Here is a 70,349-nt window from a genome sequence, read left to right on the forward strand (position 1 = left end):
TTCTATCCATCCTTATAACTACCCAACCATTTTATTCTATCCACCCACCCATCTACCTATCCATCCATCCAACCACCCATTCTATCCATCGATTGATCGATCCATCCACCCATCCATCCACCCATCTACCCACCCACGCGTTAATTTACCCAGCTATCTGTCTATCATAGGAGCATCCATATATCCACCCTTTCCATCCATATATCTAACCGTCTATATATCTGCCTATTCACCCTTTCTTCTACCCATCTACCCACCCACCCATTAATTTACCCATCCATCCATCAGTGCCTACATAGAACATCCATATATCCATGCTTTCCATCTGTATATACACCCATCCATATGTCTACCCATTCACCCTTTCTTCCACCCATCCATCCACAGATCATCTAATCATCTATGTATCTATCACCCACCCACCCATTAATTTACCCACCCATCCATCCGTCTATCAGTGCAATGTTGTATATTCATATACCCACCCATTCACCCTTTCTTCCACCGACCCACCTACCCACCCATGCAATCATTCATCTATCCATCCATCCACCCACTCCTAACAGTGCATATGTTGCATATTCATAATCCACCCATCTACCCATTCACCCTTTTTTCTGCCCACCCACCCATCCATCCATGTTTCTGTACATCCATTCACTCACCTATTCACTCGTCATCCATCTATCACATGCCACTTTTGAGCACCTGCTCTGTTCCAGGCATCTCTTATTAAAGATCCAACAGGACTCCATGCCTTTATGGGCCAGACATTCTAGTGGGAAGAAGCAGGTACACGGGCCCATTAAAAGAGACAGTTTTAGTTAGTGGTTAAGAGCAATGGAGAAAATAAAAGGTGATGTGAAAGGCCCGTATCTGTTTTAGATGGGAGGAAGGAAATGGTTCTTTAAGGAAATTAACTCTGAGCTGAGACCTAAAGGTGACAAAGGGGCTCTCTGAAGAGCCTGGAGGAAAGTGTTCTGGGCAGAGGGACTGACAGGTGCAAAGGCCCTGAGGCAGAAACAAGCTGTAAGTGCTGGAAGAACCAAAGGAGCAGAGGAAGCGAGGGGAGAGGTGCAGGGCGGCATGGGGTTTATGGTAAGGGGGGATGCCCAGTGTGGTAGGATGTGGGTTTGGGTTTTAAAGAGATTCTTCTGGCTGTAGAGCCGAGAACTGACTTGGGATTGGGGCAGAGTAGAAGCCTGGAGGGCAGTGAGGAGGCTGCAGTCTTGCTGTTGGGAGAGGATGGTGGTGTGGGGTGGAGGAGAGTCCTCCCTGCCCCTCCCCTGTCCACTCCTGTCCCTCTCAGTACATGACCCGGCTTGCAGCCTGAGGGTTCTGTATGTGTTTCTCTAGTGTCTGTCCCCTCTGGGACTGTAACCCTCGGAGGGCAGGGACTTTGTCTCGTGCACCGTCATGCCCCCAGGACGGCGCCTGGCGTACAGGAGGTACGCTCAATAAATATCTGTCCCGTGAGTGGCTGGCGTGTCCCAAAGAAAATCTGGGTGAAGACACCAATGAGTAGAATGAATAGTAGTGATGCCCAGGGGATGCCTGTGCGGAACGCGCCGTGCTAGGCTCCTGCCTGCCCCCTTGCTGGCCTGCTCTGTGGGGAGTTCTGGCAGCTCTGGGAAGCCCTGTCACCTAGCAGCCCTCAGCAAATCCCTTCAGGAAAACATTTGCCAGCCTGGATGGGGCAGGCTTGGGTGAGGCCTCTCCGCTGGGTAGTACGAGGGTTGAAGAGGGTTCAGATTGCGAGCTCTGCTTTTCCCAGCCTGTGACCTTGGGCAGGTCCCATACCCTCCGTGAGCCTCAGTTGGTTTGCAAAGCCGTGGTGGTGACAGGTAACCTTGCTGCCGTTTATTGGTCTCCTAGGAGACACCAGACACTGGGATAACTCACTTCGTTCTCATGGTGGCTTCAGGAAGTAGGAGCTCTAATTGTTCCCATTTTCCAGATGAGAACACGGAGGTCCAGAGAGGCAAACGCATTTGAACCCACATACAGCTTGTGCTTTGGAGATCCAACGTTATCAATTCGGTGCTTCCCAGGTTCCAGTCCATCCTGTATCATCCTGAAAATTGTTCCTATTTGTGTTCCAGCTGGTCTGTTACTCAGTTACCCTTCTTCTTGAACTTGACTCGCTTTTTAAAATAGCAGTTTTATTGAGATATAAGTCACACACCATAGAATCTATCCATTTGGAGTATACAATCCAAATTACAATTAAAAATTGAAATACCTTACAAACTCCCAGTTGTAGAATAAATGAATCATGGAGGCGAAAAGTACAGCCTCAGGAATATAGTCAAGAATATTGTAATAATGTCGTTTTGTGACAGGTGGTAACTATACCATGTGAGCACACCGTGATGTATGGAATTGTGAAATCATTATGTTGTATACATGAAACTAATAATACTGCATGTTCATTATAAAAAAAAAAAAAGAACTACCATATGATCCAGTGATTCCACTTCTGGGTATTTATCTGAGCAAAACAAAACCCTAACTCAAAAAGATATCTGTAGCCCATATTCATTTTAGCATTATTTGCACTAGATAAAGTATGGAAGCAATGTACATCCTTTAGTGAACGAATTGATAAAGAAAATGTGGTATATATGCAAGGGGATATTATTCAGCCATAAAAGAGAAAGCCATTTGTGACATGGATGGGTCTTGAAGGCATTATGCTAAGTGAAATAAGTCAGAGAAAGACAAATACCATCTGATTTCACTTATATGTGGAATGTGAAAAAGTCCTCCACTCCCAAACAAACAAAAGAAAACCCCAAACCAAGTGCATAGATGCAGAGAACAGATTGGTAGTGGCTATAGTTAAGGGGCTGGGGGGGGGGGTGGCAGTTAGGTAAGGTCGGGGAAGGGGGTCGAAAAGTACAAACTTCCAGCTATAAAATGAATATCAGGAGGATGTAACATACAGCGTGGTGACTCTAATTCATAACACTGACTAAGAGGGGCACCTGGGCGGCTCAGTCGGTTAAGCATCTGACTCTTAATTTCAGCTCAGGTCGTGATCTTGTGGTTTATGAGTTCGAGCCCCATGTTGGGCTGTGTGCTGATGGTGCGGAGCCTGCTTGGGAATCTCTCTCTCCCCTTCTCTCTCTGCCCCTCCCCCATGCACAGGCTTTGTCTCTCTCAAATGAAACTTTAAAAAGTTGGTAAGAGAAGAGATCCTAAAATTTCTCATCACAAGAAAAAATTTTTGTAACTATGTGTGGTGACCAATGTCAGCTAGAGTTATCATGGTGGTCGCTTTGCTGTGTATGCAAATATCGAATCTATATGTTGAACACCTGAAGCCATCATAATGCTATATGCCAGTTAGACTTCACTAAAAGACCAAAGGTAAATAGAAAAACAATTTTAAAGTGTACAATTCAGTTTTTAGTATATTCACAGAGTTCTGCAGCCTTCACTATGGTCAATTTTAGAACAGGAAATTCTGTACTTATTTTGTAAGATTTTATTGTTAAGTAATCTCCATGCCCAGCGTGGGGCTTGAACCCACAATGCCGAGATCAAGAGTCACATTCTCCCCCAAATGAGCCAGCCCGGGGCACCCCAAAGTCCTGTACCTATTAGCCATCATTCCCTGCTTCTCTCCAACTGTTCCAGCCCTGGGTAATCACTAATCTACTTTCTGTTTCTAAGGATTTGCCCGTTTTGGATATTTCATTTAATGGAGCCATACAATGTGTGGTCTTTGCAACTTGCTCCTTTCACACAGTGTCACATTTCAGGGTTCACCCTTGTCATAAAGTGTATCAGGACTTCATTCCTTTTTTTTATGGCTGACTAATATTCCATTGTATGGACATAACCACATTTTGACTTAAAATTTTTTTAATGTATATTTATTTTTGAGAGACAGAGCATGAGCAGGGGAGGGGCGGAGAGAGAGACACACACAGAATCCGAAGCAGGCTATTGGCTTCGAGCTGTCAGCACAGAGCCCAACGCAGGGCTTGAGCACACAGACAGTGAGATCATGACCTGAGCTGAAGTCGGACGCTTAACCAACTGAGCCACCCAGGTGCCTCTGACTCTTCTTTTAGACACTTAAGTAAACATTTTAAAGATATTTGATAGGCTAGTTATAGCTGATGTAATACATGTGGAAATGGATCACGTAAAAGAAAGCACATTTGGTAGCATATCCTGTACACACTCTGGTGTACCTGGGACCTTGCCTTCTAAACTAAGGTGAACCATGTGGTTGTGTGTTGTCATATTTGGGAGCAGGTGCAACAAGAAGTTCCACTTGTCCCACGAACGAGGAAAGCACATTCCGCTGGCCTCAGTTTTGCCAGCATTGACTGCTCTCGGGCTGTACACCGTGCCCGTCCATGTATTGGGTTGAAACATGAAAGGGCTGGTTTACAGGTCCAACAGTGGTGGAATATCGCGATTTCATATGGTACAGCCTCAGGTCGGCCCCACCGCGGGGGGCAATATTGATCCCATTCTCCAGATGAGAAAACTGAGGCTCAGAGAGGGAAGTGAATCGGGAAATACAGCCGGGACGGCAAGAACCGAGACCCAAAGTCCCTGTTCATTTCACTTGGCCTCCCTTGGCACGTGGCAGTGACACTGCTGAGTCACTGGCAGAGGATGGGCACTGTGGTTTATTTATTCAGCAGCGGGGATGGGCTTCCCTGCGCCATCCGCACTCTCCTCGCTGCAGCGTGGGCCTGCGTGCCCTGCAGCGCACTGGCGAGGCAGCTGCCCGGGGAGCGGACTAGTTGACCAGTGTGTGGTCTCAGGGTCCTGCGACAGCCTGGTCGTCCCTCTGCCCGGCCTGAGCCCGGCGCTTGGCCCTGCTGCAGCCGGGAACATGGAGCCAGTGCGTCCCCCCGGGGGAGGATTGCTCCACATTTGGCAATGCCCCGTTTGCCAAGCGAGACAGCAGAATCCCCAAGGGGCGGGCGTTGGATCCGGGCCCTAACGAGGCTGTCTGGATTTTCGTGCCTTTCCTTTGGAAGTTTTCTTTTCTAGGGGAAGGAACAAAAGGCTCGAGGTAGATGAATGCTTCGCTCAAGGTCACACGGCCAGCTAGGAGCTGAGCTGAACGGAAGGGACAGGACCTGAGAATCCCTGCTTCTTAATTCATACTTCGTTCCATGTGATGCGTCCCCTGCGTCCCCTCGCCTTCCCCTTTCCCTGCTGTTGCTGGAGGGACCTGACCATGCTGCCCGCCTCTAGCAGGTGTGGGCTTTCTTGGGGGGTGCTAAGGCTCCTGAGATGTCTGGGTGGAGCCTGAATGCCCACTGGCTGCCTGTAAGCCTTGGGCGTCGCATAGGTGAGATGGAGAGCCCACCAGGCAGGTTGAGACATGAAGAGGCTCTCAACACCCAGCACCCCTGAGGGTAGGGGAATGGGTTGGGGCCCCTTCCCCATCTGTTCCCCTCATGCCAGGATCCACCCCCAGCCTGGTGCATGGCCGTCTGCCTCTGGGCGGGCCTGAGTCCACTGGGCTGTGCAGGGAAAATGCCACCCCCTTGCCCTGGGTGGACAAAGCCTTGTGGGGACCCTGCCAGTCAGAGGCGGGGACACAGAAGCGGGATGGGACCCTCTGGAGTCACAGCCCGGTGAGGCTGATCACTGCTCCACACAGAGACCCGAGTTCCAGTCTTGCCTCTGGACAAGTCACCTGTGTTGGTGATGCGTCCTTCAAAGGGCTCTTTAAGGATGGGCCCTCACTAAATGGCCCTGTCATTGGGGAAGGGGACAGAGCAGAGCAGGTGGGTTCTTGTATCACAGAAGCCTGTGTTCAAGGTCTTGTCTTCATCACTTGCTGCTTGTATGACCCTGGGCGAGTTTAACCCTCAGCCTCAGGTTCTGTGTTCATACAACGGGAGTGACTGTAGAGTCGCCTTGTAGCAGGCTGTCGTGAGAGTGAACCGATGTACTGCCTGTGAAGTGTTTATTGCCCTGGCGTGGGCAGGTCGCCCGACTGTCTTTGGCAGCCGGTATAATGATTGCTGTTAATGTAATGACAGTAACAATGTTCCCTCAGTGTCGGCCGCACACATACCTATGTGCGTTTATCGGATGACCTTGCAATATTGGGGATGCGCTTCGCCGGGGCTCCTCCTGTGGGGATTTGGGATGAAATGTCTGGTCGAAGGCCAGGGACTCTGTCGAGGCCGGCGGCCCAAGTGAGGCTGGCTGGTGGATGGTGGCGGGGTGGGGGTCCACCCCCAACTTTATCCGGGAGGACAGTTCCCAGGTCTGGGCTCTTGGAGCCTGTGGGGCAGGAACAGAGGGGCCTGGATGTTTCAGAAATGCCCTACCCCTGTGGCTTCCTGGGGACATCCATCGTCTGTCGCCCCACCTCTGGGCTTCTGGTGGGGCCCGGGGGGTCTGATGTGCCGAGTGTTGGGACCAAGGGCTTGGCTTCTTGCCCTAAGATTCCCAGGAGGCTGGGGCTGGAGGAGCCGGGGTCCCCGGGGCCCAGAGAGGGCAGAGTTGGCCTGCCCTGCCCAGCAAACCAAGGGCACGGGGCTCTGGGTGGGGACGTCTGACTTTGCACCACATTAACCTGTGTCCTCCCTGAGTTGCCTTCCTCCCCTCCCCACGTGCGGCGCATAGTCTGTTCCTTACTCATAAGTGGCAGCTGATACTAAACAAAGCGCAAGGTCCAAGATTCATCCCCTGCACCCACAGAGCCACGGGGGTGCTCTCCAAAACCTCAGAGTCCCAGCAGGGTACTGAGGGGATTGTAGTACTGACAGTCACTGCAGTAATATGGCTGTTAACATCTGGAGCCCATGCCATGAACCGGGCCCTCTGCTGAGCACTTTATACGGATTCACTTCATCATCCCAATGGCCCTGTGAGGCAGGTATTATTTTTATACCCATTTTACAGATGAGGCAACTGAGGCACAGACAGGCATGTTAACTCACCTCAGGCCCCCTAGCTAGCAACCGGTTAAACTGGGATGTGAACCCAGGCAGCTGGGTGCCAGATTTTTTAAAACAATGTACTTATTTTTAGATTGTGGTGAAAAATAGAAGTGACGGAAATCTACCATCTTAATTATTTTGCAGCATACAGTTCAGTGGCATTCAATGCATTCACATGGTTTGGGCCACCATCCCCCCCTCTGTCTCCAGAACTCTTCTGCTTCCAAAATTGGAAGTCTGTATCCTTTAAACCCTAACTCCCCATCCCCGCAGCCCCAGCCCTTGGCTGCCACCATTCTGCCTCTGTCTCCAGGAATCTGAGCACTTTTTCTAGGTGCGTCATGCCGTATTTGGATTTTGTGATTGACTCTTTGACTTGGCATCGTGTCCTCAAAGTTCACCCATGTTGCGGCAGATGTCAGAGTTTCCTTGCTATTTAAGGCCGAATGATATCCCCCTGTGGGCATCGACCACACTTTATTCAGTCCTCTGTCAGTAGAGCCTGGAGTCGCTCCCCCGCTTGAGCGACTGGACAGTGCTGCAGTGAACATAGATACACAGATATCTCTCCGGGGCCCTGCTGTCAATTCTTTTGGGTGACACTCGCACGTGGGATTGCTGGATCCTGTGACGATTCTATTTTTAATTCTTCGGGGAACTGCCATACCGTCGTCCACAGCAGCTGCGCCATTTTGCGTTCCCACCAGCAGCGTTCAAGGGCGCCAGTGTCTCCACAGCCGCACCAGCTCTTGTTCTTTTCTGGGTGTTTTTTTTTTTTTTTTTTTTTTGCTTTTTTGGTTTTTTTTTTTTTTTTTTTTTTTTTGCTTTTTTTTTGTTTTTGTTTTTTGTTTACTTTTTGTTTTTTTGTTTCTTTGTTTTGTTTTTTGTTTTTTTTTTACCAGTCATCCTACTGGGTGTGGCTGGTGCCTGGTTTTTGTGGGAGATTCTTAGAATCTCTATGTGTTGAGCCTGGGTTCCTGCTAGAGCTTCCGTTGCTTCGTGATGTGCTCTCTGGAAATATTTTGCCCGTCCCCCCACCCCACCTGATTATGAACTTTCACAGGACGTACCCAGGGCCCCACAAAGGGCTGGCCTTTGTTAGAAGCTGAGGAACTAATAAAGAACCTGGTTTTCACTGACCCAGGGCACACCCTGGCATGTGTGATGTTTGGGGGAGAAATGCATCAGGTGCGGGCCTTAATTCTTCCAGGATTCTCTGCAGACACCGTGGGCCCAACTGCTGGCTCACTGGGGAAGGAATCCATCCCCCCAGATGATTCTTAGAGGCACCTGGCCCGAGAGGCTTGGCCATATAACGTATTACGTGACTGCCTGGAGCTCAGGGATTTACCACAGACGTGTGTGTGTCTACTTCTTTGCTTGAATCAATGTGTGAGTTAGTAAGTGAATGAATGAATGAGTGCCGAGGCCCTCAAGCTCTGTCATTCACACACCATCCCGATTTTTGCCATGTCGGTGTGCCTCCAGCGTTATTATTCACTCAATGTTTTAATAGCATAAAATAGTAATAATATTTTGTGCCATTATTGTAAATTGGAAAAACCAGCATCTCTGGACATCAATAGATGTTTACTTTGAGAATACAAACAAAGGTGGGGCTCCTGGAGAGCTCAGTTGGTTGAGGTCCGACTCTTGATTTCGGCTCAGGTCATGATCCCAGGGTTGTGGGACCGAACCCTGTGTCAGGCTTCTTGATGAACGTGAAGCCTGCTTGAGTTACTCTCTCTCCCTCCCTCTCTCTCTCTCTTTCTCCCTCTCTCTGCCTCTCTCTCCCTCTATCCCTGTCCCCTAATCATGCTTGCTTTCTCTCTCTAATATGAAAAATAAAATAAAATAAAAAATTTAAAAAAGAATACAAACAGGGAAGCAGGCGGTATCATCAGGTGTCATCAGGTGCTGCCATCCCTTCCTGAATTTGAACTGGAAGTCTTGCTCTCTGTTAAAAGGGCCATGAGCAAGGGTTGCAGAAGGTGTTAAGTACAGCTTAGACCCAGCAGAGACTATCTCCTAGCCGGACCGACTTTTTTTTTTTTTTTTTAAATATTTTTATTTATTTCTAGGAGAGAGAGAGAGAGAGACAGCGTGAGCAGGGGAGAGCCAGAGAGAGAGGGAGACACAGGCTCCAGGCTCTGAGCTGGCAGTCAGCACAGAGCCCGATGTGGGGCTCAAACCCACGAACCGCGAGATCATGACCTAAGCGAAAGTCGGATGCTCAACCGACTAAGCCACCCAGGCGCCCCAGGACCGACTTTTCTTCTGTGAGTCCGTGCCCTACGTCCAGCCCTTGACTGCGTACCTGCCATGCTTCGTAAATGCAGTCAGGCAGTGAGGATGTGAGGTCCGGAGGCTGGGGGGGTTGACCGAGAGTGTGGGTCCCAGTGGGCAAGGCCACTTTCTTGCGTGGCCATTGCTGGAACTGCGCCATAGCCTGAGTCCAGGGCGCCCCTCATCCCACAGTGGCCCCAGAAACTCAGAGGACCAAAGCGTTTATCTACAGGTTCATTGAGCTGAGGCAGGTCCCTGCCAAGGAGGTCAAGGTCTTGGTCAGATTCAGAGCCCAGAGGGTATGGGCCTGGTCCCTGGGGAAGTCGGGGGGAGAGGGAGCTTCTTCTGTAGGGCCCAGGCCCCTATGGGGTGGGATCAGCATCCTGGCTCCCCGGATCTTCAGGGTGGAGGCCAGTGGTCTGCCTGCTGGCCCCTGCCTCTCCTTGGACTGTGACCTTGAATGAGTCCCTTGACTTCTGAGCCTCCCTTGGTGCATCTGTCAAATGAATTCATTTGGAAAATACCACTGGATGGCCGCTGTGGGCCAGGACCTGGGCTGTTCGCTGCAGGGAACCTGACAGCCCAGATCCCTTCTCTCTGGGAGTTTATGTGCTGAAGAGGGGGCAGAACCTTGCGAGGTGGGGCGGGGTGGGGGTTGGGTAAGATGAACAGGATACTTAGAAGAAAGTCTGGGGGATGTCGTTGCTTTGAGGGGTCATCTCAGGCTTTTCTGAGTGTACAGACAGTCGCAGTCTGGGTGACTTAAAACAGCAGAGATTTATTCTCTCCTGCTCTGGAGGCCAGCAGTCCAAGATCAAGGTTTCCACAGGGCTGCCCTCCCCCAAAGGCTCCAGGATCTTCTTTTTTGCAGATTCTGGTGGCTTCCGGCAATCCTTGGTGTTTCTTGGCTTGTATGTGTATATCTGCATCTTCTTTTCTTCCTTTCTTTTTTTTAAGTTTATTTTTGAGAGAGAGAGAGAACACAAGCAGGGGAAGGGCAGAGGGAGAGAGAGAGAGAGAGAGAGAGAATCTCAAGCAGGTTCCGTAGAGAGAGAGAGAGAGAGAGAGAGAGAGAGAGAGAGAGAGAGAGAGAGAATCTCAAGCAGGTTCCGTACTGCCAGTGCCGAGCCTGAGGTGAGGCTCGAACCCACAAACTGTGAGATCATGACCTGAACAGAAATCAAGAGTCAGACGCTCAACTGGCTGAGCCACGCAGGTGCCCCTGCATCTTCTTTTTTTTTTACAGGATACCAGTCATTGGATTAGGGCCCCCCCCTCCGAATCCAGTGTGACCTCATTAAGACTTGATTACATCTGGAAAGGTCAAATAAGGCCATGTTCTAAGATTCCAGGTGGACATGAATTTGGCAGGGGGGAATGGGGGGGCACTATTCAACCCACCACTCTGAGGAAGGGCCATTAAGACTAAGACCTAAAGGCTGTGTGTGTGGTGAGGGTGAGGGGGTGGGGAGAGAGTGTCCTTCCAGCAGGTGCAAAGGCTTTCCCCGGCAAGTAGAGCAGAGACCACTGTGACCAGAGCAGAGTAGTAAGGGGGCAGTGAGGGCTGAGGGCAGAGAGACTAGGGGGCCGGTCACGGAGCCCTGGAAAGGGGATGGATTTAATTCTGAGCGCCTGTGAGGATTCAGGCAGGGGCACGACGCGATTGGAATTCCTTTTGCAAAAAGCCTGGGAAGGAGCATGGTGGTGACTGCCAGTGTGCGTGCTTTAAGGTTTACTCCTGAGCCCCTTTACCTCCCTTGAGTGTTTTAATCTTCAGTCCCCTGGGAGGTAGGTAGGGCAGTACTAATGTTCCCTGAGGAAGTAGAGACGCAGAGAGGGCAAGCAGATTTTCCAGGGCCACACAGCTGGGATGAAGCACACCTTGTGAATGCCTTCTGTCTTGTGAATGCTCAGGTGTGAGCTTTGCTTCTTGTGAAGGTCCTTGGTCCTTGAAAGACAGCGGGGCTCCTGGGACAGAGGAAATGGCCTAGAACAGGCAGCATTAATCTTACACATGTTCCTGCCTGTGCTGAGTTACCTGCCCAGCCAAGGGAAGATTTGGCCACAGGATGGGGATAAGGCAGCCTCGGCAACTTAGCGAGTGTGGAATTAATTCCCCCGGTATCTGTGAGCTGCTGCAGTCCTCCCCACTCAGAACCGAGCTCTGGAGGAGAAAAAAAGGAGGCAAAGAACAGTAAACACTGACGTGTCCACCAAAGAACATTTTGGAGGGTGGTGACAAAATCTGGGGCCAAGGCCTAAAGTGCCTGGCAGGGTAATTGCGGCCATTCCAGAACCTCTGAGCTGATGTCTCTCTGACTTTGGGGTGTCTATTGGCATGGAAACAAAACTTTCTTTTTCTTGGGAAGTAAAAATATGTATCTGTTCAGCTATAACATTCCAAAGAGTGAACATGTCAATTTCCCCCCACTGGGATGGAAAACAAAAATCAGGTGCTGTCTCCCGGCGCTGAGGATGCCTCCTGAGAGACCAATTTATTTGCTGGATCTCAGATTCCCAGTGCGGTACAAGGCCCTTATTTCCTGCTTAGTCTCTTGGGATTTTTTTTTTTTTTTTTTTAGTTCCCCTTTTGTCTCAGTGCTGAGAGCCGGGAGGAGGAAGGTATTACTGTGGAATACCCTCTTTGGGTTGGCAATTTTTCTCCAACTGTGTTTTGAGAGAGCTGTAGTGGCCTCCTTTGTGGTGGTGGTGGGGGGAGCTGAGCCAGTCATTGCTGATGCCCTCCCCCACCCTGGCTGCGAGATGGTCCCCTTCCCCAGCAAGGCAGAGAGATGGTGTGTGTGTGTGTGTGTGTGTGTGTGTGTGTGTGTGTGTGTTTGGGGTGGGGGGGATGTGGAGCATAGAAGTTAAATTTGGTTCCGGATCTGAGGGCTGGTTTCCTTCCTCTCCTGGTGAAAGGCTCTGCAGAATGAATCATGTCTCCCTTTAGAGCTTCTGGGCCCACAAAATGTCAAGGCCAGGCGGGTGCTGTTGGAGGGGATGCCCGCCCAGGGCATGTCAGATCCTGGTTGGCAACGCCACGGAGGGCTTTGGGCGACCCTAAGGGATGACGCCTGTGTCTTCCTTGAGGTGTATATTTCCATTTCCTTCCTTCCTTCCTTCCTTCCTTCCTTCCTTCCTTCCTTCCTTCCTTCCTTCCTTCCTTCCTTCCTCCATGCATTGCAATCCTAGGTGATGCTCAACTCCCTCCTGGGGGCGGGGCCTTGTGTTAATCACTCACCCCCTTATTGTTTGTGTACCTGTTTGTGCCTAACCCTGTTCAGGCCCCAGGGACTCACCCATGGGGATGACAGACAAGGGCCCACACCTCAGGGTAGTGGGGACCAACTTCACCTGTACAGGACCAGATAGTAAGTATTATCAGCTTTTTGGACCATAGGACATAAGCCCGCCATCACAACTGCATCTCCGTTATCACCCTGAGGGCGGGGGAGCTGGGCGGTGGGTACGCCAGCTCCTCTCCATCACTGGCTGAAGGCTGCTTTGGGGTGCTCCCTCCTGGCCGCTTCTGGCCTGTCTCGCACCCAGACCCCCAGGGTAAGAGCAAGCCCTTGGGCAGAGTAGGGCTTTTGGAAAGTGTTGGGAGTGCACAGGGTTGCGAACGATGCACCACTGCCCTGGGATTCTGTGTCCGCTTCAAGATGTCCCCCCTGCAGACGCTTCCCTCGGGCAGCTTCTGGTCCTCCCTCCTCTGCTACTCTATCTTCTACCCCCAGGGAGACCCCCCCCGGGGGTCTTAGTGCTTCTGGGCTTGATGCTGTCATCCCTCCTCGGTCTGTGTCTTGTTTGCTTCCGTAGCCACGGGGCTCGGCGTGTACCAGCTGCTGTGACAGTTGCCCAGTGATGCTGAGTTAAGGGTGATAAGCGGGACCCCTGCCCTCAAGCACTTGCAGCCCTGCGGGGAGGCACCTGAGTGACAGGTGGCCGCGGTTCAGGGAATGAGCGCACTGGGAGCCTGCGTGTGAAGGGGCTGTGCATCCGAGCCCCGCAGCTTCCCCGGACTGGTGCTTCTCACCCCTGGATGGACCCTGACATCTCTCTGGGAGCTCTTAAAAAAAACACCCGTGTCTGGGCTTCACCTGCAGAAATTCTAATTCAGTCCAGCATTGCATCTGTCTATAAATATTGATCCAGTCCTTCTGGCTTTGCGTGGTGAAGGCCTCTATATTCGTTTCCTGTGCCGGTGGCAAGAAACTGCCACGGACCTCCTGGCTTAAAACAACTGACGTTTATTTTGTCGTAGTTCTGGAGGTCAGACTGCGCAGAAACTGGCTGCTGCGAGTCTGAGGGAGCGTCCGCTTCCTTGCCTGCTCCAGCCTCGGAGGCGACGGCTCAGGGAACTTCAAAGGTCTCCCTGCGGAAGCTGTCACGTGGCCTTTTCTGTAGGCAAGTCTCCCGTGCTTCCCTCTTACAAGGACACGTTTGATGGCATTTAGAGCCCGCCGGGATAATCCAGACTCCAGGCCTGGTGCCATCAGCACAGAGATGGGCTCGAAGGGTGGTAGCATGACCTGAGCCGAGGTTGGACACTCAACCGACGGAGCCACCCAGGCGCCCCTCTGTAGCCATTCTTTAGGCCCTGGGAACGGGTCTCCTGAGCCCCCAGCCCATGCAGCCCTTCCCCAACAGCCAATCATCCAGCCCCGCAGGGCCAGGCTCCTTCTCTGTGCTTTACAAGTGGGGAAACTGAGGCACAGGACGAGAGAGTGATTTTTTTTCCGAAGCTGAGCCTGGATCTTGAGCCTGACCTTGAAGCCTCTGAACCCCGAGTTAGGTTTGTCTTTGCTCCACTTTCAGGGCAGGAGAGGGATATGTCACAGCCAGACATGAATGGCCAGCCCCGCCCCGTGCAGCCCAGTGTCATCTGCTGGTCAAGATACCCCCCTCCCCGCCAGCTCCAGTCCTGGAATTGGGAGTGCAGTTGTTATGTTTAGGGTGTCTCTGTTCCGAACCCCTCCTTGGGAAGGATTCCCATTTCTGCTTCATGTGATCCTTTGGGAAGCGAGTCACTGTTTACGGTAGTTGGTTAAAGCTGGTCTTCGGGGCAGTTTGACTCCTCTGAGAATTGCGGGCAGGCATCAGACCCGAAGATGGAGGGAAAGGGAGAGGGAACTGCTTTGCCCCGGGCACCGTACTGAGGCTTTCCAGGTCCGGCTGGACTTGGCATCATTATCCCCATTTCATAGGCAAGAAACTGAGGCTCGGGGAGAGAAAGTGACTCACAAGGCCCTGCAACTAGTTAAGTAGTGGATTCAGGATGTGAACCCAGATCTCTCTGACTCCCTGCCCTCGGTGTTGGATGAGCAAGCCCAGTACCCTCACTGCCCCCACGCTGTGGGGGGTTTGAATTGATGTTTTCTGGGGTCCCTTCGGTTCTGACTCTCCTTGGCTTCATGTTGGGGGGGGAGGTCTCATGCTCTTCCACCCTCTTGTGTGGATGGTCCCAAGTCCCATTGTCTCCTTTATCTCCCCCACTGTCACCTCCCGGGTCCAGGCCACCCCCATCTCCCACCCCTAACCCCACCCCCACTCCTCTTTGGTTCCCGGCCTCCACTCTTGCGCTCCACAGTTTATTCTCCCTGGGATGCCCCGGGGTGAGCTTCCAGAAGGGTCACTAAGGCCCTCCAGGGGCTTCCTGTCCCACATCGAAGCAGACCCATGCTCCTTTCTGGGGAGGCCCTGCTGACACGGCTGCCACCGCTTTTCAAAACGACTTTTCCTCACATGGCCCTGCCTCCCAGGCTTTCTTTCTGGAACACTCTTTCTTTCCCTGGCTGCTTGCATGGCAGGCTCCTTTAGGTGTCAGCTCAGATGTCACCTCCTCAGAGAGTCCTCCTCATTCGCCCTGCTGCCACCCCAGGCTAGGGCTGCTCCCCCAACCCTTGCCTCTTATCACCTAGCCCTGCGGCTACATCCCCGGTGGTCAGAGCAGCGCCAGGCACATAGTAGGTGCTTAATTAATGCACATTGGTTAGATGAGTGGTCCTGGTGAGGAAGCCCAGGTTCAAGTGTGAACCTTGCTCTGGGTTCCTGGATGTCCCCGGGGCCGCTCACATCTGCTCCCGGAGCTCAGTGTCCTTGCCGGTGGAACAAGGGATCTTGGGCTGTGTGGTCTTTAAGATGGAAGATTCTGGGCTTCCAGGCCCCAGGAATTCAGGGCTGGTCAGGACTCGCGGGGGACACGCTGGCCCCAGGCGAGAGTGTGGGAGGAGGGCTGACCCTGAGCCACAGGAAAGGGAGGGTCCGCGGGTGGAGAAGAAACTATGTGGGATGCGTTCCCGAGGCTTAGTGAGAGTTCCAGAGCCCCCTCCCTGTGGCCCCGTGAAAACACTTGCTGTTGTCTTAGCTGCAATGTCGGCGCGGGGAGGGTGCACGGCTGAGTGTCCACCCGCCAGTGGCCTCTGCCCAGCGGGCTTTGTTTATTGGAGAGTGGAACACAAAAAGGCTGCCCTCGGGAAAACACCGCTCCAGAAACTTCCTTGGGATTCAGGGATCTGGGCAGGAGAGGGCAGGAAGCTTTCCTCACTTTTTGCTAAACATAAAAATAAATTTTTATTTTTGATAAAACATTGTAAGTCCAAAGAGCAGGAAGGGTCATCCAGAGGCCCATCCCCTGTGAAATTCTGGCAAGGGGGATTTGTGCATTTTTGTGCGTGCATTAGTTTTTCTTACAAATGGATCGTGCTGATTATAATTGCTGCTATTATTATTATTATTATTATTACTTTGCAGAACCCCAGATCTATACAGGTTTGCAGCTTCCTATCTTTCACTTAACAACATGCCATGAACTGGTTTCTTCTGTCACCAGTGTGTAAGTTTCCTCTGGAAGAAGTATAGAAAATTGCTGACAAGTCAGAAGCTGTGGTCTGTTTGACTGGTCCCCAGCGGCTGCACATTTAGATTGTTCCACACGTTGTGAGTTCATCTCTAGAGCCTCGTGCACCTGGTACCCTCAGGCCCTGGGGTGTGGTGAACGGTCGCCCCCCCCCACCCAAAGGCCTCCTGCCTCAGGACCTTTGCATAAGCTGTTCCTGCTGTCATCCTTCTATTGCACCTTCCCGATGTGCTCCCTTCCCTCCCATCAGTTTATATTGACATCTGTCTTGGGTTTTTTGTCTCTTCGAATTCCGCCCATATTCCCCCACCCCTGACCATGAGCCACCTGAGGACAGGGGTGCTACCTGCCTGCCATTCCTTGCTGTCTCTGGAGGGGCCGCTGGCGGGGAGTTGGGGGGACACGGTTAGTGTCCTGCTTCCCAGATGGCCATTCTTGAGTTGTGCAAATGACACCTTGGCTTCTTTTGCGTTTTAATTGGTTGACTTGGGGGTGAATAAATGCTAGGACAGGGGCAGGGAACATATTTGTATTTTGGCCCCCAGAGCATGAGGTAAAGATGGGGGCGACCCCCACCCCCCACAGACACATGAGGTCACTTCTAGCCCTACCTTGACGTCTTGCACACACATGGGGATGCACAGACGTCATCGTCACCACAGTTGTAATACGAGGTGCTCTTTGCTGAACACTTAGCATGTGCCAGGCGCTGTGCTAGTGCTTTTCACGAATGTAATCCTCACGCCGCTCCCCCACACCCCTGCCCCAGATGTGCTGTTATTCTTTTTTTTTTTTTTTAATATTTTTATTTATTTCTAGGAGAGAGAGAGAGAGACAGCTGAGCAGGGGAGGGTCGAGAGAGAGGGAGTCACAGACTGAAACAGGCTCCAGGCTCTGAGCTGGCAGTCAGCACAGAGCCCGACGCGGGGCTCGAACCTACGAACCGCGAGATCATGGCCTAAGCGAAAGTCGGACGCTTAACCGACTAAGCCACCCAGGTGCCCCTATTATTCTTATATTACAGATGAGGCACCTCGGCTCAGAGAGGCGCCATAATTTGCCCAGGATCACACAGCATATAAACCCAGGCAGATGGTTCCAGAGTCCATGCTCTTTCTTCTTTTAAGTGTATTTATTTTGAGAGAGGGGGGCGGGCAGGGCAGAGAGAAGAAGAGAGAGAGAATCCCAAGCAGTTCTGCGCTGACAGTGTGGGGCCCAAACTCCAGAACCGTGAGATCATGGCCTGAGCCAAAATCAAAGAGTTGGATGCTTAACCCGCTGAGCCACCCAGGTCCCCTCCGGAGTCTATGCTCTTAACTACAGCCGCGTCCCACTGCACGACCACCCCCCACCCCCCCAGCTCGGGGCACAGACAGCTGCTCAGACCCACAGCTGCACACCCGGCTGGCAGGCCCCCACGACTGCCGCCCAGCCTCCCACCTGCTCGCTGCCCCTCAGCCTCACCGCCACCTCCCTCCCTTCCCTCCTTAACTACCGGCAGTGCTGACCAGCGAACCTGTATGCCGCTCACTGTCGAAACGGCCTTGCCCCCAGCTTGGTTCACAGCCCACGTATACACGTGCATCTTGTGCCCGCCCAAGTCCCTGGACCCGAGCATTCTCGCATACGCGTGTGCCAGACGCGGGCACACATGGGCGGTGGCCCTGGGCGCTGGCGTTGGGCTCAGCACGGCCCCAGGGTGACGGACCACCTCCGGGTGTTGACACGCATGTCTCAGCAGGCGCTGGCTTGCACCCTGGCCATGCCCTTCCTTGAGGCGTGGAGCCGCGGTGGCCCTGTGGTGACCCGGCCTTGCAGGGGACCCCTTCCAGTGTGCCGGCCTCAGACTTCTGTGCTAGCCCGGATGCTGGGTCTTCTGTGCTCACCTGCGGGAAGGGCCCAGGGCTCCATGGCTGTGCTGGGCCCTTTTTTTTTTTCTTTTAATGTTTATTTTTGAGAGAGAGAGAGAGAGAAAGAGAGAGGGGGAGAGGGGCGGAGAGAGGGGGGCAGAGGATCTGAAGCAGGCTCCAGGCTCTGAGCTGTCAGCACAGAGCCCGAAGCAGGGCTTGAACTCGTGAAACTGTGAGATCATGACCTGAGCTGGAGGCAGATGCTCAACCAACTGAGCCACCCAGGCGCCCCTGTCCTGGGCCCTTTTCTGCCCATGGAGGTAAATTGAGACTCAGGACACATGGCCAAAGTCACAAGCCAGGACTACGGGCCTCCCCTTGACTGCTGTGTCACGGTGCCTTGCCACAGGGCCGGCCCAGGCAGTGCCCGTCACTCTGGCTGGCTTTGGGGACCCATTCCTCCATGTTTTCAGGATTGTCCCCTCTCTTTACTCCTGCCAGTGATTCAGACTTTCGGCCTCAAGCATGCGGCAGGATGAGTGACCTTGGACAAGGCAGTTAATCTCTGTAAGCCTCAGTTTCCCCCTTCCGCCAGTGGGAAAAACAATAATAACGCTTAGTCGCAGGGTAATGGGGAGGAGTCAGGAGGGAACCTCTGTCCAAAGTTTGAGGGCTGGGGACAGGCACAGTAAGTGTGTGGGTGGGGCCATTCGTTCCCCCAGCGTGGGGAGGGGCGGACCTCCCCGGGGGTCTGCCCTGCCTCCCTGTGGCCGCTCCCGTGCCTCCTCCCGTCCCCTGCTTGGCACGTCCCCTGCTTGGCACGGCTGCTCGGATCAGCGTTTTCAGACACAGGTCTGGTGGGCCCTCCCCCTCTCCAGAGCAGGCAGGACGTGATTCATGCTCGCGCTGGCAGACGCCTCCCTTGGCATTGACCACACCCGCTGTTAACCTCTCGAGAGGTTGTCTTTGGGGTTCAGGGCTGGGGGTAGGGGCCTGGCACAGCCGAGCACGGCCCCTAGGGAGCTGGACTCGTTACATATGGCCGTACTCAGGTCTCTGCCTGGAGACAGGAGTCTTAGCTTGCAGGGTTCCTGTTGTGACTGTGGGCTCTGGGCTTTTAGGGGGGCCCCGGGGCTCAGACTGCGGGGTGCCCCTACTGTGTGCTCAGAGAACCTTGTCGTTGGAATTACTGACTCGGGTCAGCTTCGTGTGTCTCCCCTGTGCACCCGAGCCGGCCCCGTCGTGTTCACAGCTGTATCCTGGTTCCGTGTGTGGTGCCTCGTGCGTAGTAGATCATCAGAAAAATGGAATCAGTACATAGATGGTGCCAAGTGCTTTTATGTTCTCAGCCAGTCTCTCAGCTGCTTTTGGAAGTTGATAGGAGGGGTGCATGAGTGGGTCAGTAGGTTAAGTGTCCGACTTCGGCTCAGGTCATGATCTCACGGTTCGCAGGTTCGAGCCCTGCGTCAGTCTCTGTGCTGACAGCCAGCTCAGAGCCTGGAGCCTGTGTTTCCCTCTCTCTCTGACCCTCCTCCACTCACGCTCTGTCTTACTCTGTCTCTCAAAAAATAAATAAATGTAAAAAAAATTAAAAAAAAAGAAGTTGATAGGATTATCTACCCATTTGACAGGTGAGGAAACTGAGGCTGAGGAAGACAAGAAACTTGTCCAGGGTCACAAAGGCATGAATTTGAGCTCATGTGCTATAACCTGTGACCAAAAGCTTTTCCTCCAACTCAGATACCCACTTCCTTGAAGTATCTCTCCCTGCCTCTCCCTGTCCCTGCCCTGAAGCCAACAGTTCTCACCTAGATGCATAGGATGGAGGAGGTGACATGTGAGACACCCTCCCCTTGGGCCTGGGGGCCCAGTGAGGCTCCTGGCAGGCAGGAGGTAACTCCAACCTCTCCCACTCGGGAAGGCAGATCAGAATGCAGGGGGAGGCTGGGAGAGGAAGTCGATTCTCGGAGAGCCCCCAACGTACTCTTACAGGCGGCCTCAGAGCCTTACAAGATCCCCATGCCCCACTCTCTCCAGACTCAGGCCGTGCTGCTTTCCTCCACTTCACTGTAGCCCTGCTAGCAGAAATTTCTATTCCGTCGATGCCCTGAGCTCTTTCATGACTCTGGACCTTCTGGTCTTCCCTTGGCTGGCTCCCTCTGACCCTTTAGGTCATGCAGCTGAAATGTCACCTCCTCCAGGAAGCCTTCCTTAATCGCCGAGTCCATGGGGCCCAATTGTGTTTGGCATCAGAGACCCCATTCCCGTCTCCTCCCTTATCCCATGCTGCCATCTTTATCCTGGTGTTGACCTCTCCATTCCCAGTCCTTTTCACTTCCTAACTCTAAACTTTGTGTAAACAGTGACTCTGACTTTTGAGTTCTTCACTGTGGCCTTGTCACCAAGCACTGGGTCTGGCACACAGTGGGTCAATGCATTTTTTTTTTTTTGGAATAAATTGGTAAAAGAGCAACTTTGAAAAAGTTGGCCCATGCACACGGTAGAACCTCACATGGTCTTGGTAGGCCCCCTGGGAGCTGTGGACCCATTTCACAGCAGGGTATGCCTCACAGTAGGGCCGAACGGCTGTTCTGAGCAGATCCGTCTCTTAGGAGTCAGATTCTAGGAGTGAGGGGTGTCTTAAGTCGGGCTTCCCGAGAAGCAGAGCCTGAGTCAAGGACGCCGGAGGGAGCAAGTGGTTCATTTGGGTGGTGGGGCACCATGAGAAGATGCTAATGAGCAGCCTACCCTGTGGGCGGCCCGCTGGAAGCCTTGGGGAGGCTACAGAAAGGCCTCTGAGTTGTCACAGCACCGCTGGAAAGCTGCCCGCTGTGCAGGCGGATCTGGGTGAGGCCCCCTCTTCCCTTGGTGGCTGCCACGCAAGGCATGGCTAGAGGGCGACTGCGGCTCAGGTGCAGCCCAGCCTGTGCTTAGAGGCAGTGGCGGGGGCGGGGAAGGCTACTGGTCCCTGCTTCTGCCATGGGTCCGGGGCTGTCGCGCAAAGCTGCCACTTTGGACATAAAAGGATCTCTGAACCAGAGAGGTCCTTTCCTTGGGTTCACCTTCTGCTTTATAATAAGCGGACCTCCTATGTGCTGAGCACCTGCTGTATACACTTCCCAGGTGTCTTTGCTTCCTTCGATTGTTAGAGACGCCACACAAGCCTCTCCTTCCTGCTGCTTTCCTGCACCTGTGCACAAGTCTAGTGGTTGTATGCTGAGCGCCTGCTGTATATGCGTCCCAGGTGCCTTTGCTTCCTTGTATTGTTTGAGACACCACACGAGCCTCTCCTTCCTGCTTCCTGCTGCTTTCCTGCACCTGTGCACAAGTCTAGTGGTCTAACTCTGCAGCCCCCCAACCCCCCACCACTCTAAATGATTAATAATAACAACTGTTGAAGAGGACAGCCATTGACATGTGAAGTCTGCATGTGACCTCATTTAATCTTCACGAAAACATGTGAAGTACAGACAAGAAAGCCGAGGCTCAGAGGGGTGGAGCGACTGGTCCAAGATCACACGGCTAGTAGAGGCCGAGATGCGGTTGGACGCCCAGCGGGTGGAGTCCAGAAGCCCACGCTCTGAACGGTCATACAGAGGGCCACAGACAGGGCAAGGAGACCGGCGGCTCCTGGCCACCCGTCCTGCATGCTAACCCCCCAAACACGGCATCCTCTGAGCTCTTAATAACTGGTGATTACGCTGGGCAAAGTAGGGTCTGGGAGAACCGACAGCAGGTGGTGTTTATCCCAGTTTAGGAGATCGGATAGTGTTTTCTGTAACCTGGCCCGGTATGGTGCCTTCAGGGGAAGGGCTCGCAGTGACTCATGGGGAACTGACCCCCCGCCTGCCCCGGTGGCTGATCTAAGAGCTGAAGTTTGAGCAGGTTGTCTTGGTGGACGGCACTGTCTAGGCAATGAGGGGCATTTTAGAGCTTTGCTGCTGGTGGCTGGGAAGCAAGGATGTTCAGATGGGGTCCTTCTGCGTATCTTCTAGATATAAAGAATGAAGGGCTTGGGAGTAGAGGGGAGACTCCCTGCCTCAAAGCGTGCGGATGTTGCATCTCCTTATGGCTGGGCTCCTGGCATTCGGGAGGTCACACTTGGCACTGTCATTCACTGTACACTTACATTCAGGGGGCAGTGCCTGCCGGCCACACCCCCTGGAGATAATGCAAAGCCTTGCCTTCTGTCTCAGGTCGGGGTCCCAAGAAACAGAGCCTGAGATGCTCATTGAGGAAGAAATTGACTGGGGCTGTGCTCTCAGGAGGGGGCAGAGCGGGGGTGTGATCTCTATCAAGTTTAGCTTTAGTCAGATTCCCTGGGGACCGCTGCAGCCACAGAACAGATTCTGCCTGGGGACAAGGGGAAGCCGCCTTGGGTAGCCCCATAGAAGTGTGCCATTGGCAATGGATGCCCTTGGTTTGTGGGGGGCTTACAGGAAGGGTGGGGGTCCAGGGCCAGACTGTAGGAGGATGGCTCTCCTGGAAAAGGTTGCACCTGTGAACTGTTAGCAGACAGCCCTCCCAGTAGATGAGGGAAGAGTGCAGCACTGGGAGGAGGAGGGTGCAGCCAGGTCTCCCGGAGGTTCTATGCTGAATTTGTTGGCTGTGTGACTTTATGCAAGACACTTACCCTCTCTGGGCCCAGATTTCACCTTCCATACACTGAGGTGTACGTACATAGAATCATTATTTACTCCAACCTATTCTTTTTTTTTTTTTTTTAAGAGAGAGAGGGAGTCACAGACTGAAACAGGCTCCAGACTCTGAGCTGGCAGTCAGCACAGAGCCTGACGCGGGGCCCGAACCCACGAACCGCGAGATCATGACCTAAGCGAAAGTCGGACGCTTAACCGACTAAGCCACCCAGGCGCCTCTACTCCAACCTATTCTTAACCTCCCTCAAATCACTCATTTTCTCATTCAGAGATCCATTTGCTTCAACGAATGTTGATTGGGTACCTATTAGTGCCATGCATCTTGCTAGGCTCTGTGGACAGAACAGGGAGCACAACAGAGGGGTCTCAGCCCTCAGGGGGCAAGGCAGACAAATAAATCAACTTAAAACAGAGGGGTCAGTGTCCTAAAGAAGCAGCAAGTTGTGGGACTCCTACCTGGGGTGTGGGTCTGGGAAGGCTTCCCAGAGGAAGAGGCATCTAATCAGGGAGCCGTTGCTGCATTAGTGTATGTGGGTGCTGACATCACTCAGGCCAATCCCTGCAGGTGTCTTTGCCTTCTGAGGGTGGATTTCTTTCTAGATCCGGACACCCTCCCTGTCAAAGCAAACTGGTTTCCAGGATGAGTAAGTCTGGAGCCAGGAGGAAAAAAAGGTGGGGAGGATTTGGCAAGAGAGGAGTCATGGGAGTGGACAGGACAGATCACAATCACCCTGGGCTATGGTGAAGGGTGTGGCTTTCTCTGGTGAGCACCTGGAGGCTACTGAAGTTTTAGGCTTTGTTTTCTTAGGTATAACTTACTTACGAAAAGTATACAAACCTTAAGTATAAACTAGATGCCTGTTGATGTATGTACGTTACATGTAACCACCCCTGGTATCGGGATATAGAACATTTCTAGGCTCCCAGAAATGCTCCCTTGTACCTCTTTCCACCCATAAGCCTCAAAGATTATTGCTGCTTTACCTTTAATCACCGTGGGGTAGTTTTACCTGTTTCCTGAACTTCACGTAAGTGTACTCGTACACACACACCCGTTTTGGGTTGGTTGTGCGTCTGCGGCTCATGTGTGAGGAATGTATCTGTGTTCTTCATGTCACGGTGGTTCGTTTTTGTCATTGTTGTGGGATACCCCATCATATGCATATGCCGGAATTGATTTATCCTGTCACCATTGACGGGCAGCTAGGTGGTTTCCAGGTTCTGGCTATTATGAACGCAGCTGCCAGGAACATCCATGTACGCGTCTTCTGTGGAGTGAGCATCCATCTCTATTGGGCACCCAGCAACGGGTGAGCTGTAGGGCGGCCTTCGTGGCCTTCACCAAACAGTTTTACAAGGTTTCAAACCATTTGCACCTTCTGCATCCTCGAAAGCACTTGCAAATGTCCGTCTTTGTGATTTGCGCCGTTATGGGAGACGTGGAGTAGTTTTTCACTGTGATTTTAATCTTGCTTTCTCGGTGACCGGTGAAGATGAGTTTTTTTCATGTACTTGGTGGTCATTTGGAGACTTTTTTTCCCCTGTGTGTGTGCATGTGTAATTGTGTATTTCTGAGGTGTTCACTATAGCCTTCTGTCCTTAAAAACAAACAAACTAACCAGATTCCGGGTCCAAGTCGATGGTTTCCAGATCATGCCTGCTGTGTGGTCCTGTGGGCAGTTTACACAAGATTCCGTAGCTGGGAGAACCTGTATTTATGGAATCCTTAGGCCAAGCAATTTCTGTGTCATATAAATAAGTATACATTTGTATATTACATAGATTAGTATTATATAAGCTATATAGTACATATAAATACATAAAATACATATAGTAATAAATACCACTATATTATACATAATACGTATAAGCAATACATAGTTATATATAGTTATATACATAAATTGCTTGTAGATATAGAATAATTACATCATGAATCGGGTTCCCCAGATTCTAGTTGGAGCTCTGGCTTGTGTCCCCACCTCTGGGTTAGGAAAATCATTCTTCTCTCTGGCCCAGACACACCTGGGATCACCTCTTTGCCATTTTCCTGTGTTAAAAGTCATGCAGGCTCATTTCGTTTCTGGACTCTGTGTTCGGTGCGATGCCATGGTTTAATGATCCAGGAAGAAAATCACTCTGGGTGTTTTTCCCCAAGCATCTAGGGAGTGCTTGGCAGTTTGGTTGGGGGAAGGGTGCTGTTCCTGGTTGCCATTGGTAACCACCAGTCAAGGTAGGGACACCGAGCACCCTTCTGTGTTTTCCATTGGGCTCCCCGCTGAGGCAGGGATGTGAGCATGAGTGTCGTTCTTTGCAGGGAGTATGGGGCAGCTGTGGAGGTGAGACAGGGAAGGCAAGGAGCCGTTGGGGGTGTGATCAAGACTGCAGAACCAGGGGCGCCAGGGTGGCTTATTCGGCTAAACATTCTGATCTCGGCTCAGTCGTGATCTCGCAGTTCACGAGCTCCAGCCCCGTGTTGGGCTCTGTGCTGACAGCTCAGAGCCTGGAGCCTGCTTCAGAATCTATGTTCCCCTCTCTCTCTCCCCCTATCCTGCTCCCGCTGTCTCTCTTTCAAAAATAAACAAACATTAAAAAAAAAAAAGACTGAAATCCGCCCCCCCACACCCCCACCCAGTGAGGGAGGGAGCTGGGGTGTTGATGCACCTATTCCCCACCATCTTTGGTAGCGGGCTGCCCTTTGGGCACTGACGCGCTGGCATGCTGGCCACGCCGCTCCCATGACCTGAAACCAAGCCGTTGGCCACAGAACAGCCTGCACCTTCAGTGGGCAGCCCTCTGCATCCAGGGCTGTGTGTGGAAGCTGTTGAAGGTGACGGTATGTGCTGTACCCTCCAGCATAGCAAAGGAATGAAGAGGTTGGGCTTCCTAATCCGTGTCTCTGAGCTTCAGTTTCCTCATCTGTAAGATGGGGGAAAAATATTCCCTGCCTCAGAGATTGCTGGGAGAAATGAGTGTTTGTGGGGTGTTTCCCATAGAAACCAGCTACACATTTAATACATAGAAAGTGCTCTGTTGTTATTCTTACAATTTAGAAACTGTTACTACGTAAAAGGATTAAAATCACCTGTGGTCTCATCGTCTGGCATTTAGGAGTTAACCTCTGCGGACATTTCTTATATATTCTAATACTTTATATATTCGTATATTTATATTTATTGTACTTAAACAGTTCAGGTTGTAACTTTTATTTATTTGGATGGGTAATACATTTACAAGATTCAAAATGGAACGTTACCGAAGTGCAGATGGAGAAAAATCTCCCTCCCTCCCTCCCTCCCGGGTTCTCTCCATGTTCCCACCCTCTACCTCCCAATCCCCAAGGGAATGGATTTAAAGCTGATTTTTAATTGTGTGTTTTTTTCCCCTCTGAAACTCTTTGTAACTGCCTCTAGCTGAAAGTGTGAAAGAGTTGATTGTACTCATTATAACTCCCTGTGTATGTCAGTCAGTGAATCCCGGAGAATTCCTTGCAAGTGGCAAGGGGTTACCTTAGAAATTGAACTGTGTTACCCTGACGTCTTCATCTGGTCATTCTGGCCCTGTTGAAAGAGACTTTCTTAAGTGCCCCGTATGCCAGGAAATAGAGATGATGGACCTGGTGGGTCGAGGAGCCCACGGTTGATCACGGGACCACGTGGCACTCCTCAGTCGCAACCACAAATACTCCGTGCCCGTAGAGACGCTTCATTCCCTGCAGCCTCTGTTAAGGCAGAACCTTTTATTAACCGAGGCCTCTCCTCTGCCCTCCTCAGGGCGCACCCTGCGTTTAAGGAAGACGGATAAGGAGGTCAAAATAAACTGTTCTCAGCTCTGCTAAGGGTCATGACTCCTTACAGCCGGTGGGTGGGTAATTTGTGGTTCAGTTAACAAAGGTTGAGCCTGGGGTGGCTGCCGTCAGCCTCTGTGACCCATGCTTTTCCTCCACTGAGAAGGCTGAGGGTGAAGTTAGCTCTGGGATCCGTGGGACTCACCGTCTCTGAGCCTCTGTTTACACAGCTGGATATCGGGACCGTATATGGTGCTGTCCGGTAGAACTTTTATGCCATCTGGCAAGGTGCTTGGTCTCCCAAGCCTGTCGAGCACTGAAAACAGGTCTAGTGCAACGGAAGCATTGAGTTCAAAATTGTATTTCCTTTTAATTAATCAAAATTTAAATGTTGGTAGCCGCATTGCAAGTATAGTACGAAGAACGATGGAGGACTGAGCTTTGAGGCTATTTAGGCAGCCACTCAGCTGCATGCTGCCTCCTCCAGGATGCACTCCCCCCCACCCCCGCCTTCCTCCACTCCCTTTCTCCTCAGCCAAGTTAAGCTCCATATGAGGTTCCTATGACTGTTGTAACAAACGACCACAATTCAGTGGCCGCCACAAGTTTATTACCATACAGTTCTGGAGGTCAAGTCTAGTAATGGGCTGTCAGAGGTACATTCCTTCTGGAGGCTCTTTCCTTGCCTTTTCCAGCTTCCAGAAGCCGCTGCATCCTTGGCTTGTGGTCCTGCAGCACCTTGATCTGTTCTCTTCATCACATTTTCTCTCTCTGACTCAGGCCCTCTTCCCTCCCTTCTTATAAGGCCCCTCGTGAGGACACGGGGTCCATCCAGATAAGCCAGGGTCTCCTCCCCAGCTGAAGTGCCTCCCTTCAGACTGCAAAGTCCTTTCTGCTGGTAAAGGTAACAGATTCAAAGGTTGGGGGTGGGGGCTAGGGCCCCAATATCTTTGGAGGGCATTATTTTGTCTGTTTTGTCTACTCTAAGCTCTTTTTCTTGTGGACCTCAGTCTCAACCTCAGCTTCTGGGGCCACGTCTGCTTCTCCCACTAGCCGGTGCTTCAAGAACAAGGGCATCGTGCCCCTAGACTTGCCCAGAAATCTGCTCTGAGCCGGCCCAGCCCAGTGCGAGGCAGTGGGAGTGAAGGACCAAATGGCAGAGCCCTGTACTCCAGAGACAGACAGCCTGAGTCTAGTCCCAGGTCTGCTAATTTCCTAAGCAACTAACCTCTGCAAATCACCTTGCCTTTGCAACCTCAGTTTCTTTACCTGGAAAATGGGGATAACAGCAGCATCAACTCTGGGAGGTCATTGAAGGGACTGACAGAAATCATGCACGGAGAGCCTGTGGGAGGGCGCCCAGTCCACGGGTGGCGCCGAATGACACAGCAGCTCTGGACACTGCAAAGATGAACAAGGCGGGGCGGCGGTGGGGGGTGGAGTGAGGCTGCCTGAGTTCAAATCCTGCTCTGCTCCTTGGGCAAATTGTTAAGCCTCCTCAGGACTCCTCGTCTTCATCCGTCAAGTGGGGCCCCGTCACGTAGCCCACCTCAGAGGGTGGATTTTAAGTGGGGAAATGCATTCCCCGTGACATCTGGCACAGAATCAGAGCTCCATGAGTGTTGTTGGATGGTGGAAATTATTCCTAACAGGCTTTCCCAGGGCTCAGCTCTTTTTTTTTTTTTTTTTTTAAATGTTTTTTATTTATTTCTGAGAGAGAGAGAGACAGGGTGAACAGGGGAGGGTCAGAGAGAGAAGGAGACACAGAATCTGAAACAGGCTCCAAGCTCTGAGCTGTCAGCACAGAGCCAGACGCGGGGCTCGAACCCACGAACCGTGAGATCATGACCGGAGCCGAAGTCTACGCTTAACCGACGGAGCCACCCAGGCGCCCCTCAGCTCTTAAGAGGTCAGAGGAGCACACACCTTAATGAACTTGGAACAGCGCGCGGGGGTGTCTCTTTGGTAGTTGGGCCAGGTGTAGTTCTGTGGCTACTGGAGACAGGCTTCTGTGCTAGGTGAGGCCTGTGTGTTGTGCCCCGGGGCCGGCAGCGCGCCAGGCCCTGACGGGTTTATGGCGGTGCTGGTGCTGGGAAGCTGGTCCAGGAGGAGTCGGCCAGCTGCCTGAAGGGCGTGGGAGGCACAGTTACCTTCCTGATTTTCCCAGGAGGGGACACATTAGCTGTCCCTGCATGGTTAGTGCCGCGGACGGCTTGCATATGACACGGACACAATGGTTGGTGGGCGTGGGTGCGGTGGGGACCGGACACGGACACCATTGACCCGGGCGTGGTGTTGACCACCCTCTCATTGATACCTAGTTTTGGAGGATGCTCTTTGGTATTTACGTTGTTTTGGCACTTCCTCTGTTGTTAAATAAGGATTGTGTGGGGTTTTTTAAAGTTTTATTTACTTAAGTAATCTTTCCACCCAGTGTGGGGCTCGAACTCACGACCCCAAGACGAAGAGTCGCATGCTCCACTGACTGAGCCGGCCCAGCGCACCACCCCCTCTGTTGTTAATAAAGCTTGTGTGGGTGGCAGGCCCCTGTTGGACGTCAGGCCGGCCTTGCGAACAGTTGGCCAGCCTTCCTCTCTCCCCAGGTGTGCCAGTGGGTAAGGGTAGACTCCCCAGATCACTGTCTCTCTCAAATTCCTTCATTAGAGAGCTATTCCTTTAGGTCTTAAAGAATTTAGATTTCTCCACCACCCGCCAAAAAAACCCCAAAAAACCAAACCAAACCAAAACAACATACCAAAAAAACAAAGAAACAAACAAACAAACAAACCCACCCCACCCCCACCCCCAAACACCTCCGTTAGGCTTCACATCCTGTTTGCTTGTTTGCATGAAGAGAAACCTACTATGTGCCAGGTCTACTGACATGTGTGCCGTTGCCTTTGATCACCAGACTCCTTTGAGGTGGGTATCACTGAACTTTATTTACCCATGAGGAAACTGAGCTTTAAGAGGTGAGGTGGCTTGGGGTGCCTAGGGGGCTGAGGTGGTTAAGCATCTGACTTCAGCTCGGGTCATGATCTCACAGTTCGTGGGTTTGAGCCCCGTGTCGGGCTCTGTGCTGACAGCTAGCTCGGAGCCTGGAGCCTGCCTCAGATTCTGTGTCTCCCTCTTTCTCTCTGCCCCTCCCCTGCTTGTGGTCTGCCTCTCTCGCTCTCAAAAATAAACATTAAAAAAAAAGAAAAGGTGAAGTGGCTTGCCAAGGCTTAGAAGATGCTTGTCCACTTAGCCAATTTGTGCCCGAACCTTGTGTCCATTAGGAATGCTTTTGCCCACATGTAAAGAAACACTAAGATGGCTTCCATAGTACATTATTCTTCTTTACATAACAACAAAAAAGATCTAGAGGGGGGTGGCTCAGAGTTAGTGGAGTGGCTTAGCTGCATTAAGATCTTTTCCATGCCACTGTCCTAAAATAGTGCTTGTGATTTCCTGGTCTCAAGATGGTTGCCTTGGCTCCTGGCATCACGAATCAGTTCCAGGTAGGAAGAAGGGGAGGGGGCACCATAAGCTACACCTGCCTGTTCTTATCAGTAAAGCAAAAGCTTCCCTAGAAATCTAGCTATTTCCTCTTCTGTCCGTTTGGTCAGGGGTGGGTCACATTGCCATGCTTCTAGCTGTAAAGGGCAGGACAGTGGTCCCTGGCTTGTTAGTCTTCAGAAGGAAAACCACCTGGGTGGCTCAGTCAGTTGGGTGTCTTACTTGGGCTCAGGTCATGATCTCAATGGTTTGGGGGTTTGCGCCCCATGTCAGGCTCTCTGCTGTCTCCATGGAGCCAGCTTTGGTGCCTCTGTCTCTGTCTCTCTCTGCCCCTCCCCCACACGCCCTTTCTCTCTCTCAAAAATAAACATTTTACAAAAACTAAAAAGAAGGAAACCGACCTGAGAGCTTGCATCTTCATGTTTTGACTTCGATTCTATATTCTTTCCTTTATACTTGTCATTTCCAGCGCATGGGCACTTGCCATATCTGCATAGCCCCTGTTACTATTATTTGACTTGTAGACTTTTTGCTTTTCCTCCAGTTAAATAAATTTGTAATAGAACCTTCATGAAAATCTCTCGTGAATAGTAAACTAGTGTCTCTTGTCTCAAATAGAAAACAACAGTAAAATTAAATACAATGAAAATAAAATGATGTTTAAAAATCTGCTGCTGCAGCTAATGGTCTGAGTTCTTGTTTTGCTTTGTCTTATTAAATTGGGATATTGCCAGATAATGGAAATGTGAGTGTTTAAGTCACAACAGCACCAGGCAGAGACCGTGTCAGGGACTTTTTGAGAAGACGCCCATGAGAATCAGGCAGAAATAGTTTTCACACAGTGTCATTCACAGCGGCTTTCCTGTCACCTAAAACCATGTTGGGTCCCACTTGGGCTGCCTCCCACCTCTGGGGAACCCAGCACTACCTCATTCTCCCTTCTCTGCGCCAGGTCTCAGCGAGGTTTGGGGGAGGAGAACTCTGAGCCGAAGAGTCTATGCCCTGGGTCGGGTAGGGTGGGGCTTCTATATTTTGAAAGAGGAAGGACCTCAGCCTTATCTCTGATAGGAGCCGTTAGGATTAGGCAAATTGCCAAAGATGGTTGGAAGTCACTTTGGCTCAGGAAGTCAGCGTGGGCTTCTTGGAAGAGGTGTCCCTTAAACCGCTCTCAAAAGATGGGTGGGATTTGGGCAAATGGAAATGGTGCTCTGGGTTAAAAGCTGCCCACGGAGAAGGAATACGTGAAAAAGATCCTCAAGTCATGGGACCCAGTTGGGAATCTGGGAGTGTAGGCAGAGCCTGCAGCATAGACTAACTTAGTTATTTTTTTAAAATGTGTATTTATTTACTTTTGAGAGAGAGAGCAGGGGAAGGGCAGAGAGAGAGGGATTCAGAATCCCAAGCAGGCTCCGCACTGTCAGCACGGAGCCCGATGCGGGGCTCGAACTCACCAACTGTGAGATCATGACCTGAGCCAAAACCAAGAGCCAAAACCGACTGAGCCACCCAGGCCCCTTTACTCCCAACTTAGTTATTTTTGGCGGGCCTTTGAATACCTTGCCCTAGGCAATGGATGGTGAGAGCCAATTATTTTAGAGCTGAGGAGAGAGAGGATCACACCTTCTTAGGGTTTGAGCTTTGCACAGAAGGCAGCTCTTGGGCCAACATAAGCTAATTCCGCCAGAAATCTATTTGTACTTGGAGGGAAAAATTTTTTTTATTTTTATTTTTCTGAAATGCACTATGCACTTCTCAGCCTCCCTAACGAGAGAGCGTGTCGTGTGCACATCTTTCTGGGTCCAGCCGGCATGGTGCAGTGTGTTGTGTTGAATTGAGCTTTGGGGTTGAGCTTCCTCTTCTGTGGACATTCGCTCCGGGGCTGGGGCTTCCTTCCTGCTCCCTCTTCCACCACCAGGCTGGACACGGCCTCTGGGCTGGGCCCAGCCTCTCCCGTCTATGTGAGCTGTTCTAATTGCCCTCGCAAATCTCATAGTCAAGTCTGTGATAATCTGGTCATAAAGGAGCGCCGGTAAAGCTACAAGTGAGGGCATGGCCGGCCAGGGGCCCCGGTTTATTGCTCATTAGACATCTTTATTGGGTTTGCCCCCGGGGAGAGGTTGAGAACCCTGACCTCCTAAGCTTTGAATTAAGTCAGCCTGGGCTGTGTTTCCCTTAGGTGTGAAAGTCCATTCTGAGTATATCAAATCTCTAAAAAAGGTGTGCATCCTTTGAACCTGTCAGCCCGCTTCTAGGCAAAATTTATCTTGGGAAAATAATTGCATGTGGGTGTTCACTGCAGTGTTGGTTCTACTGGTCAATGATTGGCAACAGCCTAAAGATCCCATATTGGGGGATGGATTATCTAATGCTGAGATACCCGTATGATGGAACGCTCCGGAAGCATTGGCAAGGACCGTGTAGGCTGCACAGTTGTCAGTGTGAAAGATGCCTATGATACGTTTTGAAATTAAAAAAGAAAAAGCGGGGCGCCTGGGTGGCTTAGTCGGTTAGGCGTCCGACTTTCGCTTAGGTCATGATCTCACGGTTCGTGGGTTCGAGCCCCGCGTCGGGCTCTGTGCTGACTGCCAGCACAGAGACTGGAGGCTGTTTCAGAGTCTGTGACTCCCTCTCTCTCTGACCCTCCCCTGCTCACGCTGTCTCTCTCTCTCTGTCCTAGAAATAAATAAAAATATTAAAAAAAATTTAAAAAAAAGAAAAAGCAAGTTCCTAAGTTGCACGTCTGTTTCCATTTTAGTTTTGACAAAAAGTTCTCATTTACAGTGAGATTGTACGTCAGAATGCTAACAGGGGCTGGTGGATGGTAGGCTTTAGGAGTATTAAAAATATTTTTTGCTCATCTGTATTTGTGAAGTTTTCTGCTGTTTGAGGAGTACCTGAAGAGATCTAATGGAAGGGCGGTCTCAGCCAGAATCCTGTAAGAGTTTTGACTTTTTTAAAGAAGGGAATGTCATATTTTTGGGGAAGTCCAGTCTCGTCTCGGGGCACTGAGTTCTCCACAATCTAGGGCAGGGGTCCATAAACTCTTTCTGTAAAGGGCCATGTAGTAAATATGTTAGGTTTTCTGGGCCATATGGCCTCTGTGGCAGCCACTCAGCTCTGTCTTCCTACCTTGGGAGAAGCTGTACATAATACAGAAATAAAGGAGCACGGCTGTGTTACAATAAAACTTTATTTACAAAAATGCGGTGGGCTGGATGTGGCCAGCTGACTGTAGCGTGCCCATCCCTGATGTGGAGAAAAACAAACAAAAAAGCAGCTTGATTAATGGCTTCAGCGAGTGCCGCAGCCAATCCAGAAATAGCACAAATAGTAGGAAGGAACAGGCTAATGAGGTTTGAAAAGGCGGATGTTTAAATAGAGGCGTAAAGATAAGCTGTACCATTCTTTCTCCAGATCGCGTTTGCAACCGGACGAGGGGTGGTGTTGGGCCGAAGCAGTTTGGGTTCCGCTTCGGGCGTGAGTGTGTCCTACTCATATCTGGGGCTGCAGAGCAAGTTTGGGAAAAGACCCCTCTGCCGGTTTCCGGGATCCCAGAGTCTGGAATGTCAGGTGTGCTGAACTGGAAGCCCTTGGAACTTGAAATTGACAGAAGTCGAGCCTCTGCTAATTCAGGTGGTTCTTAATGGGCTCGTGCTCACTCAGTAGGAAACTTGACTCACTACTTTCGTCAGTAGGGGAGTGAAAATTTTATTTAACCCCTGAACAGCCCTTTACTGAGCCCCACTTGTTAGTCAGGAAGCATGGGGGCCCAGGGGATATGGAATATGCGTCTCAGCTTCAAGAAAGCTGGGCTCCGTGGCGGATGAAACAGCAAGTGCAGAGAGAAGTGGACGGCACAGCCCCGAAGAGTCTGTGCGGGAATGGCAGAATCGGAATGGCAGACTCTGTAAAATCCAAGCGAATTTAGTGACCCCTTGTTCAACGTCGTGTTTCACCAGTGGGGAAACTGAGGCTCAGAGGGAGCAGGGACTTGCCAAGCTCTCATTTCGAGTTAGCAGAGGAGCTGAGACCAACTTTAGGGCAAAGGGCATACTGTTGTGATTTCCATTTTTATGAAATACCCATAAATGGCAAATCCATGGGGACAGAAAGCAGAAGTGCTGGCTGCCAGGGGTGGGGGAGTGGGAGTGGGGAACGAGTGCTTAAGAGGTTCGGGGGCTCCTTTAGGGGTGGCGAAAATGTTCTGCAGCTAGACAGGGGTAGATTTACCAAATGCCGCTGCGTCGTACGCTTTGAAATGGATGAGACGATCAATTGTACATTATGTGATTTCTACCACAAATAACAAAAAGTAGGATGATGGAATAATTTACCGTCCAAACCTGGGCGTTTTTGTTCGTTCGTTTTAGAGAGAGAGAGAAGAGAGAGAGTACCCTCGCAAGTGGGGGAGAGGCGCAGAGGGGGGAAGAGAGAGAGAATCTTAAGCGGGCTCCACACTCAGTGTGGAGGCCAATGTGGGGTTGGATCCCATGACCCTTGGATCATGACCTGAGCCGAAATCAAGAGTCGGACGCTTAACCGACTGAGCCCCCCAGGCCCCTCTCATCTTAACTGTTCCGAAGTGTACATTAAATGACATCAAGTACATTCATAATATTGTGCAGCCAGCACCCCCATCTGTCTCCAAACTTTTTTACCTTCCCCAACTGAAACTCTGTCCTCATTAGACACCAGCTGCCCTCCTCCTCCCCCGGCCCCAGGCACCCCCCATTCTACCTCTGTCCCTATGAATATGACGACTCTAGGTGCTTCCTGCAAGTGGGATCATACAGTATCTGCGTTTTCATGACTGGCTGGTTGGGCTTGTTGTAATGTCCACAGGGCGCATCCATGTTTTAGCATGGGTCAGAATTTTCTTTTCGTTTTTAAATTTTTTTTTATTAAAAACGTATATTTTAATGTTGATTTATTTTTGAGAGAGAGAGGCAGAGTATGAGCAGGGGAGGAGCAGAGAGAGAGGGAGACACGGAGTTTGAAACAGGCTCCAGACTCTGAGCCGTCAGCACAGAGCCTGACGTGGGGCCCGAACCCACACACCGTTGAGATCGTGACCTGAGCCGAAGTCGGACGCCCAGTCAATTGAGCCACCCAGGCGCCCCAGAATTTCCTTCTTTTTTTAAGGCCGAATAATATTCCACTGTGCAGAGATGCCACATTTTGTTTATTGCTGGACATTTAGGTTTTTTCTACCTTTTGGCTGTTATGAGTAACGTTGCTTTGAACTTGGGTGTTGCCTATATCTGCTCCAGACCCTGCTTTCATGGGTGGGATTGCTGGGCCGTACGGTGGTTCTGGGTTCCGTTTTCGAGGATCCGCCCTACTGTTTTCCACAGCCTCGGCACCATCTTAGATCCCCACAGTGGTACACAGGGGTCCAGTTTTTCCACGTCTTCGCCAACATTGCTTGTGTTCTGTTTTTTTGCATCTTTTTTTTAATAACAGCATTCGAATGGTTGTGAAGTGTGCTTTGCATCTGAACATCGTAAAAAGCAGTTATTCTAGTGAAGCCCATGTGGACTCTGGAAGAAATCTGACAGTGAGGAGGGTGAGGTCAGCCTCCCTCCAGCTGCCCGCGGGGAGGTTGCTTCCTGCTCCGGCTTTTATCTTCTTCATCTGTAAGGCTGGGTCATAGCAGATCTGCTTCTGTGGTGGGACAGCGTTCTCATGCCTCTCCTGATGTCCTGGGCTGGCTGGACCCTGGAGGTCTGGTTTCCCTGCTGACGTGGCAACTTTCTTGACATCTCAAATGGCGTAGGAGTCCCGGGTTTTGTGTTTTTTTTTTTTTTTTTCCAAATAAGGGTGATGAGCCCGAATCCAGGCATGGTTGTTACTTTGCTTTTGCATCAATGACTCTGTAGTGGACAGCTTTGCCTAGATGGCTTTCTCTTCCTTTAGATTCCCTCCATAGGATACGTTCTTAGAAGCAAGGTTACAGAATCAAAAATAAATGCGGGGCGCCTGGGTGGTGCAGCCGGGTCAGCGTCTGACTTCGTCTCAGGTCATGATCTCACAGTTCGTGGGTTCGAGCCCCGTGGCAGGCTCTGTGCTGACAGCTCAGAGCCTGGAGCCTGCTTTGGATTCTGTGACTCCCTCTCTCTCTCCCCCTCCCCTATTTGCTTACGTGTGGACTCTCCCTCTTGCTGAAAAATAAGTAAACATTTAAAAAAATAAATGCATGCTGGGGGCAGGGTGAGTATATTGGGGAAAAGCACTTGATTTCTATTCAGAAGATTCCAACCCTAGCTCTGCCTTTCGGTAGCATATGATCTGCCTCATTGTCAGAACTGTATTTTCCTACGGTAATAATTTGCCGAGACTATTAAATGAGAGAAGGCAGAAGGTGCAGAGTCATGCAGCGTGGTGCCTGACTCTTGATGGAGTGTCAAAAAATAGTAGTTGGGAGTGAATATTGCCACATTGCTTTCCTGAGTTACATTAGTCCTGGGAGCAGATAAGTGTATCAGTTTTCCTACAGCCGTGCCTACACTGGATACTATTATCTTCTTCTCTCAGAGATGGTCTCCCTCCAGATACTTTTTTTGACCACTGGCTTTATGTCCCTTCTGGTGTCAGGCCCAGGGATACAGCTGTGAACTGGACCTAGGACTGTCCAGTTGAGTGGAAGAAACAGGCAGTTACCACATGTGTGATCGAGTGCTGGGCAAGGTAGAAACACCAAGACTTTGATAGGATTTGAGCACCTGAAGCGCCCTAGGGCATCAGGGAAGACTTCCTGGAAGAGGTGGCATTTTGGAGCTCAGGACTGAGGGATGAACAGGGATTGGTCAGGCAATAGGAGATGGCAGTATAGAGGTGTGGAGGCGAGGAAAAGCATTAGCATGCCTTGTGACCTGTCCAGGGTTCATCGTGCTGAGGTACTAAGTATGTGAGTGTGTGTGAGAGACAGACAGATGGGCAGGGTGGAGATGAAGGGCATCCGGATCCTGTGGGGTCTCGGGGAAGGAGTTGGACACGTGTGTGCTCTGAGCAACGCGGGTGACGTCACTGCTGCTGGAATAGATTGGAGGAGGCACCAGCAGAGACGGGAATGTCGGCAAGGAGGCGGATTTCAAATGTCCTTCTTCTTGAATTTTCCTTGGCCACTAACTTCTTTACTGTCCCTTGTCTAACATTCAATGCACCTTGCTTATTTATGTTGCTTATTCCGATCTTCCTGATTGCCAGCACTGTGGGGACAGGGCTTTCTCCATGTTTTATTCACTGCTGTGCCCCTCGTACCTGGCCCAGAGGCCGGTATGTGGTAGGTGCTCAATAATTGTGTATTGGAAGAAGAAACGGATGAATGAATGAACGGATGAGGCAGGGCTGTTGCCATGGGGACGGAGAGGAGAAGAGACATATACTCCGGTGACATTAGACATCGGGCCCCTTCCATGTGGGGCCCGTGGGTGGACGTGCTGGGTGGGCGCGGGCTTGCCCTGGGCGCCTGGCGCAGGGCACCACGCAGGATGGGTTTGCAGATTTGGGAGGCCAGGTCACATTCCAGAAGCCACTGGAAGGTGTGAGGACTGGCTCACACCCCTCACCAGATGGTGGCATTCCCAGGAAACGGCACCCAGAGATGGCTGAGTGAATGACGGGTGAGCTCCCAGATCGGATTTAAGGGTGTAATTACGAAAGATCTGCAGCAGCTGCTAGAATGAATCCACGCCTCTGAATCTGAGAGAAAAGCTGCCAAACTGCTTGGTTTTGAATGGAGGTGTTTCTCTTGCCGTCTCCCGGCGCCGTTCTCCCGGGAGGGGACTGTGAGCACCGTGGCTGCGCCCCCAGCACCGAGCCCAGAGGCTGGTTTGTGGAAGGAAGGAAGGACAGGTGGACCGCTCCTCCTGAGTGACTCCCGCCTGATTTCAACAACTATTGGTCCTGGTGACTCACTTCCCAGGAGAATAGGCTTCTTTGCATACATTCACAGGAAATGGGCATTTCAGACTTTGCAGATCCATTCAGGGAGATCGCCCCTGATTGTGCTGGTCTCCCCCTCCCCTTGCCTGCCTACCGCTGCTTGAGGTCAGAGAGACACGCTCTGGCCCCTGCTCCACCGTGGCCTCCTGACCTCCCAGATCAGCCTCGATTCATAGAGATACAACCAGAGGAGGCTTGTGGCTCGCACTCCGTGCCCCTTCTTTTTTCAGGGAGCCATTGTTCACTTGGCTTTGGCCATAATGCTAATAAATTTAAAAAGATCGAGCGGGCTGCACAGCAGCTGGCCTCTCTGTGAGTGAGCTTCTGAAGTGTGTTGGAAGAGACCAAAGTGTCTTAAATTAAGCGTGACATATGTGATGCTTTTAAAGTATGGTTTTAAAGACTACATGCCACTCTGTGTCCTTGCATTTTTTTTTTTTTTTTTTTTTTTACAACAAGTTAAGTGAAACCCTGAGAGTCCTGTGTTTCTAGGTTTGGGACAGACCTCAAAATGTTAGTTATTAAGCTGTCCTTGGCGGTGGTTAAAAAATCGTGACCCCGCCTCCCCCGGCCTTTGCTCACAGATGTAGTAATGAAATTGTCGGTGCGGCCATATTTACATAACAGGTATTTGCCAGGCATTTAAATGGAAACTCGAGAGGAAGCCCAAGATGGGAACCAGATCACAGATAACAGAGACACGGTTCTGGTTAAGAGGGTTACGGACCAACAGGCGTCTTTCCCCCTTTCCTTGCCTGCGGTGTGGCCAGCGAGGTGGGTTCAAGGATCCCGGAGTAGGGCCATACCCATGCGTGCGCCGTCCTTCCCAATTTAGCAGTGGGTCGTTCTTGGTGACTTGCTCCCCAGTAAAAGCTGTGCAGAGAAGTGTTCCCCCCACACGTGGGCAGATGAGCTGGTGACGTGACCCACAACTGTGTGGGGCTGCTGTGGTCACGGCGGGAGGCTGACAGGGGCCTGTGCTAGGCACTGACACCGGGGAGCCTGAGCAGCCGGCTGAACCCTTCACGGCTCTTTGGTCCCATCGCCCAGGGGCAGTTGACTTGCGGTAGGGTCAGCCCTGTGGTAGGTCTCCACCAAGCTTGCCTGAGCTGGAGTAACTCCTATGTCCTGGATGGCTTATTGCCAGGGAGCTCGTGGGACCTGTACCTATTCAGAATCTTAGAGGAGTGGGGAGCGGAAGAATATCCTTCGTTCATCGATTCTTTCATTCAACCATCGTTTATTTATATACCCAACAGTTGCGTATTCAGCGCTACTACTAGATGCCAAGCCGCCCTGCTAGCTAGCTACTAGGGACTCAGGGGGCTTGCCACGGAATGGGAAAGACGGATACGAAGCGAAGGCTCATGCAGTATTAAATATGACTGTGTTACTATGATGAGCCCTGGCAAGCATCTCTGGAGCTCCATGGACATGTGAGAGGAGGATTGTGCCAGGTTGGGGGGTGGGGTGGGGCAGAGATGTCTGAGCTGTGTTCTGAGGGGTGGTCCTGTGTCTGCATGTGACAAGGATATCCCAGAAAGCAGTCATGGCAGGTGCAAAGGCCCTGAGGCGGCATTTCAGGACCTCTAACAGATGCAGCATTCAACTGCTTCTGAGCCAGGAGGGACAGCTCCCCCGTTAGGCAGCACTGTGGGTTCTCTGGAGTCATCTGCCAGCCTAGGGACTCTTCCGGGATCCCCACATCGCCTTGTATATGCCATGGTGTTTATTACTTGGAATTGTCAGTGCTTCTGTGTGCGTGCGTGTGTGTGTGTGTTTCTTACCCGAGACTGTGGGTTCCCTGAATGCAGGGCATTTTTCTTGTCGTTCCTTCTGCACATGGCAGGTGCTCAGTATCAGAGGAACCGGGTTGGGGGGAGATTTTTAGTGAGCTCCCACTGTGGACTCAGCCCTCTTGATGCTACAATACTGAGAAGCCAAGAGGAGCGTGTGTTTTACAAGCTGGAGGTGCCAGCAGACGCAGTCGGAGCCCTGGAGCGTTTGTGCCGTCTGTGCACATCCCGCCGGCACTCCGGAACTGAGGCTGTGGTCCTGTGTCTCCCCAGGCCTGCCGAAACCCAGCCCTGCGGGGACGAGCCTCCCCGCCCCCACCGGCCTCTGCCTCCGGAGTGCGCGGCCGGCCCGTTCGCGATGAGGCGTGACACCGTTGGCTCTCCCGGGCAGTCACACATCCCCAGCCGGGGCCCGCCAGCTCGGGTGAGTGGGGCTGGGCTGTCCGGGAGGAGGGGGTGCCTGCGGGCTCTGCCTGGGAGTCTTCTCTCTGTCCTGTGTATTCTGTTGCTGCCCTGTGTCTCATGTCCAGCGTGTGTGTGTGTGTGTGTGTGTGTGTGTCCCGGAGCAGGGTTTCCAAGAGGTCGTGTGGCCTGGCCCTAAAGGTGATCAGTCCTGACAGGCCTTAGAACTCTGCCCCGGGGCCGGGGTGGACGGACGGCTGCTGCTTCCCGGCTCTCGGAGTCTCCGTATCTGACCCTCTTCTGCTGCTTCTAACCCTGTCTAGACAGTGTTCTCTGCTTTGGAGAGAAGAAATCTGTTAGCACCATCGAGCGTGTAAGGAAGAGAAAATATCAAAATCTGTCTGCCTTTCTTCCCTGCAGGCTGCTGAGTGAGTCAGAGCCGGGGGCAGCAGAGTGGGGCCCCAGGAAGGGGAGCAGGAGGCTGGCGTTGAACTGAAATGCCTTCTACTTTTAGTCCCTCTAGATGGGGGCACGGTGGGGGCAGGGCTGCGGGGAGAGAGGACTCGGGCATGAAGGTGTGGGCATGGTGCTGGGGAGGGGGAGAGGGTCAAGGACAGCCATTTGTCTGGCACTTTTGAAGACCAGAAGGAGTAAGATGTCATGTTCCAGAAGGCTGAGTTGAATGGGGCGAGGACTTGAGGTCATGTTTTAGCTGTGTGATGTAGGCAAGTCGGGGGACCTCTCTGGGCCCTTACTCTTCATCCCCATAATGGAGATGCACTTAATCCCTGCTTCCCAGGGTTGTGCCAGGATTAATCAGAGAGAATCGAGTGCACAGCGGGATGAAGAAGGGGTGAATGCCCGAGCGGCTGCAAAATGTGGTCTGACAGTCATATCCACCGCGCAGGGCTATCCAAGGAAGATGTGACTCCAGCGTTTGGTAGCTGTGCTAGCTGAGGCTGGTCACCTACCGTCTCTGTGCTTGGTGCTCAGCACAGGGTTGTGAGGAGGGGCAGTTGGGATGCTGTGAAGTGGGAGCTGGGAGAGGCGTTTGGGGGTACGGGAGCGGGGGGCCGTGAGGGTGCTCTCTGCGGGGCTTTTGCTATCAGTGTGCAGTGTGCGGTTGGAGTCTGACCTGGGTCCCCGTATCCTGACTTTGCCTCTTATTTTCCAAGTGACATCAGGCCAGTTCCTTGGCCACTCTGAGCTGGTTTCCTTATCTGGATGGCAGAGATAATGACTTTTTACCTAAGAGCTGGCCTTGAGAGTTGCCGAGCGGGGGGGGGGGGGGGGGAACTCCTAGAGAATGTTGCCACCCTTTCCCCACCCTTGGGCCTGGAACAGACTTTAGAAATGGCCCTTTAGTCCACTGTCCTTGCCCAGAGTTCAGAGAGATGGAAAGGCCGGCCTGGACTTGCCCAGTGAGGTCGGTGGAGAGAGTGATGTCAGTACCTGCGGCGCTGGTCCCCTGGACCTGTTCCCCCAGCCCCCTCTGCTTCGACAGAGATACTGACGAGATTTATTTTATTGTATTTTTTTAATGTTTATTCTTTGAGAGAGAGAGAGAGAGAGAGAGAGGGAGACGGCGTGGGTGGGGAAGAGACAGAGAGAGAGGAAGACACAGAATCTGAAGCAGGCTTCAGGCTCTGAGCTGTCAGCACAGAGCCCGACGCGGGGCTCGAACCCACGAACCGTGAGATCACGACCTGAGCCGAAGTCAGACGCTTAACCGACTGAGCCACCCAGGCGCCCCGACACCGACCAAGATTTAAATTTACTTCCCCCCCACCCCCCTTCCCTCTTTACTTTTAGCAGTTGCTTCTCTAGTTCGGACGTCCTCTGTCCCCATGGAGCCACAGCCGTAGCCATGGCGACGCGGGTCGAGGTCGGCTCTGTCACTTCCCTGACAGGAGTGCCAGGCCTCAGCGAGATCGCCCAGGAGGAGACCCTCAAGCGGACCTACTTCCGCCAGGCCGGCGACGCCCCCGGGGCACCCTCCCCGCTGCTCTTGGAAGGAAAGAGCCCCCTCAGGAGCCCGGCCCGCTTACTCCCGCTGCCCAGACTGGCCCCCAAACCCTTCTGCAGGGAGAAGGTCCTGGACGTGAACCCCCCTGTCCCATCCCTGGGGCCCGGCCCAAGCAGCCCATCCCCCTGCGGGCGCGCCCAGGACGTGGAGGCAAAGGAAGTGGGCGAGAGGATGCCCGGGCTGGTGGGGCAGGAGGCGAGGAAGGGCGGCGAAGGCCTGAGGAGCTCGTCTGTGTTCAGCAAGGCTGCCTTCCCGCGGCCCCGACCCAACTCCATGATCCTCTTTGAAACCACCCAAGCCGGCCCCACCCTGGGGAAGGGTTCCAGCGAGGGGAGTCGGGGGGCCACCGCGGGTGTGTCTCAGGAGCCCGCGCTTGGCTCCCGGCCCGAGGTGGCCGCCAAGCCCGCCCTGCCCGCCCGAAAGCCTGGGACGCTTCCCCGACCGGCCTCCCTGCCGCAGGACGCCAGGCCGGCTGCCCCCCAAGAGGGGAGAGGCCCGAACGAGCCTGTCTCAGAGGCCGGCCGTGTGGAGGACGCGGGTGACCTCGCTCTGGAGCCCAGGCCTCTCCTGAGGAGAAGGCCCGTGTCGGCCATTTTCATCGCATCCGCTGAGCCTCAGAAGCCAGGCCCCGGCGGGGCGGCCACGGTGGCGGGGAAAGCGCCCCCCACTCCGCCTGAGAAGACGTGGGTGAGGAAGCCCAGGCCCCTGTCCGTGGACCTCACGGCCCGGTTTGAGTGCAGAGAGGCCTTGCTGAAGAAGGTGGCTGAAGAGGCCTCTGCGGGTTCCACTGCCCAGGGTCGGGGGCCCGAGAGGTCCGACCCGGAGCCCAGAGTGGACGGGGCGTGTGTGGCGAAAGCAAACCCCCGCCTTCACGATCCAGACTCGGACTTCCCAGAGGTAGCCAGGAAGGCCCGAGAACAGAGGGAGAAGGTGCTTTGTAAGCCGGCGGAGACCGGCAGCCTCAGGGCTGCGGGGGGCTCAGCCAGGGGTGCCCCCCCGGATGACCAGCACCCCGAGGGGGAGAAAGGGAAGCTGCTCAGGGAGCCCGAGAAGCTGCCCCCGACCCCCTCCCCCAGGCCGGGAAAGGACCAAGAGTTTGCCGAGGTCAAGAGCAAAGCAGGGGACTACGGGGAAAGCCGGCCGGAGGGAGGACCGACCCTCAGGGGCAGCGTCAAGAAGCGCGTCAGCCTGTTTGGGGAGGAGAGCATTTTGGCTTTGGCCGCAGAATCCGAACCCCCGGCGGCCACCCGTGAACCCCCGCCGGCTGCCCCACAGCCTGAGAAAGTGGCCGTGAGCGTCCAGGAGCGGATCAAAGGCTGGGCCGCTGAGAGCTCGGACGCAAAGCCAGAAATCAGGAGGAAGACCTTCCAGGCACGGCCGCTGTCGGCGGATCTGACCAGACTGTAAGTGGGAATGTTCCATGGGCTTCGTTCAGCCCCCAGCTGCCTCCGACCTCCTTCTTACTGGAGGCCCCTCAGGAAAGGGACCGAGGGACCAAGCTCCACGCTAGGCACCTTACAGCCCAGCTCCCCGCCCCCCCCCCCCCCCCCCCCCAGGAGATGGTGTTAACTTCCATTTCTCAGATAAGGAGCTGAGGTTCAGAGCAGTCACACAGCTCTCCTCTGGGTCCCCTGTGTGCCAGCAGCTCCATTTCTTTGTCCTTTCTCTGTTTTACACTTTGGAGTGGGGTGATACTGTGCCCATTTCACAGATGCGGATAGGAGAGGTGAAGTGCTGTGAGGAAGTCTGGCACAGCCTGGGTGCATTGCTAAGCATGCCTTTCCAGAATCCAGAATACTGTACAGCCTAAGCCTCCATGAGTGGCCCCAAAATCAAATCAGATGGGTCAAGGTAGCCTGGGCAAGTCCCCTTCCCTCTTGAGCCTTGGTTTGTCTCTAAAATAGAAAGCTCCCTTGAAGAGTTAAGGCAGAGACTAATAGATAATGCTGTGAATCACTGTGCCCACGGGAAACCATCACTTCATCTAGCTCCAAGTGAAATTATGAATCCTGTTACTTAACGATGATTTTCTAGGCTCAGCCAGGCCTCTGACATCTCCTGCCCCTTTGTTTTCCCACAAGTGGCTTCCCGGCTACAACAGGGAGATGCCACTGGGCGTGTCCGCCAGCTCGTTAATGACATGCATGCCGCTGACATACTTTTGTCCGGATCCGAGCTTCCAGGAGCCACCTCTGGGCAGACTGCTCTGCCAGCCTCAGGAACCAGGGCAGCCAGCCTGGCTAGGGTTAGATCGGTGGCTCTCAGTATTTAAAACATCTGGGAAAAAAAAATACCGATGCCTGGCACCCCCCGCCCCCCTCCAGAGATTCTGATTCAGTTGATCTGGGGCGCATATCTTGGTCGTTTCTAAAAGCTTCCTGAGTGATTTTCATGTACAGCCAGGCCTGAGCTAAGATAGCAGAGAAAGGGACACCCACGCAAAGGGACCTCACACACCTTTTCCTGTGTCCTCCTGGTGCCTCGGGTATTCTCATCTGACAGATGGGGAAACTGAGGCTCTGAGTTTGGAAACGACTCATCCATGGCCTCATGACACCCGGCTGGCAGACCCCGGCTTGCGGAGTGGGACGGGTTTAAGTGGTTTCTCTCCCCTCCCTGTCTCGGTGGCCCCCAGCCCTGGATTCAGGCACCTGCTCCAGGGAGCTCTACAGAGACGGGAAAATGCCAGCACCAGAACACCCTTTCCTTCTCTTCCCCCCTGGCAAGTGGCGACACTGAGGCCCAGACTGGGACAATGACTTGGCCAAGGTTACCCAGAGAGGCAGAGGCCTGCCCGTGCCCCCACACGTTCCACGCGGCCCACCACCCCCAGGTCCCGTGGCAGGTCTGTGGTGGGGGTGCTGGTATGCCTGGGGTTGCTGACAACAACCATTAATTATCCCTCCTGGGGCATCTTTACTCTTCCCTAAACGCCCTCACATAGCTATTAGGCCTTGGGTAGCCGCTTATCTGCCCTACAAAAGATGATGGGGAGGTGTTAATTATCCCCGTTTTATAGATGAAGAGACAGAGGCTCAGGTGGGGCCACAAGCACAGCCCAAGCTCCTGCACTGGGGAGGCAGTAGAGCTGGGACATCACCCAGGTCCCTTCCTCTAAACCTGGGGCTCCTGCTACCCCAGGATGCTGTGTTTAAGGTAAGCTCTTCCCTCGGGGCCCTTCTCGGTTTGGCGACAAGAAAGGACACAGAACACATCTTTTCTCAAAGCAAACCAGGCAGTGTTGCTGTGTGGATCTCAGCGCTGATCTCACCCCTGGGCTCCTGAGCTAGTTACGGGGCGTGGGCTGGAGGGAGTCACAGCTCCTGGCCCCGTACGAGTAACTTGGATCTTCTTGTACCAGGTTTTCAAGTCCAGCTTCAAGCAATGAAGTCCGATATGAGAAGTGTTCTGAGCTAAGTGGTGAGTTTGCTAAGGACCCAGGAGAAAAGGTGAGAAGCCTCTGTGTTTGGCATGTCTTGTTTTGTAGCGGGTGGCTTTACTCACTGGGAAAAGAGCTTTCTGGATCCGCAAGCCCCAGGAAAGGATAATCAGAAGCCTCTCAAGAAGAATAAAACGTTTTCTTTTTTCCTTTAACGCTGGGACTTTTCAAGTCCCTTTTGGGTTTGTGATTCTGCACTCCTTAGTGTTAAATATTGTTTACACATGTAATTGCCGGGTTTTATTTTGTTTCCTGGACAAAGAGGAAGAGGAACCTGGCTTTCTTAGGTACGAATGCTTGCTTTATTAAGAATTTAAAATCTAGCTTAAAAACTGATAATTGAACCCCCTTGGTTTCTCTCATTATGTCCCTGTTCCCTACCTTGGCTTGTCACCCAAGGAGGGAAACTAAATTAAATTTTATTTAATCTGTTTAATAAGAAAAAGCTTATAAAATAACTACTAGGTCTAACTGTTTTGTGGTTGATGCATTGTGCAGAGTTTTAATCTTTTTATAAATGTATTTTTGACAGAGAGAGCACTAGTGGGGGAGGGGCAGAGAGAGAGGGAGACACAGAATCTGAAGCAGCTCCAGGCTCTGAGCTGTCAGCACAGAGCCCAACGTGGGGCTCAAACTCACAGACTGAGATTATGACCTGAGCCCAAGTCGGATGCTTAACCGACTGAGCCACCCAGGTGCCTCAGAGTTTTAATGTTTTTTTTTAAAAAACAGCTTTGAGGTGTAATTGATATATAGTAAACGGCACGCATTTTGAGTGTACAATGATGAGTTTTGACACATATCTACGCATACCTGAGAAAATATCATCACCATCAACATACAAACATCTCCAGTACGTGGGGGTTTCCAATTTTGTAACCACTTTTGTCCACTCTCCCTCCCCCCAAACAGCCACTGATCTGCTTTCTTTTATTTTTATTTTTTTAACTTTTTTTTCTGCTTTCTGTTACAATAGATCAGTTTACGTTTTCTAGACGTTTATGGGTAGATTTTTCTATAGATGCGACCAATGCTATTTTTTAAATCTCTCTTCTCTCACAATAATTATTTTGAGATGCATCATGTTGTATGCATGTACTTGTCAATAGTTTATTCCTTTTGATAGCTGAGTAGTATTCCATTGATGGGTAGGCCACCATTTGTTTCTCTTTGCCTTGCTGATGGACATTCGAGTTGTTTCCCATCTTGGGGCCATTGCACATAAAAGTGATGTATGAACGTTTGTGGGCAAAGATTTGTAGGAACATCTACTTCCTTTTCTCTTGGGTAGATGCCTCGGAATGGCTGGATGGTATGATGGGTAGAGTTTTAAACACCAGAGCTTTGTGGCAAGCCCATCTGTACCCCTTGAGCTGGATCTGAATGGCAGTGCCCACCACTCCTGGGGCCAAGGGGGTGCCCTGCTTTTTATCCTTGGATATTCTGAATCGCTTCTTTGAAAGTGGTTGAGAGAGGGTCTGATGGAAGTAAAGCCTCCCTATTTGCATTAAAATGGTAACAATAATAAGAACAAGAAGGGCTTGTGAAGCAAGTGGGACAAAATGCTGATTGTCAATGAATCTAGGGATAGGGTGAGGTGAACTTATTATTTTCTCTGTAATTTTGTAGACGTTAAGAGAACTTCCAAGAAGTGAAAGTTAATCAAGGAATCCTTGCTTTAATATAAGGAGATTTCATCTCTGTAAATAGGTTTTTCTATTGGCAATTTTTTTTAGTGTAGTAAAAGACACATAACATAAAAGATACAATTTTAATTTTTAAGAACAATTGACTACACATATATTATCTTAGAGAAAGGGAGAGAGAGGGGACACAATGGCTGGGGCAGAGGGAGAGGGATCACCTCAGGAAATGCGGAGCCCAATGCAGGGCTCCACCGCATGACCCTGAGATCATGACCTGAGCTGAAATCGAGAGTTGGATGCTCAATCGACTGAGCCACCCCGGTGCCCCAACAGTGAATATAGTTTTAAATATAAAAACAATCTTTCTCTCTTTATATGCATACACACACACACACACACACACACACACACTTAAAAAATACACAGGGGCGCCTGGGTGGCCTCAATCAGTTGAGCATCCAACTCTTGTTTTCGGTTCTGGTCATGATCTCCTGGTTTGTGGGTTCAAGCCCCACTGTGGTCTCCCCGCTGTTAGAATCCCTTGCTTGGGATTCTCTCTCTCTCCCTCTGTCTCTGCCCCTCCCCTGTTCCTGCTCTCTTTCTCTCTCTCTCAAAATATATAAATAAACTTAAAAAAATACACACATGCAGTACTAGGAGAAAGTTCTGGAATGTTCTTCAAGGATACACTCCCCATCGATAATAGCTGTTATCCAGGAAGGGGATTGGTATTTGAATATTTGAAGGCTCAAAAGGACTTGAGTTTTGCATTGTTTAGAGAGAATAGATTCCATATTATTAATGCTAATTTTATTTAATAAAACAACAAAAACTTTAAGTCAAAATATTTTTAAAATGCTTTAATGGGATTCCATGATCTGCACTAGAGATTAATGGCCCTTTGTGCATCATAACCATTTTATTTTTTAATTTTTATTTAACATAATCTATTGTCAAATTGGTTTCCATACAACACCCAGTAGAAGCATCATAACCATTTTTAAAGTGAATAATTCAGTGGCATTAAGTGAATTCTCAGTGTTGTATAACCATCCCCACCATCTAGTTCCAGAATTTTTTATTTTCATTTTTAGTTACTTAAGTAATCTCTACACCCAATGCGGGGCTTGAACTCACGACCCCAAGATCGAGTTGCACGCTCCCCAGCCAGGTGTCCCCAGAATTTGTATCACTCTGAATTGGAAACCCTCAGCCAGTGGCTTCCCATCTCCCACCTGTGGCCTCTGGCAACCAGGAATCTACTTTCTGCCCCTGTAGACATGTCTATTCTGGGCATTCCCTACAGATGGAATCACAAAACACATATCCGTTTGTCTGGCTTCTTCCATTTAGCATAATGTTTTCAAGGTTCCTCTGTGTTGGAGTGTGAATCAATACTTCGTTCCTTTTTTATACCCCATTGTACAAGTAGACACCAATTTGTTTATCCATTTTTCTGGTGGACATTTGGGTGATTTCCACCTTCTGTGAATAGTGTTGCTGTAGACAGAGGTGTACAAGCTTTTATTGGAACATCAATTTTCCCTTCTTTTGGGTGTCTATCCAGGAATGGGATTGGCTGGTTTGATGGTTAACTCACTGTTTAACTCGTTTAAGTAGACTTATTTCATTTTCTTTTCTCTTTTCCGTTTCCTTTCCTTTCCTTTCTTTCCTTTCTCCTTTCTCCTTTCCTTTCCTTTCCTTTCCTTTCCTTTCCTTTCCTTTCCTTTCCTTTCCTTTCCTTTCCTTTCCTTTCGAGAGAGGGAAAGTGCAAGCGAGGAGAGGGGCAGAGGGAGAGAGAGAGAATCTTTTTTTAAAAAAAAAAAATTTTTTTTAATGTTTATTCATTTTTTGAGAGACAGAGACAGATAGAGCACGAGCAGGGGAGGGACAGAGAGAGAGGGAGACACAGAATCCGAAGCAGGCTCCAGGCTCTGAGCTAGCTGTCAGCACTGAGCCTGATGCAGGGCTCGAACCCACAAACTGCGAGATCATGACCTGAGCCGAAGTCAGTTGCTTAACTGACTACTGAGCCATCCAGGCGCCCTGAGAGAGAGAGAATCTTAAGCAGGCTCCATGCTCAGTGTGGAGCCTGAAGCAGGACTCAATCCCGTGACCCTGGGATCATGACCTGTGCTGACATCAAGAGTCAGACACTCACCTGACTGAGCCACCCAGGAGCCCTGAAGTAGCCATACTTCTCACAACAAAAAAAACATTAAGGAATGGCTAACTAACACATGCATATCCTAAAATCAAACAGAGCCGAGTGTGTCAGAGGGAAACTGACGTTCTCCTCATTCCTTCCTCCTGATCTCACAGACACCCTTACTCACTGGTGAATTTGTAGCTCTTCTCTATTGTTTATCTCCATGCACACACACACATATACACAGTTGTTTAAAAACCGGAATTGCTTTATAAATACACTGTCTGCAGTCTGCCTTTCTCCCTCCCCCCCCCACAACAGTGTTTTCTGGTTGGTGGATGTGACATCAGGACCCCCTCCCCCTCCTATGGATCCAAGTGCCCTACAGGCGTTCTGCAGCCTGTGTTAAGTCAAAGCTCACTTAGCCTGTGCCCTCCACACAGGCACCTAGATTGTTTCTGTGGAGGTCTGCTTCCTTCCTGAGCCTTCTTATTGACGCAGACTTGGGCCCTTGAGCCAAGAAAGAGTCTTGGGAGGAAACGGGCCAGATTGGAGGAAACGGGCCAGATTGAAGGAAACGAGCGTTAGAAGATCATGACATGTCCAAAAGTCGTATCCGTTTATGTTCTTGCCAACAGTTTCCAAGAGTGTCCATTTTCCCACATCCTCGTCCTCAATGGGTGTGGTCAGTCTTTAAAATTTTTATGGTATCTCACGTTGTGATTTTTTTACTTTACTTTTTAAGTTTTTAAAATAGTATATATATATATATATATTTTAAATTTTTTGATGTTTTATTTATTTCTGAGAGAAAGAGAGAGAGTGACAGCGTGAGCAGGGGAGGGTCAGAGAGAGAGGGAGACACAGAATCTGAAACAGGCTCCAGGCTCCGAGCTCTCAGCACAGAGCCCGATGCGGGGCTCAAACCCACGAACCGTGAGATCATGACCTGAGCCAAAGTCGGAGGCTTAACTGACTGAGCCACCCAGGCGCCCCGAAATAGTATATATTTTTTACGTGTCTATTTATCTTTGAGACAGAGACAGAAAGATCACAAGCAGGAGAGGGGCAGAGAGAGAGGGAGACACAGAATCCGAAGCAGGCTCCAGGCTCTGAGCTGTCAGCACAGAACCAACGTGGGGCTTGAACTCACGAATCTGTGAGATCACGACCAGAGCCGAAGTCGGACGCTTAACTGCCTGAGCCCCCCAGGCGCCCCTGTTGTGATTTTAAAAGCAGCTGTGTCGATCACCTCACCTCCTCCTTTCCCTTTCAAGTCCCTTAATGTAAGTTGGATTGTTTCTTTTTTTTTTTTCAGCCAAAGGAAGGGCATGGTGTGGTTGGAGCCTCCGTCCCAAGAAGTTCCTGGAAGCCTGGAACACTCCGGGAGAAGTCCACGCAGACAGAGCGGAAGGACAGTCCTAACCAAGTACCTGGCAGCTACTGGGGTGAAAGCTCAGCGGGGGCTCTGAGCCCCTCTGACAACACCCCAGAAGACGATGGAAGTTTCCAGACCGTGTGGGCCACAGTGTTTGAGCAGCATGTGGAGAGACACACGGTGGCTGACCAGTCAGGACGCTGTCCCTCGGCCACGGCCCCCAGAGATGTGGCTGATGCCGGTGTCTCAGAGCTCAGACCCAGGCGCGAGAGAAGCTCCTGGCCGGGGAAGGACCCCCCTGTAAAGACAACTGTCAAGAATCAGAGCTCCAGAGGGTTTGAAAAGCCTGATGCAGAGAAATGGGGCCGGACTGCCCTTTCCAACGGTGAACCCAAACAGTATCACCTACCCCTCCGGGAAGAATACCCTCTGGACGAAAAACACAATAAAAACCCCTTCATCCAATGTTCTGGAAACCCTCCCCCATCCCGGAGGGTGGAGCCCAAGTACGACATCATGCACACCGTGGGCAAGCGAGCTCACAGCGAGGCCGTCCCCATGGCGTCGGAGGAAAAAGCCACGACCCTGCGAAGCGGCAGGTCTCGGCTCTCACCAAAGGGACAGCAGCCGCATGAGGTCGCCCCTGCAGAGCCAGAGTGCAGGCTGGAAGGTCAGGTGGGGTCCGTCCAAAGGGCCAGTTTGATTTGGGAAGCTCGAGGGACTCATGAGGCCGGTGAGCCAAGGCCTGACTTCCGGGAGCCAAAAGACACATTTGGGGGCAATTGCCTGTCACCCAAATGGACAGGTGGGGTGACCTTGAACTGGCATAAAGCCACCATGGTGGCCAGTGAAGAGAAGGGCTGGGAACTGAGCCCCGAGGTCAACAGCGAGTGCTCAGCCAGGTCGTGCGGCTCCACTGCCCCCTCTGGGAAGGCCATCCAGGCGGCCGGCTGGGAGGCCCCGCTCGAGGGGCACAATGGGGCCAGAAGCAAGTCAGGAGGCTGCAGCTCAGCAGGAGAAAAAGGCGCCCCCTGGGGGTACCCCCTGGACCCTCCCTCTAGGGCTAAGGACGAGCCCTCTGACTTCCGAGCCCGGCCACATCCAGAAGCGCTGGTGCAGAAAGGGTCCCTCGTTGAGGCTGCTGGAGACTGTGAGCCCAGGCCCGCCAGGGCACCAGAGCCTGAAGTCAGGATGCGGAGGGTGGGTCCCACGGACCAGAGATTTGAGAAGTGGCGCCGGAGGACATTGCCGCATGACGTGAAGTTTGATGAGTTCCTGGCCCCAGAAAACGCCTCAAAGGTGGAGCAGAGACGAACAGACCATTTGAGCCCCACCGTCAGTGCCTTAAGAAAACCTCAGCTCTCCCACAATAGGGTGGAGATCCAGGAGGTGAACCCAAGTGCTTCACAGGACTGGACTCGCCCAGCAGTGAAGCAAGGGTCCTCTCTGGAACCCAAGGCGACATTTTTTGCAGTGACATACCAGATTCCTGATACCCAAAAAGCAAAAAGTATCATTAAGTTGGGGCCCGAGAACTTGACGGAACATTCTAGAAAACCAACACCGCCTCCATCTCCTCATCCTCGAACACCTACGCTGGTGTCTCTTAACCATGAAGAGCCACCGGAAGGCCAGGGCAGTCAAATCTTGACTAAGGGCAGAGAGCACGACCATATAAGCTTTTCAAAGGCTCCGAAGCCAACAGACCGCCCGTCATCTCTTGGAGACAGGATTCTGGATCCTTCCAGTGAAAGAGTCACGGATGCCGACGCCTTGTGGATTCATCGGGGACCAGAAGACGGCACCTGTTTTCAGAGCAGTTGGAAGGGTCGTGGGAACCAGACATCCCCCAGCAGCGCTCCCAAAATGCCCCCGGCTTCCAGAACTCACCCAGAAGCCAACGATCTCCTCGCCAGAAGGGACACTGAGGTGGTGAGGGCGAGGTCCCCAGGTAAAATCAAAGATGGCTACAGATCCAGCGTTCTTGACATCGACGCCCTGATGGCAGAGTACAGGAGGCAGGAGGTTCGGGAGCCGGTGGAGGAGGCGCCCTCAGCCGGGGCGGAACCGAGAAGGAGGAGCTGGAAGGAGAGGCCCGAAACTGAGGGTCCCTGGAAACAAGCCGGTTTCACCGAAGCAAACCACGGCTCCAGTCCTGGCCCCGGCAAGCCGCCGGTGGAGACCCTGGGGGTAACCGCGAACTCCAAATCCAGCCCTCCTCTGTGGGCTCCGCCGCTCTCGGCTCCTTCTGAAAGTTACCCGGGGGTCTCCTCAGGCCCCGCCGGTCCCAGAAGAAAAGCTTCAGGAATCCCCGAGGACGACAGACAGGCCTTTGCTAGTAAACGTCAGGGTGCAAAGTGTCCGAGTCGCCCAGCCGAGCCCAAGCCCACGACCTGGGAGGACCTAGGCAGTGGGCCCAGCGTGTCGCCCAAGTCCTCCCCCCCCCACCAGAAGAAAGGGACCCCAAGGAGATCCATCAAGAGGGAGCAGGAGGGCAGTGGGGTCCAGCGGGGCGATCAGCCCTATGGCTGGGACAGGTCACCGCTGGACGTCAAGAGAGCCAATTCGGAGAAGGGTCCCCCCGCCAGACTCCGGGAGGGCCTGTCCGTCATGCAGGAAGCCAGAGACAGGAGGCGGGAGCGGCCCCAGGGGAGGTCCAGCCTCCCTGCAGACAGTTATGAGGTCAAGGACACCAAAGTGGGGCCCTGTCGGCGAGAGTCGGAGACTCGAGATGGTCAGAAGGTGAGTGGGAAGGCAGTTTCAGTTTCGCGAGGCGTTGATGAAACACAGAGGCTGGGGGTCTCAAACTCCCACCCGACATGGGCCAAGTGGGCATGTACATGAGCAGTGGACATTGTGGCAAATAGAGAGCTCATTCCCTCCACAGGGGTGTGTGTGTGGGGGCAGCTGCTGCTCAGTTCCGGCTGGTTCTTGACACTCGATGGCTCCACTGAGCCCCCCGGGACCACCATTTTGAAACCTCTGGTCTAGAATGATGATAATGATCGGTATCATTTACGAAGCACCTGCTGTCCATTCCGGTGTGTTGTTTCACATTCATCATTGTGTCCTGCACACTCAGCATCCTGCATGACGTTTTGTGAACATTCAAGGAATGCTGGCTGTTTAAATGTTTATTTATTTATTTTGAGAGACAGAGCATGTGCCTGAGCGGGGGGAGGGGCAGAAAGCGAGAGGGGGAGAGGGAATCCCAAGCGGCTCCCTGTCGTCAGCACAGAGCCCTACAGGGGGCTTGATCTCCCAAACCTTGACATCGTGACCTGAGGCGAAATCCAGAGTCAGATGCCTTGCCACCCACCGAGCCACCCAGGCGCCCCGAGTGAATGAGTGATCTCATGCGAGTCTTGTGACAGTCCCTCTTTTGCAGAATTGTGGGCGTTTGGGTTTCCACAGAAGCAGAAACCTTTGCAAGTAGCTGTTTTAGGAGGGGACTCCCTGGGCTAGGATCCCCAGTGGAGAGGTGAAGCAGAGAGGGGAGGCTGGTGTTAAGGGTGCACTTGTGGGCGTCTGAGTGAGGCTCATTCTCACTGGAGACCTCTGGGAGTTAGCATAGACCCCCCCCGAGAAGCAAGGAACCTGGCTTATGTGTTTTCCAGTTCCCGTCTGTCCTCCCCTGGGGCTGTTTCTGGGACTCTACCACTCACGCTCTTGCATCCTGCCTGGTGCCCTGCTCAGTGGTGGAGAGAAAACTCCTCTCACAGCAGGACTCCACTGCCATTGCCATGTACTTGAGCACAGGGCAGGGTGCCCACAGCATTTGCTGTGTTCATCATATTTTTGTACAATGACAAAACCCAGGCTCAGAGAAGTTAGGTACCTTGTCTCAGGTCACCCAGCACCAAGTGGCAAAGCTAGTGTTTGAACTCAGGTCTGGCTTGATACCCCAGCTTTCAAGTAGGCTACTCTGTGGTAAATTAGGAATCTTGTAGATAGGGAAGAAATGTGAGGCATGGAGCCTGCCTTTGGGTAGCTTTTGATCTCTGCAGGGAGACGGGACGGGGTGATCCCCGGCCAGGAAATGATAGGGTGCAGAGGTGAGGTGCTGGAGAAGAGGTGTAGGAAGGCATCCTGGAGGAGCTGCTGGCTCGAGCCCACCCTGAAGGGATGAACATGAGGTGATGGCGTTCGCAGCAGAAGCACAGCGCGTGCAAAGCTTTGGAGGTGGGGACAAAACACAGCCTGCTCTGGGAGCAGTACGGAGTCTTAGTCCCCCCACGCCGCCCATATGATGTGGCGTCAGCAGACTCGCACCCAAATCCCACATCTGCCGCTTGGACTGAGTGGTGACGGGCAAACCCTTTCACTGAGGGCCTGAGCCTCAGTTTCCTCCTCTGTAGAAGAGAGCAGAGGCTCCCGCCTGGAAAGGGATGGTGTAGACATGAAGCAGTGGGATGGCATCAGCGAAGAAACTGAAGTTTTCCCGTGACCACATTTAGACTCCTCTGTGTCGCTCACCAGCTGTGGGTAGAACAGCCACGTTGCCTCCCTGGGGCTGACCGAAGTTTCTGGCCGGCAGCTCTTTGGGTGAGCTGAATGGAGATAGAGCATGGCCGGGCCGCCAGTGGGTATGAGCACAGGACCGGCCAGGGGTTGTGAAGATGCGCTGCCCGAGGCGGGTTTCACCAGGCCGTTATTGTAGGAACAGCGGGAGAGGGGAGGAGGCGAGGAAATGTGACACTTGGTCCATTTGCCAGCGCCCTGCTCAGGGGCCCGCTGGCAGCGGGAGAGTCGGTTGTTGTGTGTGTGTGTGTGTGTGTGTGTGGGATCCGGCCCGGCCTTGGACGCTCGCCCGGGGTGCGCGGGCCCCACGAGTGCTCGTTGTCAGGGGATCTGTTTTCTCATTGAGGGATTGGGAAGCCTTGGACCAGCTCCCTGCTTCCTTCCCCTCCTGCCCGACCATCTCTGGTTCTTGATCGTGAAAAAACAAACAGAAGCAACACAGAAGGACAAAATGTTGGTTGTTGAAAATTCAGACCTTATCAGAGTGAAGAAAAATGCGTACCCCTTGGGCCCCCTTCCTGTCCCCACCATTCCCCCAAGATGCAAACCAGGGTCACAGAGTTTGGTATGTTGGGGCTTTCCCATACACCGCGGAGCTGCTTGTCCCTCATACGTATCTTGATTTTTACTGTGGTCTTTTCCCTTATTGTTTGTGTCATATTGAACCGTGTGATGCAAGCATATGGTTCAGAATGAAAATCTCCCCTAAATGCAGGGTCTGGGGTGCAGCCTTCCAAGCCTATCAACGGTTCTCTGCTATGGGCAGTTTTTCCCCAACAGCACATTTGGCCAAGTATATGACATTTCCTTCCTTCCTTCCTTCCTTCCTTCCTTCCTTCCTTCCTTCCTTCCTTCCTTCCTTCCTTCCTCCCTTTTTTATGTTTACTTATTTATTTTTGGGAGTGAGAGAGAGAGCAGGAGAGAGGCAAAAGGAGAGGGAGAGAGAATTCCAAGCAGGCTCCACACTGTTCGCGCAGAGCCCAATGCAGGGCTCGAACTCGTGAACCGTGAGATCATCACCTGAGCCGAAATCAAGAGGCGGATGCTCAACGGACCGAGCCACCCAGGCGCTCCAAGTATAAGACATTTTCTGAGGTCACAACTGGGGATGTTTTCTCCTGGCATCTAGCGGGTGGAGGGCAGGGTGCTGCTCAGCACCCTGCAGTGTGCAGATCGGCTCCCCCAGCACCGAAGCCCATCCAGCCCCTTAGTGCGCATAGCTCCACAGGCAGGGAAGCCCCACCAGGTACAGACACAGGTAAGTAACATACTCTCTAACGGAAACATGGTGATATTCTACAGGAAATCCTACAACTTGCTATTTTTTTTTTTACAGTAAAAAAACCCCGTGTTTATAGGTAGATAATCACATTATTTTTGGTGACTGCAAAATATTTTATTATATGGAGCCCAAGCTTTTTTTTTTTTTAATATTTTTATTTATTTCTAGGAGAGAGAGAGAGACAGCGTGAGCAGGGGAGGGTCAGAGAGAGAGGGAGATACAGACTCTGAAATAGGCTCCAGGCTCTGAGCTGGCAGTCAGNTTTTTTTTTTAAATGTTTTTTTATTTATTTCTAGGAGAGAGAGAGAGAGACAGCGTGAGCAGGGGAGGGGCAGAGAGAGAGGGAGTCACAGACTGAAACAGGCTCCAGGCTCTGAGCTGGCAGTCAGCACAGAGCCCGACGCGGGGCTCGAACCCACGAACCGCGAGATCATGACCTAAGCGAAAGTTGGACGCTCAACCGACTAAGCCACCCAGGCGCCCCTTTTTTTTTTCTTAATAAGTAGGTTCTTTTCTTTTTTTTTTAAATTTTAAAACATTTATTCATTATTGAGAAACAGACAGAGACAGAGCATGAGCAGGGGAGGGGCAGAGAGAAGGAGACACAAAGAATCCGAAGCAGGCTCCAGGCTCCGAGCTGTCAGCACAGAGCCTGATGCGGGGCTTGAACTCACAAACAGCGAGATCATGACCTGAGCTGAAGTTGGACACCTAACTGACTGAGCCACCCAGGCTCCCGTCTTTTTTTTTTTTTTTTCTTAAGTTTATTTATTTATTTTGAGAGAGAGAGCAAATGGGGCAGGGGCAGAGAGAGGAGAGAGATTCTCAAGAAGTCTCCATACTGTCAGCGCAGAGTCTGATGGGGGGCTTGAACCCACAAACTGTGAAATCACAACCTGAGCTGAAATCAAGAGTCAGACGCTTAGCGTACTGAGCCACCCAGGCGCCCCAAGCTCAAACTTTTTTTTTAATCTGCATACTTATTTTATTTTGTTAATGTTTACTCATTTTTGAGAGAGAGAGAGACAGAGCACGAGCAGGGGAGGGGCAGAGAGAGAGGGAGACACAGAATCTGAAGCAGGCTCCAGGCTCTGAGCTGTTAACACAGAGCAGGGCACGGGGCTTGAACTCACGAGCTGTGAGATCCTGACCTGAGCCGAAGTGGGGCGCTTAAGCGGCGGAGCCACCCAGGCGCCCCATCTGCATACTTATTGATGGATGGGTGGGTTGGTTTGAGTTTTCGTGTTAGAAGCAGGGCTTCAATGAGCGTCTTGATCACGTGTTTGTTCTGTGGGTGAGAATTTCTTGATTCACAGCCAGTTCTGTTCGTGCACCCGCCTGGTTTGCGATTGCGCTTACCGCCACCCTCCCTGCTTCTCTTTCTGTCTTTCTTTTTCCTTTAAGAAACGCTTATCAGAACTTCATCCCAGGCCCGATTGCAGTGTTCCATTTAATTAAATGATTTATTTTCATTTCAAAAGAGAGAACCTTTTCAAGAGGCTCCAAAAATACTTAAAGGCGTGGAGTATAAATCCTCTGCATTCCTCCTGTCCCTTGACCACTTCGATTCTTTTTTGGTCCAAATTCGTGTTGAGTCTCTTTCTGAAAATACAAGCAAACATGAACACATATTCTTACTTTTGCCTCTTTTTTTTCTCCATCAAAGAGAGTGTTCTCTACAGGTGGTTGGAGCTCTGGCTACACATGGGAGTGACCCAGGCAGTCCTAAAAGAGAGTGAGGCAGGAGGCAGGGGCCTCACCCCGGACCAGTCTGGTTGGAATCCCTGGGGTGGGACCCACCTTTGTTAGATTTGGGACTCGCCTTTTTTTTTTTTTTTTTTTCCTATGTGAGTGTCCTTGAGAGCATTTGGATTCAGCCTAGAGAGGGTGTCCTCATTCTTTTTTTGATTGCCGTATGGTGGAGATGGTGATATTTCTGATTTTTTGCTATTTACAAACCACGCGCATATGATTTTGGCACACGTGCAGATTTGCCCGTGGGTTTAGAATGGCGATTGTCTAAAGTTGAATTAATTTTGCAGGCTTGTGCCACTGTGCCCTGCATCGTCCGGGGCCACGCCTGTTTACAGGTATCCTTGATGTCCCCTCAGCCAGACCAGCCAGCTGTGTCACCATACTTCTAGGTCCCGTGCCGGTGAGGAGTGCCTCACCTTTGTCACGTGCGTGAGGCCCCTTGTGTTTGCTTCCTGTAACCTGCTTCCTCAAGTCCCGCCCACTTTTCTTTTGGGACACGCCCCTTTCCCCCTGAGCTGTCGGAGTTTTCTATTAGCAAGGAGAGCCGTTTGTACTTTTATGGTTTGACTTCTCCCTGGAAGCAGTCCCAGCCTGCGTATCTGCGTATCGGGCAGACTTGAGATCAGGCCCCAGCTGTGTGACTCTGGGCACCTCGCCAGCCCTCTCTGAACCTAAATTTCCTCATCTGTGGAATGCGAATCCTGCCTGCTTTGTGGCTTGCTGGAGGTTTATCGTGAAATAACGTGTGGTCAAGCCCAGGGCCCAGGGCCTGATGTGAAGGAGGTTTGGCGGAATCCGAAAGAAAGTGCCTCCATGCCTCCCCTCACTTACTACGTTTAATAAATGCACGAACCCTCAGCCAGGCCCTGTCCTAGGCATCAGGGCTGCTGGAAGGGACCAGCCCACTGGATTAGGCTGTGCCGCACAACAAGGCGGCCACCAGTCATATGTGGACATTTAAATGTAAATTAGTTTAAGTAAGATTAAAGATTCAGCTCCTCAGTCCACTAGCCACGTTCAAGTGCTCAGAAGCCACAGGCGGCTCATGACGACTGATTGCACGGCCCGATAGAACATCTCCATAGTCACAGAATGTGCCCGTGGGGAGCTCAGGTCCAGGGGGCAAAAAGACCTCAAGCAAGGGAGAGTTGTAAGTCCTGGAGAGACAGAAAAAGAGGCGATGGGGAGGTGGCTCTAAGAGGTGGCCAGGGGAAGCTCTCTTGGGAAAGGGAGCTGAGTGATGGCCGTCACAGGGATGAGCTGGTCCCGTGGATGCTGGAAGGTGGGCACAGAGGGTAAGGGCCAGAGCATAAGCGAGCCAATGATTTCCAAGGTAATCGCACCATTGCCCATCCCACCTGCAATGCTCGAAGGCTGATTTCTCTACATCCTTGCCCACACTTAACCTGTCTTTTCAATTCTAGCCATCCTACCGGGTATGAAGGTATCATTGCGGTTTTGATTCGCATTTTCCATGGCACAGCTTTTCACGTGCCTATATGACCACGTGTATCCCTTCTTTGTTCATAGCCTTTGTCCATTTTAATAATTGGGTTATTTTTCTTTTTGTTATTGACTTGTAATTGCTCTTTATATATCTTGAACCCAAGTGCCTTCACAGACTTATGATTTGCAGAAATTTCCTCCCCTTGTGTGGGTTGTATTTTTCACTTTCTGGATGGTGCCTCTTGAAGCACAGAAGTTTTTCATTTTGATGCACTCAAAATGCATTTTTCCTTGGTACATTTGTGCTTTTGATGCCATATCTGAGAAACCACTGCCTAATCCAAGGCCATGAACACCTATATTTTCTTCTGAAAGTTTTCTAGCTTTCACTCTGGCCTTGAGGCCTTTGATCTATTTCGATTTGATTTTGGTTTATGATGTGTGGTTTGAAGCAGGTTTCGAAGGCAGAGTCTCAGCTTCGTTGATGAGGTGGAGAGAAGCAAGAGACTGGAGGGCAACCTCAAGGCCTTGGCTGACCTGGCTGGGTGATGGGCAGGGCGGAGGAGGAGCAGTTTTGGAGGGCAGGAGCGGAGAGGCCTCTCTGGGGCGTAGGGAGTCAGAGATGAGCATGAACAGTGAGATCTGCAAGTCTGGGGTCCCTACACGGACAGGCAAAATCTGGAGTTGTCAGTGCATACTTGGCATTTATTTAAGGCCAGGGGGTGTTATGAGAGGTCCCCCAGGGAGTAATGGAGCAGGAAAACAGAAAGGTCTGGGGCTGACCTTAGGTGAATGGACATCCCTCTGAGATGTGAGGAGGCTGAGAAGGAGTCGCAAGGGAGGTAGGAGAAAACAGAGGGACTTGGGGTGCCTGGGGGCTCAGTCGGTTGAGCATCTGACTTCGGTCATGATCTCGCGGTCCGTGAGTTCAAGCCCCACGCCAGGCTCTGTGCTGACAGCTCAAAGCCTGGAGTCAGATCCTGTGTCTCCCTCTCTCTCTGCCCCCCCCTCCCCACCTCGCACTCCATCTCTCTCTCTTTCTCTGTCAAAAATAAATAAACATTAAAAAAATTAAAACGAAAGAAAACAGAGGGTCTCATAAGGCATGCAAAAAGAGGTTGTGAGGCAAGGGATCCAGAATCCAGCTGTTCGCTCATGCTGTGTGTTCTTAAGCAGATGCCTCCCCTCTCTGGGCCTTCCTTGCCTTGTGTGTGCAGAGCGATCATGAGACATGTGACCCTCAAATTCTGGAATCCCATATTTACTGGCCTGTGAATGTATCCCCTGTATATAACTGGCTACAAAACCCCCCATAGGATTCAGACTTGGGCATCTCGCTCTGCCCTGTTCATATATTATTTCTCTCTGTGTCTGTGCTTATGTGCATATGCGTTTGGAGGAGTGGAAAGGTGTGTGAAATGAGGTCGCCAGAAGTTACCAGTGGCACTCCTGAGGCTGGCTGACGTTGAGGGAGGGTCCCCCCTTGCCAGGCATGGGGGAGCTGAGCCTGAAGCCGGCCAGGTGCCCAGGACTCGTTGTGCACATTGCCCCCTGGTGGCAGCACGGTATCACTCACTGCGCAGACGCTGCTCCTTGCTTGGTGCTCCCCTGGGCCTAGAAGCCGAATGCTGCTCTTATGGGTGTTTCCGCACATGGTCAAGGCTCAGAGCGGTTAAGGCACTAACCTGAGGTCACACAGTTATTCCGTGGCTGAACCCAGACCCCATAGGTGACCTCCCATCATGAAGGCGGACTGTCCTGGGGTGGGCTTTAGTTTTCTTTTTGCTCTTTTAGGTACAGAATGGAGTTTCTCACTGTGACACACTCTGTCTGTGAATGCGAAAGCCCGGTAAAATCCTTTGCCCGTGTTCTATGTCCCAGGTGCCACCACAGGACCCAGAGAGGGACGGTGCCCCGCAGGACAGCGAGTGGCCTCTCTGGCAGGCATCCCCTGTGGCCCCGGGCCCCCGGAGGAGTCACAGTTTCTGCAAGGACAGGAAGAGCGGGCCCTTCGTGGTGAGTGACACTGGCGCGGCCAGACTGGAGCTCGCGAGGGGGGTGTTGGTCAGCAGACCCGCTGGGAATGCGGTCGTGCCTGTGGACAGCCTGAGGGGTCGCGGAGGGGCAGGCGCCTGTCCTGGAGCCTGGCGTTGGCCGCAGTTCTCGGCGTGGAGGGTGTTTGGTGGCTCTGCCGGGAAGCCTTCGCTGGTCTTGGGTTTCCAGCCCAGTGCAGAGGGGAGTCTGCTGCCTGGCGCAGAGCAGATAAGAGAACATGCCCCGGGGCCTTGAAGTTCTTGGTTCGAGTCCCAACACCGTGCCTCTCAGTCTCTTTCAGCAGTTTGTCTCAGTGCCTGGAAGATCATGATTTCTGTTTCTTTTGTGCCGTTCATTTAAGGAAGCTGGTCCAGGGGTCAAATCCTAGCTCTGCATGCGGATGGGTGTTTGGCCTCAGTTTCTTCCTCTGTGAAATGGGGATAAGCACAGCATCTACTGCACATGGTTGCTGTGGGGCTCAGAGAGGACAGAGCAGGAAGTGTTCGCCATGGTACTGGGTACACAGTATACTCTTCAATGAGTGTTATTGTTACCACTGTTATTATTACTCTGGTTTTTGAGTCTGTCTTTGGCTGTGAGCTCTGTTTCTTTGGGCCAGCACTTGCCCTCTCTGAGCCAGTTTCCTCACTTGTGAAAGGAGGAAGCAGGGCTCCCAGGATCCTTGCCTTCTTCTCATTTCCAGGGGTTTTCTTTCCCTTCCACCCCCCCCACCCCCCCCAGATTTAAATCCCATGATGTTAGGAGATTGGCTGGGCTCTATACTTGCTCAGGAAGTCCCTTCAGGGCCCCTGGCTCCATGGGGGATCTAAGACAGCTGTTCCTTTTTTTGTTTTAAAAATTTTTAATGTTTTATTTATTTCTGAGAGAGACAGCATGAGCAGGGGAGGGTCAGGAGAGAGAAGGACACAGAATCTGAAGACAGGCTCCAGGCTCTGAGCTAGCCGTCAGCACAGAGCCCGATGTGGGGCTCGAACTCACAAACTGTGTGATCATGACCTGAGTGAAGTCGGACGCTTAACCAACTGAGCCACCCAGGTGCCCCGACAGCTGTTCCTTTAATGAGGCAACCCCAGTTCTGCTCACAAGGTGATTTGGATCACAAGCTCCGGGTGTTTCAAGGACACTTGTGCCTGGGCTCGTGTCTTGGAGATATGGGGTCCTCCAGGATTTAAATCCCAGGTTCCACCCCTTCTGCCTTTGAGGTCATGGGCAAGAAATGGCACTTCCCTGAACTTCCGTTTCCTCTGAAGAAAGATGCCCCCAGCGGGGTTCTTGATTGGAGAATGTCTCCACCAGAGGCAGGGGGGCTGACTCTTGTCTATACCAGCACAGGAGCTCAGGCTCAGACCCCGGCAAGCATCAGCTGAGCAGCCCCAGAGAGACTTGGGCATTCCGATCCCGGCCACAGATGTGCGCATATTTGAAACCACCTGGTTTTGTTTTGTTTTGTTTTGTTTTGTTTTGTTTTGTTTTGTTTTGTCAAATGTTCCCTTCCACTGATTTCTTCCTTGCCCTTTTCGCATTGCCTCTGCAGCGGCACCGACTCAGCTTATCTGATTGTACTTGAACTTTCGTGTGTGTGAGTGAAGCAGAGGTTATGGAGAGAAAAGCATTTAAGGCCTATCTTTCTATAGTCTCTGCTTGCTGGCATCCTCCCGGGTGGCCTGGCTTCCCCTCTGCCACTCTCTGTCATTGAGGAGCCTTTGTTCTTGGAGTCCTCAGGTGGCTTGCCTTGGCTCTCTCCTTGTGGCTCCCCGAGGCCCCTGCCTGGTTGCAGCCTGCTTGATTTCCTCTCCTCAGAGGCAGGTGGGTAGGGTGGGGGCCTCAGACCTCACACCCCTGCTTTGAGGACTCCCACCTGCAATTCCAGGGAGTGGCCACCAGGGGGTGGTGGTGGTCTCACTTTCTAAAGCCTCACTCGGCTGAGAAGTGGGCTCCAGTTCCGGCTCTGTCACTGTGTGACCTTGGGCAGATGATCTAATAGACCCCAGTGTGCCTCCGTGTTGCTTCTGTGAAATGAGGGTGGTCTGATCCGGCCTCAAGAGCATTTTTGTGAGCAGTAAATGAGATCGCTCAGCACTGGGAGGAATAAATCCTCTGATACCAGGGCTGCAGTGACAGCTTTTCCTTTGTTCTCTCCCCTCCCCTCCCCCCTTTTTTTCAGCTCTCTCATTGTAAGAGGGGAGACTGAGACCCGAGAGCAGACCGGACTTAGGGTGACTCTCCAGGCGAGGACGGGGTCCTGAGCCCTCGGCGGCCCTGCTGGCTGCCTTTAGTTCTCTACAAGTTGTCAGACCTGAATGTTGTACTCCCTGAGGTGTCTGAGGGGCCCCCCAAACGTTCCCGTCACTCTTTTTTTTTTTAAATTTTTTTTATTTTTTAAATATTTTTATTTATTTCTAGAAGAGAGAAAGAGAGAGTGAGCAGGGGAGGGTCAGAGAGAGAGGGAGATATAGAGTCTGAAACAGGCTCCAGGCTCTGAGCTGGCTGTCAGCACAGAGCCTGACGCGGGGCTCGAACCCACGAACTGCGAGATCATGACCTAAGCGAAAGTCAGACACTCAACCGACTAAGCCACCCAGGTGCCCCAACATTCCCGTCACTCTTGACTAACAGCTCCATGCTGCTGGTTTCCAGTTTGGGTTCAGGTTCATCTCCGTGTTTTGAGCCTGCATCTCAGGCCTTGTCCATCTCCATTCTACCTGCCAAGGAAGGGAGTATGAATCCCATTTAGCAGAGGAGACCTCTCTGAGGTCAAGCCACTTGCCCAAGGCCACACAGCACATTGGGGAGCTGGGATGGAGAGTAAGCCTCTTCCGCTTCCAGCCTCGGACTGAGGCCTTTTCTGCCACAGGGCTGTGTCTTTGGCCTGCTACCAGCCTCTGCCAGCCCCTCTCTGGGCCTACAACCCTCGGTGCGTTTGCTCACATGGGAGCAAGACGACTTTGGCCCTGGGGATGAAGGCCGCCAGCTGTTCTGCCACTGCTGCCATCTGAAGGGTGCCTGGGACTTGCCCAGGCAGAGGCCCTGCTAATCTGCATAGCCCTGCCTCTGCCTGGCTGACACACAGCCCTGAGCATGTGTTCAGACCAGTGTGGCCCTGGCACTTGATCAAGGCAGTGAGCCAGTGAGTTTACCACTCGAGTCCTCTCTTTTGGTCCTCTGTAAAACGGGGAATCATAGTAGTAATAATGCCTACAGTGCTTAATGCGTGGTATAGATACTAGTATTATCCCCATTTTACAGATGGGAAAACTGAGGCCCAGAGCCATTAAGTACCTCTCCCAGGCTGGAGCTGGGACGCCATGATGTTCGTAAATCACTGAACACAGTGCCGGGTGAAGAGTAACTGCCCGATAAACGTCACCTGTTATTATTACTGTATTGTTAATTATTATTTGCTGTCAGTTTCTTTTTTTTCTTTTACCTTCTCTTGAAGAGCTACTTGGTGGAACAGGAAGGCATCCCCATTGTAGAAGTTTCTCTGCTGTCGAAGGAACTGGGGCTCAGCAAGGGGAGGTATGCTGTTCGAGGAGAGCCCCCCAGCAGCCAGGACAGAGCTGGGGCTATAGAACACCTTTCTGACTCACTGGCCAGTGCTTCCATGTTGCTTCCAGGGCTACGCTGGGTCCTTGTGGCAAATCTGAGCCCTGTGCTGGGCTTCATACCTCACCTGTCCATGGATGGGCACACCCTCCTTTCCCCAGAAAGTGAGCCTTCGGTCTGCACTCAGCAGGGATCATAAAGCACAATTACTCAGTTGCGGACCATGGCCTTAGGTCACGGTTTGCCCCCGAGGCCTCACCCATGGCTGAAGGTGCACATCCGCCAGCTGTGGGGGTTCCCTGTAAGGGGACAAGTGGCGGGCCTCCATGACCTTGAGAATGTTCTCCCCAGTCTCCGAACCCTGGGCTCATTCTCTCATGGGCCCACCGTGTGCCAGGCCCTGAGTGGGGGATGCTGGAGATTCTCCCAGCTTCCTGGGGTTACGGTCCAGGGGCACCTGAAGATAGCCTAGCAGGGTCAGGTTAGCTGGAGGAAGAGGAGAGGAAGGGTGCTAAGAAAGGAGGAATTGCATCTGTAAAGGTCTGGAGGTGGGTGATGGAAGAGGCATGTTTGGGGAATGATCAAAGACCAATTTCGCAGAGGTGCGGTGTTGGGGGCAGTCTCCGTTTTTCTTTTGACACATTTTTAAAACATTTATTTATTTATCTTGACAGAGACAGAGCCAGCACAAGTGGGGGAGGGGCAGAGAGAGAGGGAGACAGAGAATCCAAAGCAGGCTCCGCACTGCCAGCACAGAGCCCGCCGTGGGGCTCAAACCCACAAAGTCGTGAGATCATGACCTGAGCTGAAATTGAGAGCCGGACGCTCATCTGACAGCCACGCAGGTGCCCCGTTGACAAATATTTATGTACATGTCCTTGGTGCTGTGCTGGGCATGGGGCTCCAGGTAGAAACAAGACACAGATAAATGAGAAGGGAGATCAACACTTGCAGTGTCTATCAGAGCTCCTGTTCACCGAGCACCTACTATGTGCCCTGCACTGTCATGTGCTTTCCTGGCATTCTTCCATTTAATTTGTTCAAGGTTCACAGGAGGGACTCTTGTTTGAAGCCTTGAAGGATGACCAGGTATTTGCCAGGTGGGAGTGGCCCGGGAAGCCGTGGTTTACCCCGCAGAGGGAACAGCTGGGGCAAAGGTTCGAGGGCATGAAGCCGTTCTGTGCACTGAATGTAACCTAGTGTCCAGGAGACAGAACGGAGTCTTCTAAACTTTGATGCTTCATTCCCGAACACCCCCCCACCCCCGCCCCGCGTGTTGTTTTAATGCCAAGTTCAGACATTTCCTGTGCCTCTTGCTGAGCAAACTGTGGCGCCTGCGTTTGAGGGCTGGCGCCACCTCCTGGCAGCTCTTGCCACCACGCTGCCATCTTTGTTCAGGATCTGCTAGAGCAACACTGAAAGCTTTGAAAGCACGTGAACCCAAGAACTTCATTACAGTGACCAGAGAATGGAGGGAAAGCCCATTTGGGAATATAATGCCAAAACTGGTGAATGCAGTCTACTTGAGATAAGAGGGGATTTGTGAAGTGGCCCCGGTGGATACGTTATTGGTCTTGGTTGGATACTCTCTTTGAATTTTTAGTTGATTGACTAGGCGTTCAAGTGGGAAGGGGAAAAAAATAAAAATGAGAGTATATGTGAGTATATGGGAACTGCTAGAAATAACTCATCAAAGATTGTGCTTTGCTTTAAAAACAAGTTTTGAGTCCAGATTGTATGGTGTTTTTGGGTTTGTTTGTTTGTTTTTTTTTTATCCGTGATGTGGCTTCTTCTTCCAGTAATGTGTTGCTAGGCATTTCCGTGTTTGATGTTGAATCTGTGTTGATGGCATTCAAGTTGAAAGTCTTAGGATTGCGGCTCACTGGCTTAATTGAAAGGGCTAATGTGTTGTACACAGCGAGATGTCCAGAGGTGGGCAGCTGTTGGCTCAGCCTCTCTGAGAGTGTCTTGGACTTTCTCTCACCCTTTGAGCCTCATGGTCCCAAGATGACTGCCACTTTTCCAAGAGTTAAGTCCACACTCCGGCAGGAGGAAGTGGAAAGCCAGAAGGGCCATGCTGGCTGAGTCTGAAAGAAAGCAAAAGCTTTCTCCCCAAAGCACCCTCCAGAAGATTTTAACTTACATGTCACGGGCAAGAACATGTCATGGGTCACATGGCCACTGCTAGCAGCAAGCCTGGGACAGTCAATGCTCAAGACTTCTGACCTCTATCATGAAAGGTGGCCAAGTAGAATATGGCAATTGGTCATTCAAGAAGTAGCGTTGTTTAGTACACAATCTGGAAAAAAAAAATGGGGATTTTCGGGTCCTTGTCAAGGAAGCTTTGGTCTCTGAGCCAGGATTTGGGACACGAGAGAAAATCTGCCCAGGGTCTGTATGTTGTGTGTGACAGGAGATGTGTGCTAGGCACTGGGCCTCCGGGCTGGGAAGACACAGTTGTGTCCTCCAAGGTCCCCGTTCTGCTGGGAGAGGGCTCAGAGAAGGGAAGGAAGGCTGAGGTGGAAGAGACAGCCTGGCTGGTAACCAGCCCTAGGGCCAGAGTGACCTGCCCTGACTGGGCGAACTCAGGATGACACACCAGCTTTAGGAGTGTGAGTGTGGAGCAGAGCGGTGAGAAACTTGTTGACGCCCTCTGCTCTTAGGAGGTTCAGGAATCCTGACTTGTGGCTAATTCCATTTTTAACTGTTTCTTGTCTGTCACTGCTGGGTTGAAAGGACTGGAGAAGGCTGAGTAATTTATGTCTCAGCTGGTTAAAGTTCCTTTTCTGGATTAAAACCAGCCAGACCCGAAGGCTTTTTCTTTTTTTCTTTCTTTTTTTTTTTTTAATTCCTAGGTCTTAAATGCAAATGACCAATTGCGCCTGAGATTTTATATTGGGGATTTTGTATTCATACATTCATCCAGCTTTCACCCACCCATTCATCTGTTTTTTCATCCATCTATCCATCCATCTACTGACTCCTCTATCCACCTGTCTATCTATCCATCCATCTATCCATCCATCCATCTTCTACCCAGTTATTTATATATATAAATCTCTAAGGATATAAAAATGAGTAAGTTAACTTCTGTCCTCAGATTGCTCACATTCATGGACTATAAACAAGTAATTATATAATCCAGGATGATAAATACTAGTTATTCATTTATTTGCCCGTTCATTCATCCAAGAGATATTTATTGAGCACCTTCTGCTATGTGCCATACACTTCTTCATTCTTCAGGTAGAGTAGTGAACAAGACATAAGTGGTTCCCGCCCTCCTGGAGCTCATACTTTAGTAAGACAGACATTAAATAAGGAGCCAGAGTCAAAAGAGAAGGACTTTCAGATAGTACCAAGTGCTATGAAGACAATAAGATAGGGTGTTGGGAATCAAGAGTGGCTGGGGAAGAGAGTGGTTGGGGGCTGTTTCCTAATAAGGGTTAGGGAGGGCTTCTCTGAGGAGGTGATATATGAGCTGAGACTTGAAGGGGGAGCACCTAGCCATGTGGAAGAATCAGGGAAAGTGTCAGAGAGAGGGAAGAGCAAGTGCAAAGGTCCTGGGGCTTATCGTGTTTAGTAATACTCCTCCTCCTCCTAATATTAGCTAATAATACTAATCCTAAGAATAATAATAATGATGATGGCATTGGTACTGGAGTGGACAGTGAGAAGTGAGGGAGTTGGCAGGGTCAGGTCACACCACCTTGATGGTCACTGTAAAGAGATTGGTTTTGGGTGAGCGCAGTTGCTTTGGTGAGTGCAGGGGAGGGAGGTATCGTACCTTATGGAGGAATTCAGAAGAATGCTGGAGCCAGACTCCATGGAGGAAGGAATTAGCCAAAAAGAAGGGAATCGGGTCAGGAGAATGCATACATAAAGAGGCATAGGAGAACACGGAGTTTTCCAGGAGCTGGATCATGGAGACGGACACCTGGAGAGTGGTGGAGATGAGGCATGAGAAGGCTGGCCAGGCCCAGGATGAGAAGCCCCGTTGGGGTTAGAGTAAGGGGCTTAGTGTTAGGCCTGCCAGAGACCCGGAGGCGCGGAGACTTACACGCTGCCAAAGTGAAGCTTGGAGCGCCCCCTAGTGGACATTTCAGAGGGGCTGGAGACGGTGAGCTGGAAGCTGGGGGACCAGGTAGGAACCTTGTTGCAACAATCTGGACAAGACCGTTAAAAACAAAAAACAAACAAAAAAAACCCCAAAACAACAAAAACACCACATTGTGGTTAAATGTATATAACATAAAGTTTACCATTTTAGCCATTTTTTAAGTATATTACTCAGTTTCATTAAATACTTTCACCGTGTTGTGCAGCCATAACCACTATCCGTTTCCAGAACTTTCTCATCATCTCAGACAGAAACAGTGTCCCCAATGGACGCTAAGCCCCGTTCCTCCTCCCCCAGCCCCCACACCCTCTGCTCTTCCTCCTGTCTCTGAATTTGCGTGTTCTAGACACTGCAGATAAAGGGACCTGGGCAGAGCTTGTCCTTCTGCGTCTGGCTCATTTCACTTGGCGTAATGTCTTCAGGCTTCGTCCCTGTTGTAACAGGCATCCGGATTTCCTTCCTTTTTAAGGCAGAATAATAGTCCATTGTATGCATAGACCACATTTTGGGTGTCCATTGGTATGTTGATGGGCCCCTGGGTTGTTTCCACCTTTTGGCTGTTGTGAGTAATGCTGCTGTGAACGTGGGTGTGCAAATATCTGCTTGAGTCCCAGCTTTCAGTCCTGTTGGGTGTGTATACCCAGGAGTGGGATTGCTGGGTCCTAAGGCAACTCTGTCTTTAACTCTTGGAGGAAACACTGAAACTGCTTTCCAGAGCGGCAGCACCATTTTGCATTCCAACCAGGAAGATACCAGGGTTCTAATTTTCTCCCCACCCTCACCAACACTAGTTGTTTTCCATTCTGTGTGTTTGATAAAAGCCATCCTTGGGATATGGAGTGGAATCTCATCGTGCTTTTGATGTGCTTTTCCGTAATGGCTAGTGATGTCGAGCATGTTTTCGTGAGCTTGTTCCATCTTTTGCCCATTTCAGAATTGGATTGTCCCATTTTTTTGTTGCTGTTGAGTTT

General features: G+C 51.6%; 1 protein-coding gene, 1 long non-coding RNA gene and 1 other non-coding gene across 3 annotated transcripts in view; 1 reads left to right on the forward strand and 2 right to left on the reverse strand.

The window, feature by feature from the left end:
• Nucleotides 1-17,327: 17,327 nt before the first annotated feature.
• LOC120227222 lies at nt 17,328-23,227 on the reverse strand. Its single transcript, XR_005527207.1, has 3 exons — nt 23,045-23,227; nt 19,125-19,208; nt 17,328-18,005 (listed from the first exon to the last, which is right to left on the reverse strand). It is a non-coding gene; the product is annotated as an uncharacterized LOC120227222 (long non-coding RNA).
• Nucleotides 23,228-39,920: 16,693 nt separating this feature from the next.
• The window catches only part of KIAA1671 (KIAA1671 ortholog), a 143,822-nt gene continuing 113,393 nt past the window's right edge, over nt 39,921-70,349 (forward strand). Inside the window, exons 1-5 of the mRNA XM_039225358.1 lie at nt 39,921-40,037; nt 41,828-43,444; nt 45,403-45,490; nt 50,594-53,395; nt 61,539-61,673. Coding sequence (XP_039081289.1) covers nt 41,883-43,444; nt 45,403-45,490; nt 50,594-53,395; nt 61,539-61,673 — 4,587 coding nt within the window. The 5' untranslated portion in view covers nt 39,921-40,037; nt 41,828-41,882. The remainder of the gene's footprint in view (nt 40,038-41,827; nt 43,445-45,402; nt 45,491-50,593; nt 53,396-61,538; nt 61,674-70,349) is intronic.
• Nucleotides 41,679-41,763, reverse strand: TRNAR-UCG. Its single transcript has one exon. It is a non-coding gene; the product is annotated as a tRNA-Arg (tRNA).

The sequence above is a fragment of the Hyaena hyaena genome, unplaced genomic scaffold (assembly GCF_003009895.1).
Source record: "Hyaena hyaena isolate Hyena2069 unplaced genomic scaffold, ASM300989v1 scaffold_19, whole genome shotgun sequence".
Lineage (NCBI taxonomy): Eukaryota > Metazoa > Chordata > Mammalia > Carnivora > Hyaenidae > Hyaena > Hyaena hyaena.